This window comes from Lepidochelys kempii, chromosome 18 (genome assembly GCF_965140265.1).
Source record: "Lepidochelys kempii isolate rLepKem1 chromosome 18, rLepKem1.hap2, whole genome shotgun sequence".
Classification (NCBI taxonomy): domain Eukaryota; kingdom Metazoa; phylum Chordata; order Testudines; family Cheloniidae; genus Lepidochelys; species Lepidochelys kempii.
The window spans coordinates 22,606,601-22,678,689 of record NC_133273.1 but is presented as its reverse complement, the minus strand read 5'-3'; the positions used below and the strand labels follow the sequence as shown (position 1 = coordinate 22,678,689).

The 72,089-nt window shown below is 44.4% G+C and overlaps 1 long non-coding RNA gene across 3 annotated transcripts; it reads right to left on the bottom strand.

Annotated features, from left to right (window-relative positions):
• Positions 1–23,951: 23,951 nt before the first annotated feature.
• LOC140900076 (uncharacterized) lies at positions 23,952–40,988 on the bottom strand. Of its 3 annotated transcripts, XR_012155546.1 has the most exons (5): positions 40,804–40,988; positions 39,885–39,957; positions 37,608–37,743; positions 34,060–34,157; positions 23,952–26,331 (listed from the first exon to the last, which is right to left on the bottom strand). It is a non-coding gene; the product is annotated as an uncharacterized lncRNA (long non-coding RNA). The 3 variants fall into 3 exon arrangements; XR_012155547.1 differs by lacking the exon at positions 34,060–34,157; XR_012155548.1 differs by lacking the exon at positions 34,060–34,157 and having other exon boundaries at positions 23,952–25,539.
• Between the last annotated feature and the right edge of the window lie 31,101 nt (positions 40,989–72,089).

Sequence of the window (72,089 nt, the reverse complement as noted above, 5' to 3'; positions counted from 1 at the left end):
GGGGCATTGCTGGCACATGATGGCATAGATCACATTGGTAGATGTGCAGGTGAACGAGCCTCTGATAGTGTGGCTGATGTGATTAGGCCCTATGATGGTGTCCCCTGAATAGATATGAGGACACAGTTGGCAATGGGCTTTGTTGCGAGGATAGGTTCCTGGGTTAGTGTTTTTGTTGTGTGGTATGTAGTTGCTAGGGAGTATTTGCTTCAGGTTGGGGGGCTGTCTGTAAGCAAGGACTGGCCTGTCTCCCAAGACTTGTGAGAGTGATGGGTCATCCTTCAGGATAGGTTGTAGATCCTTGATGATGCGTTGGAGAGGTTTTAGTTGGGGGCTGAAGGTGATGGCTAGTGGCGTGCTATTATTTTCAGAACACTAACAATTTGCTTTATTAACTAGTCACCTATCTAAATATGCATGCACTGACTGGGATTCCAGGATCCCTGTTATGTTTCATCTACACAACTGACTCAAAGCATTTACCTGGTGCTCATAGCTAATAGGGGGAAAGTGACATCTCAAGGGATTCCTGTACCACTAATTAAAATTATTGCAAAAATTAGCAGCACTTCAAATGAAGCATAGTCTTTTACTGAGCTAAAGGAGATAGATGTCAGTTCACAGAAACAGATTTCCTCAAGGCGTTGGAATTCAGTATTTGGAATCTTTATTTTATGACGATTTGGATCCCTGACATACAACAAGCGCTATCATAACCCCATAGAAACAGCTGCTCTACGGTGCAGGATGCATGTCTGAAACACCTCTGCTGCACTTCAGACAGCTCACTGCTATAATGCCTGTCTCTTTGGCTGTGGAGAGTTTTCCTAGCACAGCACATCCTAACCTTAGGACCCACTTAATGAAAATTAAGTAATTGTATCTATAATAAATCTGAATTAATAACCCTTATTTGGGAAACTCAGCCTCATTAGCATCATCTCCACAGCAACCAAGTGTTGGAGGATCATGGCTGCAAATGGGAACAAACAAATAGAGCAGGAACAATACTAGAAACAAAGATACCGTGCTAGACCCCCAGGTGCTGCATGTGGGTGTAGATCCTTCAACTTCCATAGCCCAGGAGCTCAAAGACATCTACAGCCATTTGCACCAGCGGAGGTGTCCGCCCCTGGTGTAATTATGCAAATGTTCCTAAACACAATGATGTGCTGAACAAGGAAGAGGAGAGAAAATATGGAAAATACATTGTGAAATTGGTAAGCGTCTCCCAGCGGAAGTGAGGGCTGCTGTATTGCGGAAGTTATTTAACAAGAGAGTTTACAAAGTACTAGAGAAAATAGTGTAGGGGCCAGTTTTGCATGTAACAGGGCTGGAAATGGAAGGGATTATTTAATTTAAGAGGAATTGTCTGAGCCAGCTCTGCAGAAACCATCAATGTGATGCTGACTAAACGAGCTGGTCCTAGTTCAGCTCCAGCTTCGGCGATTCTGCGGAACTAGCAGAAGGAGAATTGCTGCTAAATAGAATAGTGCTCAGCTTTTCCCCCATGAGAGGTCAGTGGCTACATTCATAACTGGGATAATTTCTGAGTTACTTTCCTGCTGAAGTGATGCTTCAGGCCTGGATGATTATTTCCAGTTTGTAATGAAATGATCACTCCTGCTCCTCCATCATTTACCAGCTCATAAAGTTCCATTAGAAAGAGATGAGGACCCTAATTAATTAACTCTGGAAAAGAAGAATATTGACAAACAGTAAGGGACCATCAGCTGGGCTGCCAGGATTTTGTCCTCTTGGGATATGGTGATACAATCCCTGCACAGCTGTGAACATTTTAGTGTCTGGTTTGACCATTCATGGTACAGACAGGTGAGGGTTGGTCCAAATGAGCATCTAAAGACAAAAATGTAGAAATTAGAGAAGGAAATTACCTACTAGCTCATTTAATCCCTCCCATGTCTCTCCTGTCATTGCAGGATTTGTCCCTGCTCTATGAAATATATCTGTTCTCTAAGGCTTTGTCCAGCCTTATTTGAAGTGAGCCAGTGATGGGGATCACTTCCATTGATAGAGTCAAACAGACCTCACCACATTAGGAAATCCATCCTGATATTCAGCCTAAATATTTATGTGATCAGTTTCATGACATAACTTCTAATTGTACCCCTTACACTACCCTAAACAATTCTATACACCCCATGCTCTACTTTGAAGTTTATCTGACTTTACCCAAAGGTTTGCAGCTTGGACATTTCTGGAGAACAGGGGCCCTATTCCCAGATTTCCACAGTTCCTGGTTTAGCCTGGGTTGGCTATGCCATGGCTGTAATAGACAACCTACCCTAAATTCTCAATTACTGAGGGACAATCGTCACTCATTGATATATTTGCTTTCCACAACTAACTGTCTGTATAACTTTTCATGAGTGATGTACCCAAATACTTGGATGTTAATATCTAAACTGTATTCTTAAATTTATTCACCTGAATTTGGCTTATAGCTGATTATCCACAAATACGACGTTTGTTTTAAAAGTCATAAGATACGTATAGTGCATAATCTATGCACTTTACCCACAGGTACAGACACTGTTTTCTCAACCGATGTATTATACAATTTTTTAACATTAGCTTTAATAACTTTTTAAAATATTTTCTCCTGTGATATTTTGGCCTGTTGGCTCCTGGTCGTGGCTGGACCCAGGAGGTGCAGAAGCAGTCACAAACATGGCAACAACTAAACAAACTCACCAAAATGCTAAAAGGCCCAAATGTGAGTGCTGAGCAGAGCTTTGTGTGGGTTTCCGATTTAAACTTGCCCGGCTCACCCATGGCCACCCCACAGCAGGACAGGAGTATGTGTGTGAGCATGCAGCGGGATGCCATCCCCTCTTCCTTTCTGTCACTAGGTGACCAAATGTCCTGATTTTACAGGGACAGTCCCGATATTCAGGGGATTGAGGCTCCTATTACCCCCCAACCCCGTCCCCATTTTTCACACTTGCTGTCTGCTCACCCTACTTGTCACTGCCTCCCTGCTTCTTTTTACCTGTTTCTAAAGGTGCATGTGTCTCTGCTCCATTTCCCCACCTGTCAGCTCAAGCCTTCATTCTTTCTTCCTTCCTCCCAGTTCCACGGAGCGTTGACATGGCTTAGGCTGGTCGGTGTCTCACCTCCCCATCTTCACACTGATTCCCCTGTCTGAGGCGCTGTTTCCCTTTGAAATCACAGCCATCAGCACCAGAGCCCTTTCATCCTGTGCTGTTCTCTGAGCCTTCGGGGGGTAGTTACATTTTTCTTGAATCTAACAGTGTTTGTCCCAGCGGCTTTTCCCTCTCCCAACATCCCTGAACTGGTAAGCCTGTCTGATACACTCAGAGCAGCCCAGCGTCACTCGGGGAACCGCTGGCTTGCCTGGGTTTTAGGGAGGCGTTTTGTTTTAACCGTTGCAAAATGGTTACAGCTGACCCAGAAAAGCAGCCCGAGTGGCTTTGGGCCTGCGTCAAAGCAGCGTGGGGCTTCCTGGGCCTGGCCTGCGGAGTGCAGGGGGACAGGGCGATGGCAGGGGGCCACAGAACTGCCTGGGTGCCCTGAGGGCAGCAGGCACATGCTGCTAAGAATGGTGCAGACAGCCTGCTTCCCCTGCGCATGGCTCCTGGAGGGTTTGCCCCACTGCCCCACACCCAGTGTGGCACAGTCTGGCCAAAATGGATAGCGCAAAGGAGAGGAAGAGTTAGCGGGGATTCAGTAGTGACAGGGGGCAGGGAAAGCCCAAATTCAGCCTCCCCTGGCTCTGAGCATTCACTGTCACTGCAGTCTATTTCCATGATAAGAGGGAAGGCTGCTCCCTCGGCCTGACAGGTCTGCTCCTGGCACAGCCTAAGAAAAGCCAGTGAGCCGAAGCACCTGCGCTGGCTGTGTGATCTGTAAAAGGGACATTCTGAAGATTAGCCAGTCCTGTCAGCGTTGCTCAGAGGAGTCTCTGCAGCCCCTGGACTAGGCTCCGCAGCTGCTCCACAGCCTGAGAACTTACTGCACCAAAGAATGAAACATTCAATTTCTTTTTGAAAAAGAGTCCTTAAATCTTTGATCCACTGACGGCTCCTTCTGCTGAGTCCAGGTCGCTAGGCACGTCTCCACTTCAGTACAAACATCCCCCTAGGCGGCTGTTTTTTCTCTTTTCCATGTAGGAGGCTTGAGGGCTGGAGTGGCCTGTGCCAGCTGCCGTTCCTTGCCGGCTGAGTGCCATGCAGGTGCTGCTGCGTGCTGAGCGCTTTGTATTTTTGCTTATCAGTTTAACGCCCGTAAGTTTTCACATTTCTTTCATCTGCCCGGTAAAAGGGAAGTCCTTTATTTGTGCAGCAAGTGGCTTGCATATGCTGTGAGAGGTGGGAAATAAAACGAGGCACCTAGTCTCTTGCATTAAAGCCGGTTGCATTAAAAGTGTTATCTAATTTGTTCAAAGGACAAATCTGCTGGGAAAAGTATCGCGCTTTGGTAAGTTGGCCACATGCATGTTTCCATTTATTTGGTAGCCATTTGTTATTTCTCGCTGCCCATTTCATTCCCTTGCTGACACACAGTTAGGAAAAGGAGGCAGCAGGCAGGTTTGTTTTCCTCATCATTCTTTGGGATTTGGTCAGAGTTCTACAGGGCATCCAGGATCCTGCCTGTCCCCCTTCTCCTCCACCTCATGGCTGGAGTCTCCTCTCTCACCCCTGCAGCCAATATCCTTCAGCTCAGCTGGCCTGGCATTCAGAAACATTCTCTCTCCCAGGAAACCTGCCCCTTTGTTCCTCTTCCCTGAACATTTCAGTGCAATGGTTTTAAAGGGGGGTCCCAACACCTTGTTCCTTTTTTGCCCTCCTGGGGTTTTCTGTTACTTCTCTAGAGACCTAGGCCACGTGTACACAACAAAATTATATCGACCTAACTTACACCCACGTACAGCCACCACCGTGATTAAATCGCTTGTGTGTTGCACACTTGGCTCTTTGTGTCAGCAGTGCGTGTGTCCGTCCTCACCAGGAGCGTTTGTATCGATAGTATTGTCAGTGGGGGGGCACTGCGGGGTGCCGCCTGAAAGCCAGCAACAGTCGACCACATCGAACTAATTACATCGACTGTGACTGTATGCCACTCGGGGGGTGGGGGTGTTACTACATCGGCCTAGAGAGGCACTTATGCCAGTGGGAATCAAATTTAAGTGAAGATACCTCCGCAGCTAGGTTGACACAAGGCAGCTGATGTCAACCTAACCTGGTAGTGTAGATCAGGCCCTAGAGAGAGAAGGTTCCATTCAGGCTGTGGCCTAGTTCTGCCAGGGCTCGGCCTAGTCTCTTCTTGTTGATAGTCTCTAATAACTGTCTCATTCAAAGGTAGACACTCAGACATCACTCCCTATTTCCTTAGAGCAAGGGCTATTTCTGGAAACAACTTCATTCCTTCAGACCAGGTAGGTAGCAATACAACAGTGGGTGGGTAAACTGAGTCACACATTTTCATAAAACTACAGAAACCCCATGTTCTCTGCAAGTGTAAGTGGGACTCAAGTGATGCTTTGGCCTGTTGTGATGCTGGCCCCTGAGCGGGGTAAATCTTACCCGAGGTGAGTGATCAGGCACTGAAATGTGTTGGCATAAACCATCTGTCTAGGCATTTCAAATCTCCTCATGGCTAATTCATATGCGGAAAAAGGGGCTAAACTGCTTAAGTAAAACTGTTTACTGTGAGTACTCACTGAGCTCCACTCGGTGCTTTTCCGTAGCAGATTTTTAAGCCTAATCGTATCAAATACTCTTCTGGCACCCATTTTATGAAACACATTGCAACCCCTGCTGGTTTTAATGTATCTAATCTCCCGCTGATTATTCCTGGGGTTCCGGCCAAATAAGCACTTCGAATTAAAGCTTTCACTGCAGCGCAAAGTTGGGTTACCATGGAGATCAAAGTAGTATTTCTTTTTTCCTGTATTTTGTTTAAACCAGTTTAATAATTGCACTAATGAGACAGCACCATTTCTGTAGCTGCTGAGGTTAGGAATGCTGAAGATGGTGGGAATCTCAGGACACTGACACAGCAGCCATTCCCATTAGGTTATTCTGGCAAAGAGCTCCGTTTTGGTAATGGCTGATGCTCACCTTTGAGGAGGCTGGTTGTAACAAGGCAGAGGCGATCGCTCAGACTCAGCCGTGGTTACACCGTAGTGCTCTTTGACTAGCTTTCCCAAATAAAGCAGCCGCGGGAAGAGATCGGGCTCTGGTGGAGGGGACACGCATGTCTGGAAAGGAATTTTGCTGACATCAGGGAGGACTAGCACGACCCAAAATGGAGGCTGCAGATGGGTGCTTCGCTTTGATGAATGTACAGAACACCCTCTCTGCATATGAACACGTGAGTCTGTGCTAATAATGCACAGATTGCACAATGCCCCTGTTGAAATTTAGTACACAGGCAGGTTTTAGAATGTCATTGGAGACCAGAAAAATTGGCCATCAAACTCCTTGTATGAAATATGCATCTGATTCCATCACAGGTCACTTGCTCAAACAATTATTCAGATTCTAGGTCTACTCTGAAAGGCAACAGGAAATTCTGCTGCACCAGGCCCTAAGCATTAGTTAAGTCCTTTACCTGATGGGGGTGCACAGGGACTCATGCAGACCACCTGACCTGGGGTGAATTGCACATCACCCAGTGATCAGTCTCCCAGTGAAAACATTTCAGATCCTGAGTGGTGGTTTCACTAGAACCAGAACTCTAGGGAGAAGAGATGGGTTTGAACATTGGAGTTACAGTCAGATCCAGAGGAAGATTCTTACTTTCCTAAGTTCGAAGGGGTTTATATCTGAGACTTGGATTTGGGCTCATCTCCACTGATGAAGCAATTAAAGAACCAAACATCATGATTGATTTTTCTGGCATTATGGTTTATATTCATTTTTTCCTCTTGTTGTGTAACAGGAATTCTGGTAGCACTGGACTTCCTGTCCTGCATCAGCATTTCATTATCCTTGAAAGCCATTTATTGTCTAGTGTCCTTTTCTGCCAGGGAATTTATCCCCAGATATTTCATCATTTTAAAGATCATCTATTTCTAAGGTGAGGAACGATGCCAGGAAGACAGAGCTAAGACGTAAGTTTTTAATCACTGGAGCAATTTTCCAAGGGTTGTGGCTGATTCTCCTTCATTGGTCATTTTTAAGTCGAGATTGGATGTTTTCCTAAAAGATCTGCTCTAGGAATTATTGTGGGAAAGTTCTCTGGACCCTCTACAGGAGGTCAGACTAGATGATCACAGTGGTTCCTTCTGGAATCTAGGCTCCTGGAGCGGTTTGCAGGTGCAGCAGCCCCAGCAAGCTCCCCGCACACTGACCCCATTCCATTAACAGAGGGTCCATCTAAAAGCAATTGGATGGACTCACCTGCATTAGGAAACTGCACTAAGTTTCCCCAATTCATTTTACTTAGGCAAGTGAAACCTTTATTGCCTAAAATACCCTTTCCTTCAACCTCTTGCGGAAACTCTTATTGCTAATCCATGAGTATTTGGATTACAGGTATAATATCCAATGCAGGGCTAAAGAAATAAAGCACTAATTAAAATTCTGCTGAAGTGAGCAAATTGCTTTGAAATGAGAACATCAGGGAAGGAACTACATGTAGATTCAAAACATTTCCCTGTCCTCCCCTCCATGCCCAAGACACTAAACTTTTAAGTATTTCTTCTTTAGTGTGTCTTGAAATCCCATAAACCCCTTGACTCCTTGGTCTGAAATCTTGCAAATTGTTTTGAGAGGATTATATCATCTCGCTCTTTCTGCAATAAAGGCAGAGCCAGAGAGTAGCCTGTTAAGCCCAGACCAGGATCTACAATCAAGTGAACCAGGAGGTAGATGCAGCAACGGACTCCTGAGTTTATTTCGTGTGTTAGAGTGGACGCATAGGTGGGAAAAAAGTCTCAGAGCTCAGTCATGTGCCATGTGTCACCCAGCTTGACAGGGGCTGCTTTCGTTTCTGGAGCTGGGCTTTTCAAAGGAGCCTCTGGCAAGGGAGCACCCAAATGCCATTGAAATGCAATGTGATTTGGGCACTTGATGTTTTCAGGCTAGTTTGACTAGTGACCCTGATGCAGCATGTTCATTCTGCATTAGCTGTTGCAATGGGAAACAGGCACTGAAAACACACATTACAAGCCAGTTCAGTGAAAATGGGCTGCTCATTGGCTCCTTAACCGTTTACTCCCGGGGGGATTCTGCACCACTGCACATGCACAGAATTTATGTCTCTGCAGAAAAATGACTCTCTGAAGGGGAAGCAAAGGGAAGCCACAAGAGCGGTCATATGACGCTCCCCAGCAGTATGATTTGGATGTCCAGGGCAGCCGGCAGAGAGGTAAATCACTGTAGGGCAGGGGGCGGGACTGGGAAAGACCCGGCTGGTGGCTCCTACCCTGCGCTGCGCTCAGCTGCTAGTCTGGGCTGGGCTGGGGAGGACGGGACTTCCTCTTCCCCTGCATGGCATTCAGGCCTCCATCCATGGCTCCTCAGCTGCAGGGGGAGGGATCACTGTACAGGGAGCTGCTCCCCCATCTGCCCAACTCCCGTGCATCCAAACCCCCTCATGCCCAGACCCTCCCACCGAGCCTTGCCACCCACACTCAGAACCTCCCTGCCGAGCCCCACTTCCCCTGCACCTGGACCACCCTGATGAGCCACTCGCACCTAGATCCCCACCCCACTGAGCCCCACTCCCCCAGCATCTGGACCCCCACACTGAGTCCCTCCGACCCAAACCCCCATGCTGAGCCCTAAGCACCTTCACCTCCCTGCAGAGTCCCATTACCGTTCCACCCAGAATCCCCCAACAAGGCCCTGTGCATCCAGATCCCCCCCGCACCTGGATCCCCCACTGAGCTGCCTGCACCCAGATTGCCCCACACAGAACCCTCCCAACCCACACCTGGATCTCCCCCACACGAAGCCCCTCCACATTTGGATCCTGCCTTGCTGAGTCTGCCCGCCCACACCTGGTGCACCTGGCATGGAGGGGCAGGGCCCTGAGGTGTTTTTGGGGTAGGCCCGGTCCTTGTGCTGTGTCAGGGTTGGGTGCAGCCTCACCACTGAGTCTGTGTCCTGGGGGGGAGCTTCACAGTGATCTGGAGCCTCCACATTTATTTAACAAATAAAATTTGCAGAATTTTGCAGATTTTTAAAAAATGGTGCCAGAATTCTTATTTTTGGGGGGCAGAATTTTGAATTATTTGGTGCAGAATGCCCTCAGGAGTATTAACTTTACCAATATCTCTGTGGTCAGAGAGTGTGGTTTGAGTAGGTTAGTCTGGAAGGTAAATGTGAGGAGCACTCTTCACAAAGGGTCGGGCTAGTCACGTACGGGAGGCAGTACTTTCTTGAAGGTACTACAGTGGATAGGGAGGGAGGGAAAGAACCCAGCACAGGCTAGTTAAGCAGGGTGAGGCTGAAAATTAGAGCTGCAGGGAGCAAATCAATGATATAAAGAGTAATTTGCCCTTGTATGGAGAAGCAGCTCAAGGCCTATAGACTGCTAAAGCCCAGTTTGCAAACTCAGGGCTTCAGTGCTACTCCTGAAATGGGGCTGGCACTCTGCACGGGGTAAAAGTCAATCTGCTGGGCAGCCACATGCAGCGGGCTGCGAAAAGCAGGGAACAACTGCGGGGTGGTCTTTGCACTCCAAACCCTGCTCAGATCAAGCGGTAACTGTCCTGGGGAATGGCGGATGCGCCAGGATTCTGTTCTGTTTATTGACTTTGTCAAAAATCCCAAATCCCACTTTACATTGTGTTCAAATGTGTGTGTGTCCCTTACTTCTCCAGCGAAGCTGATTTCAACTGGTGATTAACAAGTGATCCACAAACACGTTCACTAGGGGAGTCTTTGATCAGACCTAAACTGCAGTCAGCAACAAGGCTGTCAATCTGGTGCTCACCCCAGCAATCATCATCCCGCTCAACTTGCTGTGAATGAAGAATTAAAACACCCTCAATCAGCTCTTTGCTCTCGAGGGCATCGGCTCATAACATCTTTCACTAATCAGCAAGAGGCTGGGGCCATTTGCTTTCTTCGCCAAAGTGGAAGAACTTGGACAGATCATAGAATATCAGGGTGGGAGGGAACCTCAGGAGGTCACCTCGTCTAACCCCCTGCTCAAAGTAGGACCAATCCCCAATTTTTTTTGCCCCAGATCCCTAAATGCCCCCCTCAAGGATTGAACTCACAACCCTGGGTTTAGCAGGCCAGAGCTCAAACCACTGAGCTATCCCTCCCCCTAACATCATCATCATAGCAGTTGGGAAGGGAAGTGGCCCGAATGGCTGGGAAGTCTCAGGTGACCTCAGCCTAGCAAGCAGAACAATATATACACCTAGGGAATGACTCCTCTCCCTGGGTCATCTTGTCACAGCTGTGGGATCAAGAACATGCAGGCTGGCTCCCCCTCACCAGACATCATCTAGGAGGACTCCGGGACTCGAGAACGTGCGCCCCTCTTGGTCTAAAATAGCCTGAATGTGGTGGCCTACTAGCCATGCTGTTTGATAGGGTTTTTGGAAAGAGCAGAGGGTATGCATCTCAGAGCGATGATGCGGGTAAGGGAGTTTATGTAGGTGTTGGGTTGGTTGAGTCCCTGCTGAAATGATAATTGTAATGCTGCCGAGATTTAATTGTGTTGTGAATGGTGTTAGGGTGGCTAGAGTCTTGGCTAGGCATCTTCATAGTTATTTAAATAGAAATAAATAAAAATATAAATATCTGCAATATACACAAATTGTCAGATTAACCAGTAACACCAACCTCTGCCCAACATAGCTCAGCCAGCAGAAGGAGAACTCTCCTACAAAGATTCTGCCCTTGCTGGCTTTATAGGCGTGACATGGGTGAATGAGGCGAGCACGTATTGGTTCTTGGCATATTAGTGGACTTGTATCTTCAGAATCATATTTGCAATATTGCCCAAATCCTGATTCAGTGGTTCTCATATGCAATTTCTAGCAACTCTTTCTTTTGTAATGGCAGCCCAGGTACACTGGTGTGAATTGGTCTGATTGCTGTAGCAGTGAAGAAAAGCATCTTGATTGATGCAACATTTACAATGGTCTGTCCTGAAGATTTTCCTGAGAACTACCCAGGTTCCTGATGGCTGCACTCTTTGTATTTCTTTTACTTCCATTGTTATCTTTGTCTTTGCTGATGCCCAATTCTTTTTGCAGTCTGTCTGATAAATTCTCCAGACTGTTTAGACCCGTTTTAGCGGGGTGTGTGTGTGTGTGTGTGTGTGAGAGAGAGAGAGAGAGTGTTCATTACCCTTTTAGTTATTTATGGTATTCTCAGAAATAAGAGCTAATCTCCATTGACTGTTCCAAAGATTAATTTCACAGAGAAGTTTTGTCCTGAGGTTGGAACTATCTTGAACCTTTCATTTAACATCAGACTTATTCACATGTAATAATTTTTTTAATCTTCATAATTTGAAAATAGGTTTGCTGAATGACTTTGAAGTGAATAAAGTGGTTTGGTCAGCTCTGTGTTTCTGGAGTGTCACACACATTGTCAGATTTTGACAGTGGAATTATCTCTGTGAATGTGTGTGTGGCTAAATTAGCAAATAGCTTTAAGATCTAAGAAATGATGGTTACTATAAGAACACAATAGTTATTAATGTACTAATATACTTGGGAGCCAGACTTTATGTAATTACAGTTTAGGATCAAGATAAGGTTAATGCATTTACCTTCCTGGGGTATTTATAGAAATTTTAAATTGTTCTCCACCAAATTCTAATAAATAATTGTGGGTGTTCTGTAGCAACAGAGCAGTGGGATTGCTGGGCAGAATGTGACTCAATGGAAATAACATGGGTTTGGAGAGAATTATTATTATTAATATTCATACAATGGTACTTCACAGACATAGTCCTTCTCCTGAAGTGCTTACAGTCCAAGGGCCTGACCCTGTAATCTTTTGGGACCTCTCATGTCAGGAAAGCTACCTGTGCCACTGGAATCAATGGACATTTTGCTATTGATTTCATTGGTGAGGCATAGGCCTTCTCACCTGAACACCTGCTCACTTGACATATGTATGAGTGCTTGCTGCATCATCCCCTAAATCAAGCCAGTGTACACATAATGTGGGAGGGGGGAAGCGAAATTGAAGATAAGACTTTTTTTCAGAGTGATTTGATCCCCTGCCAAATTCTTTGATTGCATCCTTCACTAAACACTTCCTGACTACATGGTGTTGAAAAGTCTTTACATCATATAACTTCTGAGCATTATTAACAGTAATAGGTCTGCAGTGATCTACAGTGTTATGAACATGAAGACTCATTTATGATTAACCCGAAGAGGTATAAAGTAATTCCTCAAGCATGAGACAGGTGGTGTTTTATTTCTCACCATTTTAATGGCTCCAGAATTGCAGGACTCTCTGTCTGTGGCCAAAAAATACTGAAAGATTCCACACTGTAGTTGGGGTCTGAGTGACTCTTTATTGAAAGAGTTGTTATAGCTTTGTCGGTCTCAGGATATTAGAGGGTCAAGTAGGTTAGAAGGTGGTCCAATAAAAGATATTACCTCACTCACCTTGTCTCTTTAGTGAAAAACAGGATTAGTAAGGGACCACCAGAGAGAATCAAGAAAACTGTCAGTAAAATGAAAGAAGGATGCTTTCTGATCTGAGAAACCACTGTCCTGACAAATCTGATCAAGATCTGTGCCAGGCACTGAATCAGTTTGCAAGGCAAAAGAAGGTAGGATTGAAAAATAAATGTGATGTGATGTTTTGTGGTTGGCTTCTCAACTCCTCCAAGTAGCACAGGGAGCAGATATTACCCACTCACAATATCCTGAGCTTGCACTTTGTCCACTGAAAGTTTGCAAAACTTCTCCGAGGGGCATTAAAACATTCAGCATTTTTTTTGTTAGCAAGCTCCTGAATCAGAAGCTAAGCCTGGTGCTGGGCCATTGTACTGTTCATTCCTTCAGTGCTTTTGTAAGTGCTTTGTCCAATTTCCTGCCCAGGTCTTTAAAAGCTCGTTGTTTACATAAGTATCTCAAAGCACATTTCAATCAACTTTCAATATTAAATACATTTTAAAATCAGATCTCCAGAGAAAGAGATGGTTGGGGATTTGGCTCTCTAGAAACACCCTTGGGGAGGGAGTGCTGCTAAGTGCTTCCAAATCCCTGGGGCTGAGATTAAATGACAGCCCGAAGAAGGGGCTTTATTGTTGCTGTGAAAATTCTTCCCGTTTTATGTATCAATAAATTATTAAAGCAAATGACTTTGACGGCTGGAAACTGCCAGTTAGTGCAAGAATATTTCAGCTGTCACGTTAAAAGAAACACAGGAGGCATGGCTCCAGCACATTAAAGCACTAATAGGAAGAAGTCATGAATTTGGATCAAACTCCTGTCCAAGGAGGAATGCTGGGGCTGAACTGCAAAGAACACTCACACCCTCCAATTCCAGCCATGCTTTTGGAGTCCCACTGTTCAGCTGTGGGGGTCAAATTTGACACCGCCCTCGTCACAGCAGAAAGTAGAGCGGGGCCAGGTTAGTTCCGCACCAGTTGGGTTTTGGTTTTGCAACTAGTAGTTCAGAGCTAAACTCTTGGTGGGGATGGGGAAATGGGTTTAGGTCTGGTCCATCTTTAGAAATAAAGGGATGGGGTGGGGTGTGGTTGTGATAAATCCAGATGCCATTTGATTAGAAATCCCTGAGTTTGGAATAGGCTTGGTCCTAGAGTGTCTAACGTCATGTTGATCTGTTTGAGGTGCCCAGATGGCTCACATTTCCATAGCGCCTGAGCACCTCACAGTACCCCTGTGACAAAGGGAGGTTCTACCCCATTTCACAAATGGGGAACTGATGCACTAAGTGATTGACCCAAGGTCAGTCTGTGGCAAAGCTGTGAATTGAATCTGGGCCTGCCAGCTCACAGGCTAGTGCCCTAACCACTGTCCCAGCCTTCCTGTCCAGGAGGTGATGTCTTCTGCTCTTTGCACAATAAAAACAATGTGAAGAAACCACACAGGCACAACTGAATCCCACATAATTTCCACTGAATGCATCCGATGAAGTAAGTTGTGGCTCACGAAAGCTTATGCTCAAATAAATCTGTTAGTCTCTAAGATGCCACAAGCCCTCCTTTTCTTTTTCCACATAACCATGTTTTCCATAACTGTTCACAAACACGCAAGGCCCAGCTGCTTGCACACTGCCACTCTGTTTCAAGCAGTTTCTTAAACAGAACATGGTGAGCACCACTGGAAGGCTCACAAACTATTTAAAGGGATACCACCTCATTCTTGTATATTACACAGAGGAAATATTCTTCCAGTCGAGACCCTTAGAGTGAAATCTCATGACTCTTAAATCTGAACATCTGACATTCTTTTGTTCTTAAGTTCTATAATGCATTTAGGACTAGGTTGTTTTTGTGTGGGCAAACTAAATGTCTTCACCTAGGGACCAAACAGCCACCAGGTGGTAACACTGCCTCCGCCAACTTCCAGCTCATGTTTGCTCCAATTCGTAATGCACTCAGGCACGCGTAGCTTTACGTAACTATATGCATGTGAGTAGGCTCCTGGTGGCGATAGGAATAGGCTTAATGTTAAGCACCTGTTTAAGTACTTTGCTGGATCAGGATGTCTGGGTTTAGTGATCTAACAGCAAAATTCTCTAACAGAATTTAATCTCATCCTCCAATAGATCACAGGCTCTCAACCTCTTTCTTTCTGAGGCCCTTCCTGCAACATGCTATAAAAACTCCACGGCCCACCTGTGCGACAACAACTGGTTTTCTGCTTATGTAAGCCAGGGCTGGCCTTAGGGGGTAGCAATCAGGGCAATTGCTGGGGGCCCCACGCCACAGAGGGCCTGGCAAAGCTTAGTTGCTCAGGCTTCGGCGTCAGCCCCAAGCGGCAGGGTGCGGGGCCCCGGGTTTCAGCCCCGTACAGTGGGGCTTCATCTTTCTGACCTGGGCCCCAGCAAGTCTAATGCCGGCCCTGCTTGGCAGACCCCCTGGAACCAGCTCGCGGCCCCCCCAGTGAGCCCCGGTTGAAGACCACTGTAATAGATGATGCTTTTTAAGCATCGTTTCACAGCATGTGGGATGCATCCCAAGTCTAATCTCCACCCCTTCAAACAACAACTTTACGCCAAACCAGCATGTGTGTTCAAAGTGTTTCTTGCACATGAAGAGGATTGTAAGAGGTAACCCTGTCTAATGCCAGAGGTTGCATCTCTGAAGCCTGAGCAGTCCAGTAAAACTTCAAACATGTCTAAAATACCAATTCACTGCAACATCAGCTCAGACTCAAAATATCAAAGGAGCCAGCCAGTCAAATTCTGGCAAAAGACGGTTTAATGGTAGAAATTAAGCTGGCATGTCTCAAGTATTTGAAATCTTCAACATTCACATCTAATTTTCAATAAGCCTTGGGAAACTGGGGAAGTCCCAGAAGACTGAAAGAAAGCTAATGTAGTGCCAGTTTCTGAAAAGGGTAAATGGGATGACCCGGATAATTACAGACCCTGTCAGCCTGACATTGAGCCCAGGCAAGATAATGGAGCAGTTGACATGAGACTCAATTAATAAAGAATTAAAGGGGAGTAAAGTAATTAATGCAAATCAACATGATTTTTATGGAAAATAGATCCCATCAAACTAACTTCATATCTTTTTTGATGAGACTACAAATTTGGTTGATAAGGGTAATAGTGTTGATACACTAAACTTAATAAAGCATAATTCTGTACAGTACAGTAATTCTGTAATGCGTCTTAGTACTCCATGACAGTTTTATAAAAAAAACTAGAAGGATATAAAATTAACATTGGCACACATTAAATGGATTAAAAACTGGCTAACTGATAGTTCTCAAAATGTGATAGTAAATGGGGAATGTTCATCAAGCAGGTACGTTTATAACGGGGTCCTGCAGGAATTGGTTCTTGGCCCTATGCTATTTAATATTTTTATCAATGACCTAGAAGAAAATAAAAATAATCACTGATAAAGTTTGCAGATGGCACAAAAGTTGGGGAAGTGGTAAATAATGAAGGGGACAGGTCATTGTTTCAGAGAGATCTGGATCACTTGGTAAACTTTGACAAATTTGAAAATTTTCCACATTTTTTTAAAATGGAAAATTCTTTGAAACCAACCACTTCCCATGAAAAGTTGTAGTTTTCTGATGAAAGAACATAAGAACGGCCATACTGAGTCAGACCAAGAGTCCATCCAGCCCAGTATCCTGTCTTCTGACAGTGGCCAATGCCAGGTGCCCCAGAGGGAATGAACAGAACAGGGAATCACCAAGTGATCCATCCCCTGTCGCCCATTCCCAGCTTCTGGCAAACAGAGGCTAGGGACACCATCCCTGTCCCCAAAAAATATTGAGTCAAAAAGTTCCTGACCAGCTCTAGGTATTATGGTCCAGATATTTAGTATTACTCTGCTGCTGCATGGAGCACAATGGATAATGGACAACTGGCTATTCCACTATTAAAGCAAAAAGTGACATATGACAAAACTGTCAAGAAAGAACATGCCACTATATTCCTGCAGAAAAGACTTGCTTAATGAGAATTTGTTTTTAAAATGCGAATTTACGTTCCCTGGAGCTCAGTCCTGTTAGTCATGAATTTTTATGCTTTTTGCTGTTGGAGTCTAGTTGGGATGAAAATTTAATCCTCGGAATTTCATTTTCCCCAAGGCAATTGGTGTTCCACTTTAATTTGGTGTTCTTGTTAATGATTAAATTGCCTCTGCACCAAACAGAATGGGCAGGAGAGTTTATTTCAGACTGGAGCTCAGTTGCATATTCGAGACTGTATCTATGTATGAAGTTCCAAGGTAATCAGAATGTCAAATCTGCCATAAGACAGTGGGACAACTGTAGGCAGTAGAAAAAAATATATGCCATGTTCATTTGTTAGATTATTTAGTCATTTTGGTTTTCTTTCATGAATTTTAAGTTTCGGATCCCTTTAACCATAAAAAACTGCCACATCTCAGCAAATATTTGCATGATTATCTTCACTGAACTAAACTAAAGGCCTCATCCATACTGAAATGTAGAATCTTTTCCTTGTAGTGTCTGTTTTTCCTGCTCCCTTTCTTATCTCAGTCCCTTCCTTCCTGTCACATGCTTTCCAGTACTCTGCCTAAGGCAGAATCCATCTTGGTTGGCATGTAATCATTAATAGTCTGTTTTAATGTATTTGCAAGGGCCAGTCTGTCACTGTTCTGTTAGGTTAACGATAGCAATTGCTCATGCCCTCTTTCCAGAGTGTTTCCTTGTCCTTGTAGAAATACAGTCATAAAGAAGGGGCCCTGTGCATGGAGAGCAGTTAAACTACTTCCTTTCCATGTGATGGCAGGATGGGTTTGCAAAGTGCAGAATCCTTTGGAAATCTCAGTTCAAGCTACTATGAGAACGAGCGCCCTAGAAATGCCAGCACATAATAATAATAATACAATCAGCCTTGCTGATAGCTGTCAGTAAGCAAGATTTAACTGTCAGCATAAGCCACTAGACAGAGAGAGAGAGAGAGAGAGAGAGAGACTGGCCTGAGATAACGACAAGGTCAAAGAGCATTAATGAGAGATTCAGCCCTCAGTGAAGTTGGCTTGTTTTTTAATTTCCACCATTTGAGTGAAAACAAGAAAATGAAACAAACAACGGTTCCCAAAGACTTCCCCTTTTCAGTGGCATGAGAAACATCATCAAGGTTTCTTTTTTCTTTTCTTTGTGTGCGTCTCCTAAGGACATTTCCCTTTCAGAACCTTTAAAAGATTCCTTCATCCCTAATCACACAGCATAAGGCATCCCACAAAACTGGCTTTATTAATGCCACGCTGAAAAATGTCAGCTATGTTTGTTAACCCACTCGAAGTATTAAACTCTGTTCACTGCATATTCAGCTTCAAAAATATTGTTTATTTGCAGGCCACTTACAGGCATTGAAGAGTGTCAACGAGCATCTTTCCTGCAATGTTAAAAGAAGAAAAATGGCAAATCACAGAAGGTCAAAACTCCCCCACCCCACCAAAATGTGTCTTTTGGTTCTTCATTTAATTATTCAGCACACACATGCCAGAGAGTGAGAAGGACGAGAGCGCAGAAATTGAATACAGGTAACCTTTAATACCAACAGAAATGTTTAATAAGGTTACATTAGGCCTTAAGGACTCCTCGACAGGATGTTAGCTTGGCCTTTTAATAATTTACATTGAAATTGCTTTGTAAGTAATTGTCCGGAGTTCGACAGTTTACCCTGCAGTATACAAAAATCCCTAGCCCCATATTAATAGTGTGGGTGAGAAAAGGCAGAGTGTGAGCCTAAAATACCTGACAAGGAAAAATCCTTGAGAAATGAGCTTCAGTTTAGTATCTTCAAAATGACAAATAGATGCTAGCACAGCAAACACAGATTTCTCTGCAGATGCCCCTGTGCCCAAGGTCTCGGAGCAGGTTGGCAGTGGAGATGAGCCTGCCACAAAACCCTGGACCTCAGCATGGATTTGGATCTAGAATGCAAATGTTGCGGTTGGCCCCACGAAGCCCTGGAAAGGTGTGTGATGTGAAAAAGGATGTAAGCATGAAGTCAGGAACTGGGAAGAAAGCAGACAAAAAGGTGATTGCCACCTAGAGTACAACCCCGGTAGGGACTGTGGAGCTCAATAAATTGAACATCGCAGAATTACAGGAGGTCTGGTGCACAAGTAGCAATACGGTACCATGTGCAGCTTTCTCCTTGACAGTCAGAACCTTGGTAAAGCAATTCCCAGCACATTGAAGGCACTGGAATGTGAGGGGGTGTCAACTTGGTCTCTCCTGATGTTACTTTTATTATGTGATTTTTTTTCCTTTTCAGAAAAATGTCTCATATAATTGGTCATTCATAAGATTGGTGATTGTAAAACTGAGGTTCTACTGTGTTTCGATTAGAAAGGTAGAGCATTTATGTGTGATTTTTAAGCCTCCGTACAGCTTCTCCAACTGATGGGGGACTAGGGCAGATGCTTTGGCCCATGCTACACTGAACATATCACACTTAGACCTTGAGATGTGGTCTTCCAAAGTAATAAAATAAAGAGGAGGGAAGCTGATATTTTCCACACAAAAAATTCATCTAGTTGAAAACTCAAATTTTTTGGGTCAAAAATGGTTTCAATTGAATATTTTTATCCAGCTCTAGCTGCAGTGTATAAATGAAAGGCATTATTTTTATTGTATTTATTTACCAATGAAAGCACTAGATGTGACTGTGAAATGGCATTTTTGAACTGCTTTGACAACCAGAGGAGAGGTACAATTTAAAGCAAAACAAAACAACCACCACCCCCTTTTGGTTTGGAGTATTTTTTGTTTAAAATAATCCCCATTCTAAACTCCTAAATTGTTAATTAAACTGCTTAGCTCTCCGTTTGCTTTTGATTAATGGTAAAGGATACCTACTCGATACAGTTTGCAAAACAAAATGAGCGTTAACTCAAATCCTTGGGGATCAGCTAGCTAGAATCCATTAGACAACTAGGCAGCATTATGATGCCATCAGAAATCTACACAGATTGATAGGGCAGAATCAATTTTGCTTCACAAACAGGGTGAGACTCCTTTGCTACTATAATTGTGCTTCATTTTCAAGACATTCGTTGCTACTTCACCTCATCATATGTGGTCTGTGGCGTTAATGGCAATCCCAGCATTCACTAGCTGCCATGTTTTGTTATAGTCTGTTGAACATATCAAGGGTGGCAGTGACATTGGAATAGTGGGGGTACTGAAAACAGTTTTTACTTATTACCTCATGCCCCCCCCATCTCTGTCCATGCCCCCACCACATTCCCAAGAGCTGGGGCTGGGAGCAGGGCTGTGTCTCCGGGAGGGGAGACCCTGACAGCGGTAAGGGGCCATGTCTGGGGCCACAGCTTGGGGCAGGCATGGGGATGTGGCTGGGGCCACAGCTGGGGTGCGGGCATATGGCCAGGAGTGGAACCCTGGAAGCAGGGATGGCAGCTGGGACCCTGGGAGCAGAGCCCTGGCCCTGGGGCCCTGAAAGCGGAGCCCTAGGAGCGGGGCACGGGGCCGTCGGCCAGGGCCCTGTGTAAACCCCCCTGAACCCCTAGTTCCCGCGCCTATGAAGTGTGGTAAAGTGGTAATGCTTGTTTGGATTAAATGCTGCTGTTCCCAAGAACTGATGACAAAATGGTGTGTGTGTGTGTTTGTGTTTGTTTACAGCTACACTTTATTACAAGTGCTAAGCTAAAGCAAACATTGGACTCTGAGGTCAATTCAAAAATATCTCAACCACAATGTGCAACTCAGTGTTTGGTACAGCATATTTAATAAAAGAAATCCCCACCTGGCCACGTGCGTATGTCAACAACACGGGTTGTTTCTTTCCTTTCTAAATGTATAAAGAAGTTAAATCACTGTATTGACTAGTAAATGACCTTTCTACCAGATAAAGGCCTTGCTCCCTCTTTAAAAACTATTAAAGAACTGCTCAAAATTTTTCTTTAAGTGTGATTCTACTTTCTGCCATGTACATAGGCCAAACTGGACAGTCTCTATGTAAAAGAATAAATGGACACAAATCAGATGTCAAGAATTATAACATTCAAAAACCAGTTGGAGAACACTTTAATCTCTCTGGTCACTCGATTACAGACCTAAAAGTGGCAATTCTTCAACAAAAAAAACTTCAAAAACAGACTCCAACGAGAGACTGCTGAATTGGAATTAATTTGCAAACTAGATACTATTAACTTAGGCTTGAATAAAGACTGGGAGTGGATGGGTTATTACACAAAGTAAAACTATTTCCCCATGTTTATTCCCGCCCACCCCCACCCCCCACTGTTCCTCAGACATTCTTGTCAACTGCTCGAAATGGCCCACCTTGATGATCACTATAAATGGTCCCCCCCCACCCGTGTCCCCCCTCCACTCCACTCTCCTGCTGGTAATAGCTCACCTTAACTGATCACTCTCGTTACAGTGTGTATGGTAACACCCATTGTATCATGTTCTCTGTGTATATAAATCTCCCCACTGTATTTTCCACGGAATGCATCCGATGAAGTGAGCTGTAGCTCATGAAAGCTTATGCTCAAATTAATTGGTTAGTCTCTAAGGTGCCACAAGTCCTCCTTTTCTTTTTGCGGATACAGACGAACATGGCTGCTACTCTGGAACCTGTAAAAATGACCTATTCTTACTCAACAGATCTGCTTCTCATGTATTCAATGGCAAAAATAACTCCTGCTAGCACTGCTGAGCCAACAGAGATATAGGAGAGTGATCTGGAGTCTATGCTGGGTCAAAATCCTCAGCAACACAGCTAAGTAATTTCCAATTCCAGAGCTAAATTATATTCCCAGTTAGCCCTGGCCATTGAAGATTTTGGCCTTGCAGAATCTGTGATACAGATGCATGAGCCGTTTGACAGCTAGATCCCAGAGTGAGTTTGCAGGGCTGGCAAACTCAGCAGCATGGCTGATCATTTTTACTCATTATGGGTGAAATTCACATGTGTGCAGCCCTCAAACAGAGCTTAGGTAGTGCACAGGCTTTTGTGCCGACTCCCTGTGCACAGGTGAATTTCACCTAAACAGAGCAAGCCTGGTATGGGATCATTGTAGAGACCAGCACTGAGCCCCACAATGACACTTTCTAGAGAAGAACCATCACACTTTAAATTCTATTTGTATAGCACAATGTATAAATGAAGTGCCGCTCTTCAAGTTCAGCAGGAAATGAAAGTACACATGAAATATAGTGATGTATGCAGTCCACCTACAAAACATAACTCTAGCAACCCAGCTGGAAAACACGGCAATCCTCTCCTTGGTGCTCATTTCTAAATCACAGTCACACATTTCATAACCTATAGCATTAGTTTCTGCTATTTAAAATTCTTCTCTTTTCCCTCCCCTAATAAAGTATGTAAAGTGGTAGCCACTTTTCCTGGAATACCTTCCTCTTGTCCCTCTGTCCATCTGTTGCTGGCTGTGATAGCATTCTTTTCTTTAGGTCAGTCTTTCAGCTGTAAAATTGTGGTCTGAAAAGATTTATACAGTGCCTCCAATAGATGGCAGGTCAGTGAGCCTGACATAAATAATAAAAATATTGCAATATTGTTTATCCAATGATCCAGAATGACTCACACTGAGAACCAACACAAGTATGATACATTTTCCCTTGGAGACGTTTAACCAGATAAATAAAAGCTTCAAAAACACAGTGGGACAAATTCTACTCTCACTTATCTCAATGTAAATCCAGACTAACTCCACTGAAGTCATGGTTTTGCAGCGGCGAGCTGAGGCTGATGGTGTTTGAACAGGGCTGAGGCCATAACGTTTCTCTGTTACTGCCTGCTCTCCAAATTTTAAAAAGATGCTATTTAGGCAACCAACTGAGCACAGAGCTGGTTCTCTGTCCTGGGCAGTACATTCAGAACAGTCAGTGACAATTAATTTTTGTCTAGATTTGTGCACAAAGTTTGTTGCTATAGAATTAAGAGGCTACTACCTCAGCAGTAACTGGACCCAGGGGGAGTTCTGAGATTATGCAAAGTTTCATTGCAAGCTCGCGCAGTTTAACAGGAGTGTCATTTTGCTGGTCTAGTACTACCTCTATCCAAACAACATAGATGATTCCCCTCAGTCCTCTCCTGCAGACCCTCTGCTATCTCCTGCTAGAGAGGCGGCATGGTCCAGGGACTAAGCTACTAGACTGGAAACCAAGAAACATGCATTCTGATGCCAGTGACCTGCTGTGTGAACTTGGGCATGTCTGTTTCCCTTGCTGTTGTTTGTCTGTCTGTTTAAATTATAATAAATACAGGACAAGGACCACCTCTAACTATATGTGCATGTGGAAAGTTTAGCACAACGGGACCCTGATCTTAGATAGTATTGCTGTCCCATATTGATATTCTGATTCCCACCCAGCTCTGCAATTTTCTTCAGCCTTACACTGCAGCAGTCCCTGTGCTGAGCAGTGGCTGACCATTTACATTTCCAGCAGCATTGTGATGTGGACAGCATCCACGCAATGCTGGGCTGAGCATGTGCTAAACTCATTTGACTTGTGACACAGTCCGGAGCTACAAAGCTAGCACGTTGAAGACCCACATCACCTTGCTCATCTCCACAGCGCTTACCGATTAAATGAACTAGGAATTGGTTTCAATAAACATATTTGAGTGCAGCTACCTTAAATGGAATTTAAAATGAAATCATAAATTGTCATTTAATTGAAGTTTAATTGGGGTAAATTCCAGTGACACTCCAGGTATTATTTGTTTAAAGAAAACTGGCTGAAATATCAATGCTCGCTTGAAAGACTTCACCATTTACATAAAATCCCTCCCAAGGCTCTGCAGAATAGTTTACCAAGAGAGAAAACTTGTTAGGGCTAATAGATCAAACCAATATTTTTCCTTTGGGGTGTCATGGGGATGTTTTTTTGTCCTAGGCCCTCTATTTCCCCGATGGGCTTTCCGAGTTCAAAATTTTGATTCTGTTAATTGAAATGAGTCATTTGATTAATTGTTGAGCTTCGTTTGCAGTAAAAGTGTTTTGTAATATTGCACACATGCCTGTGTAGTGCAGGGGCAAAGTGTGTCATGTTACTCCCCACCAGGGGGTGAACCTAAAGGGGAAAACACTACAACCACCCTCGCTAACTCCTTTAACTCAATTAGGATTCAGAGCACCAAAGTACAAACTTCAGCTATGTGCAATCCCCATTGATGACCCTACAACTCATTATAAAGTGGTGGCTCAGACAGTGAATATAGTTAGAATTATTGCTAAAGAATCAACACTTGGCATTTTTGTAACTCCTTCCATCCTGAGAGACAGCAAAACCGCTGTACAGACGGTAGATCACGTCACTCACAAATGAAATGCGGCCAGCTCTGGACTGTATCACGGCTCTGGTTTAATAGCACACGGTGAAGAGTATACAGCAGTTTAGGAAAAGAAATGTAGAAGAATTCTGTGTACAACTGAAACTTCAATGGGCAGAGGGTAACTACCTGATTTGCAATTTGACAGGAACAAAGCAGAAGCTTTTCCCTTCTTGGTGATTTCAGTGAGGCACCAGGTGCTCTGAGGTGCTACCGAGAGAGCCGAGCTTGTACCATGACCCAGTCCAAGTGTCAGCACGTCTACCTGCACTGTCATTTCTGGTTTTAAAATAAACATCACATTTATAAAACTTACTATTACATGGTGCATGCAGCCTGCCGCCCAAAACAGCAGTTTGGAATGAAGATTTTCTTCAGTGAAAATAGACAGCATTGTACATATTCCGTTAATTCCCCAAATGCTAACAGGACACATTCATTGGTCCTAGCCTCTGCAGAAAAACACATATGTAAAGTCTAGCAGATTTCCCCTACTACACAAGTGACATTACTTGCAATTCTCAGTTCTCACTTTGGGGAACTTTACTGTTTTGTTTGAGCTGCTTCTTGTTGATCTCAGGAAGAGAATAAAGAGCAAGGTCTTGCTTCTTGAGACTGCAGTCTGCACACAAGTAGTTATAACTGGCTGTTTGCAAACTCCTGACCAGCATGCATAGGCTGGGCACACAAACATTTATTAGTGGTAGGCAGTGGTGAGCTGGAGCCGGTTCGCACCGGTTCGCACGAACCAGTTGTTAAATTTTGAAGCCGGTTTAGAACCGGTTGTTAAAGGGGTGGAGAAGCTCAGGTGGGATGGACAGGTTGTGACCCGTGGGACCGTCCTGTCCATCCCACCTGAGCTCTTGGCTGGGGAGGCTCCCATGTGAATTTTTACTGACCCCTGGCGGCACTCCAAGCCTTCGGCGGCACTTTAGCGGCGGGTCCTTCACTCGCTCCGGGTCTTCGGCGGCATTTCGGCGGCAGGTCCTTTAGTACCACCGAAGACCCGGAGCGAGTGAAGGAACCGGTTCTTGAGCTTCTGGCAGCTCATCACTGGTGGTAGGCCCATGAAGCTTTACATTCCTATTAGGTACAACAGGAAAACATGGAGGGGAATCGAAAAGCAACAAGAGTCAATTTTAAAACACTAGTTTGCAATTGTGTCTGGTCATTTCATCAGACTGTTTGGTTTTGCAGCATGCGCTTAGTTACATTTCCCAGTGTGTTGGCTCCCAGCAGATTTGAACCATTTTTTTCCAATTAGGAATGTCAGTTATAGTTCATTACTCCATAAAGTAACTTGAATATAATGTACTGTATGGTTTTGTATAATTAACTTCTTATACAATCTTCTTAGCAAAGACTTGACTATGCAAACAAAGACTAATCTCAGCTCGGAAATCTTTCTATTACATTGGCACTAATGTCATTGGCAGGACCCAGGGTGAGAATCCCAGGCTGCCAGCACCACGTCTGTTTTGTGATCAATTTTCCTTCTGTGATGGGTGTTCGCTGACACTCCGCTGGCTGATGTGCCGTAGTCTCCTAGGGATCTCGATGAGCACAGTATAAGGACTCTGGCAGAGCAGTCGCTTTGTTCCTGTAAACACAAATAAAACATCCAGTATGCCTCTGCACCAGCCCCGTTTTGAGGATTTAAACAGAGCCTAGGTTTTGTGTTGTCAGGAATGTAATCACACATGAAGGGACTAGAGCACTAGTACTCCAGACAGCAACCTCAGATTTATTTAAGGCACTAATATGCTTAATAAAGTAATAATACTGCATTGCATTCATATAATGCCATCTACACGAGCGTCACAAATCGCTTTGCAGAGTGCTTCCTCAGAACCACAGGATTCTGGGCACACACCACCCTGTCTGCTCTCTCCGCTGGCTCCCCACAGAATTTTGAATCAAGGTCAAGTTCTCAGTCCTTATGTTCAAAGTGCTCCTGGGCCTGGGCCCAGGATATCTAAAAGAGCCTGAAGCTTTGGGGTGAAGACCAAAGTTGACTTCTTTTTTCTTCCAGCACAATGGCATTTGCTACAATAGAGTAAAGCTTGTCTGTGTGGGAGAAAGAACTTCCCTGGGGGCTGGTCTGAGACTGTGGAATGAACTGCCCCAGGAACTAAGGGACCAGCCCAAACCTCTCCACCTTCCACCCAAGTGCAAGGCGGGTTTCTTGGCCCTTGACCTCTCTAATATAAACACAGAGCAACATGTGTATATAAAAAAAGAAACCTGACAAGACACTCCACTGCATGCACTTCTCCCCTTGGGGAGAGGATGAGAGGACAAACAGCATATGACAGAGCTGTAGTCACTTTGTTTAATGTAGTCACTGCTGGACGGTGCTCAGAGACTATGGAGATGAGTGTGGTACAAGAACCTAGACAGAGAAGAATAGAATTAATTTCACCTGACAATACTCCTGCAGTACAGTAGGTAGGCATTACTGTCCCTCTATTACACACCAGGAAGCTGAAGCACAGACATGTGAAGAGTTGCCAAGGGTGACACAAAATTTGGGGTCCTGCTGCGTATAGAAAACAGGTCTCCCAACTCCTAGTGCCTTAGTAACAAAGCCCCCCGATTCACTCAGTAATCAGTGCAAGACGTAAGAAGAGGGAAAGCTGCCCTCCAGAATCTTTTACAGCAACACTGTTCATATGTCTGATGTATGTTATAGCACTGAGAACATTAAAAGAGAAATTAACTCTGTAGAAGATGCATCAGCTTGGTGACAGCAGAGGACAGCTCTGCTGCACAAGAACTGAAACCTATTACTGTACCAGGGGCTGAGCTTTGCATCCAAACCGTACAAAAATCTCCATTTGTCCTAGCTGTAGCATGAGCCTGAGAACAGAAGGTGGTGATGACCAAGGGCTTAATTATATGTAAACTAAACCCATTGTAATTCACAGTCAGTTATTGACTTCAGTTATGCAAATTATATATAACAAAAGTTATACTTTTCTTCCACAATAAGAGAGACGAGACACAGACCTGCACTGAAATGATTAAAGGCGTGACTGAAAACGGGGTTAGTTGTTTCAGTCCCAGGTTCTGTGAGGACAAGCCTCGACATGAGTTGGGACCTGATTTGAGATTTTTTTAGTTGATTTAAAGCCAAAACTCAAAGCAAAGCTTTGCAGGGAGGCATGCGCATATATGTGTGCGTGTGCCCATGCCCACGGACTCGCTTGTCTTGAAACCACAGAATAAAACAAAAATCACAGCACAAAGGGCTGTGATATGCAATGCTGAGATCTATGCAATGCAAATTTCAGTCCATCACCATGAGATTCAAATCTGCTAATTGTGATAATTATTCATTTGAAGCAGGAGCCTCTGAGATAGTATTTTTTCAGTCTCTCCTGGATTTTAAATATGAATCTGTGTTCTTCCTCAGATGCCTTTAGCCATTATAAATGCCATAACTGACTTTGTGTGGAAGGTTATATAAATGTTCACAAACTGACTTTCCTTCCTAAAGAAGCAGCAGCAGCAGGGTACCTGGTTCTATAGAAGTGCTTTTTCATCCCCGACTGGAACCGCTGTTTTGATGTCCAAGCAAAGACCAGGAATCATTTTCATTTTAAACAATACCTACAGCTTTTCAGGCCCATCTGCAGGTACTGAACAGTAACAGCAAAAAAACAATCTGGCTGTTCGATTTGCTTTATTATAACTCTTCTGCCCCTTAAATTGCACCTTTTGGTGATGCTCTGGGTAAAGGTACAAAGAGAAGAGGATGAGACTCATTAACTCAAAGTTAATGGTCCCCTGCAGTATTAGCAGCTTCTGCTGCTCATCATGCCATTAGGAGTTGCCTGTTTTATCCTTGTCTTATAAACGTATAATGCTACTGGGACTCGATTCATTGTGCAGTAGTCAGTGTGCGCTATAAACAGGAAAGGTATGACATTAGTTAATTCTGTAATCCTTACTCCTCTGGAGTAGAATTTACACATGTGAGGCAATCCCTTCCATGGGAACAGAAAGTCTATGCATACATAAAAATGAATGTATGTTCACGCTTGCACACACATGCACACACACACTTATTTGTATTATGGTAACATCTAGAAACTGAAAGAATGGGTCCCATTGTGCTTGGTGTTATACAATACACAGCCCGAGAGTCCCTTCCTCGGAGAGCGTGTGATCTAAACAGACACGAGAGACAAAGTGTGGAAGGAAGGGTTGTACTAACTTGAGGCCAATTGTTTATGGGGATCTAGATGGAGGAAGACTCTCCCCTTCCTCTTTGCCCACTAAAAATCATGGCATCTCTGCACAAACTAGCAGAGAGAGTGAGAGTTTGGACCCTGCTGGAATCAGCGCACCTGTGGGTATCTGCCTATTTCCATGGGAACTGGCTCTATTCATTTCTCTTTGGATGCACTGTGTGAAATGGTCCAATTCTAAATATCAGTTAAATTCCCCGACACCCTGAGGAGTCATGCTGAAGTGAGACCCTCGTTGGAGCCCGTTCCAGGGGCAGGTATGCTGCTGCTCCCTCTTATAATTTTCTTTCCTTTTGGTGTGTATCACACTTCCTGGCGTCTGAGTCAGCTTGGGGCACATCTTACCAACTGGTTCCTCATTCATGTTCTGGTGTTCTCTGCTTTCTGTTCATACTGCAAGTAGCTATTCCCAGGGGCTGAATGGTTCTCTGAAGAGTACCCTATTTCTGTAAGAAACACCTTAATTGCTGATATCTATAAAAGTCTCATTTCTGTAATTTAAAATTGGATCTCAGCTGTTTCTGAGACGCTAATTTCTTTTCAGCAAATAATTGTTCTATCGATATTAATCCTGTCTAAATCCAGATCTATCTTTATTGCCTTGACAGGCTAGGCTGGGATGCAGGCTATCAATCTGCTTAGGCTAGAAAGGGAAGATCCAAACTCAGGTATTTTCTTTCCCTCAAATATTTGAGTCTAAACCATAAAAATATTTTAAATATTGAGTAAGCCAGGATAATTCAGGAGTCACTTCACTAAAGTCAATAGATATCCCTCAACACAAACCAAGAGTGAGAGTAGAGAACCCCCAATTCCCACGGGGCACCACTGTGATGCTGGTTTTCATTGGCCTCCTGTCTGTCAGGCAGATACACAGCTCACAGGGCGTGTTCTACCAAATGGAGACCATCAAATGAGAATTGTACTGATCTTCGGGGTAGCACCTGGGGAAGTCAATATCCGTCCTGGATGCTGAGTACTGGGCCCAGAATTCTCAGCGTGCACCTCATCGGCCAGTAAAATAGCCACCATCCACGGAATCTTGGCTCAGAGTCTGATTTTGATACTTGGGCATGAAAGACACTGCCTTGTTTCTGAGAGATCATTTTTTGGTTATTGCAGAAGAATACTACAGACAAGACAACAAACAAGCAGCGAATAGCTACAGCAGGGAAAACAGCTCCATTTGCCTTTCAGACCTAACCGCAATCAATGAAGATAAAGTAAAAGAAATGAAAACACTGTACAGGTAAATATAACGTGAACATGCCCGAGGTATTGTGGAGAATAGGAAATATTGGAGGGCTTGATCCCATATGTCTCTGGGTCAAATTCTCTGCTGGTGACACGAGTGGAGCTGCACCAATTTATACTGGCAGGGGATTTGCAATAGTGCTGTAAGTATTGAGTATATATTATAGTAAAGCAATTAGAGATGTGCCCAATCCAAACATTTCAGGACTTTAGGAGGGTCACATCTGGATCAGGACATACATTTTGCAGCTGGCTGTGTTGATACTTGGAATGAGTTAAACCAACTCCCCACACATTTGGGCAGGAGTTTAGAAACTGGATCAGATTCTGAATTTTGCAGCTGGATGATGGTTTAAAGAGAGCCAACCAACCAACAAGGTACTAACCAAAGTGTGCAGTATTTAAAAGCATTCTGCACCCCCCTCCCCTCATTTTGACTTGTTTCTCCATCTAGATGATTAGGAAAAAAGGGAGTACATACAGAAAGGGGCAGAATGAATCTTGTGAAAGCACATTCCTATGCTAAAGTGGGATTTAAAGAGGGCTTAAATTCTTACAGAATATTTCCCAGCACCCCCCATGACTCCACACCTCAGTTGCTGTAAAAGCTCCAGGGAGTTTGAAAATATTTACCGGTGCTCTGCTTCGGACAGCTGTGGCTGAATTTAAGCCTTGGATTTAAGTGAGGCGCACACCTTTTGCCGACCTTGTGTACGTGGCTGAATATCGCCCTAGGAGAGTCAATAATTCACTCTAATGTCTCAGGCTCACCAGTAAGCAAAGCACAGAAATGATTACTAGGAATATATGGCAAAGCACGCGCTAGGACTCAAAGAGTCCTCTCTCTTTCTCTGAATCCACTCACCATAAAATATGACAGAGATTTCTGACAGAGATTTCTCTTATTATAAAACTTTTCTTTTCCTCTTGAGCTAGCAAGCAATTAAAACAAAATTTGGATCCTTCCTTATTTTATTTGATTTCATTCAACATTTTTTCTTTCCCTAAAATCTGAGAGCCGCTCCTTGGTTTGTAATGCTAATCCCTTTCCCCTGGGAAACAACCACATATTCTCAGCTGTCACTCACTCACTCAGTACCCGGAGCTCTCAGCCATCTCTTCTCTGCTTTACCCCACTGGAGTGACAGGACTATCTATAATTCAAGGGCTGATGGGATGAATTGCATTTTTGAGAGCTGGCAGATATCCCATGTTAAGGGACATCCTTTCTCAGTATCTGTTGCTGGGTGAGCTTTTTCTTCCACTTGCCCAGCTAATAAGATGGGTGACGTGCTAAAAAGTTTGGACAATGGGTCTGCAGCAGTTGGCCTCTCCTGACAACAGTATAGATATTGCTCAGGCTCAGCAGATACTGGTCTCTTGTTATTCACTGACAGGAGATGATCAGGCTAGTGCTGCTGTTCTCTGCCTTCCTCGGTGCAGGTTGGTCAAGCAAAGCCTTAAAATTATCAGTGAATGATAGGGATTATTCTTCCTCTGATGGGATGAAACTGAGCCAACACAGAAGGCTCACACAAGACTAGCCCCGCTCTTGTATGGGGCATGGTAGTGAATAAGCGCTTTATATGAGCTCTCTGTATGGGGCTGGATTTCAGTTGTGACGTAGAGATGTTTGAGACTTGAGTAATGGCTTTAATTCAGACATCCATGTTCAGATGGCACGTTATGGGGGACAGCTCATCGAGCATTATAAAAGGCAAGGCACAGAAGAGTTGAACTGGAGTGGCAGGTCGGTTCATGGTTAGAAAGGGGACTGGGACTGCTGGATTCTAGGTCCAAGTCATCACTGACTTACTGTGGGACTGTGACCAAGTCACTTTAACCTTGCTGAGCCTCACGCCAGCCATTGGAAAAATGTGGGTAATAATAGAGGGTTGAGGGCAGGCGGAGTTAATTGATGCTTATAAAATGGTTTGAGATGCTCAGCTGAAAGGTGGTACAAAGCACCTTATTGGTCTTTTCAAATCATGCCTGCATTTTTCAGCCCATCAATGGGTGTTTTGCCTAAAAGATTGCATTATGTATTGTTTTTCCTTGTTTAAATCATACAATAATCCAGGGGACACCAATTCAGCTCTAACAGAAGCAAGCATAGATCTTCTGAAGTCAATAGAGTGCTGAATTTGTCCTGCGGCATTTAAACAGCAGCCAAAGAGACTCAGAGAGCAGAGAAAAGTGCAGAGAAGAATAAATCTGAAAGGAAATAAGGAAGGTATGAGAAGACCTTTAAACATTTCCATTTCCTAGAATTTATGTCCTTCTGTTCAAACTGGCAATCATCTTGTAAGCAGCAGAAGTCGTTACAACATCTGCCTTGCCTTGTCTAACTGGTGCTTTTTACATGGTGATGCCCAGCTTTGTGCTGCTTTACGAGTCTCTTGAGAGTTTAACAAGCAGGTGGAAGGCGCCTGCGTCCGCTCATGCTTTGGCACACTGCACATGATGACCTGCTGTAGCAATGGCCCACCTTGATTATCACTACAAAAGTGATAATCCCCCCCTCCTTCCCCCCGGCTCTCCTGCTGGTAATAGCTCATCTTAAGTGATCACTCTCCTTACAATGTGTATGATATAGCTCATTTGTCTCCTGGATGGATTGCCCTGTGGAAAGCAGGTATTCTAGAAGCCACTCCTAGTCCTGGGTAGAAGGTTCTCATCGTGGCCAATGAGATCTTCCTTCTCCGTCCTGACCTTTGACAAGTTGTTCTTCTTTTTGCATTCTGGGATCCTAAAACCACTGCATTGCTTTCGGAGCTTGGCTGTTGTCATTAGGTTAGCTGCAGGTTCCCTGCGTTTTGAGAATGGGGAACAGGGAACTGCTGTGTGGAACAGAAAAATAGTAATTTATAAAGTTCTGTTTATACTCAGCAAGGATAAATATAAGAAGTGGCTGGAATGAAAAATGGAAGCAATATTTAAGGACTGAAATGTTTTAATCTGGGGCTTGGCATCTGCAAGGTTGAGGATTTTCATGGTTACAAGTGATAGACTGAAGGCATCCCGTGAATGTTGGTTTTGGTCTGGTTTCCCCAGCATGGCCAGAGCTCTATGGCTATGAACCATCCCAAGCTGGGTGGTCCGTATGTTAGGGATATATGAGAAGTCCTTACAGCCCAAGTATTACAGACTTGGCTGAATGCTTCTTATTATCATCAATGATTCTCCTCCTTTAACACTTGCCACTTTTTTTTAGTTAGCGTCTCTTTTTCTGGAAAACTGACGGGTGGTTTTAAAGACAATGATTTCTGCTCAGTTGTGGCCAGTTCCTTCCACGATTGACTGGGGAAAAAATCAGTTCTGTTTATATAAATGAATGCAGGGCTCAATTTTCGAATGTAGACATGTAAATTAGGAGATTCATGTCCCCCCCTGTGTGCTCAAGTCAGTATTTAGGCAGCTAAAAGGGCCATAAGGATGCTGAGGTGCAGGGCAGAGTCCTCAGCGGCAGAATCTATGCCTAACCTATACATAAAATGGAGATAATAATGCTTCCTTCGTCTTCCTTTTCCATTTCAACTGGAAGCTGTTTAGTGCAGGGACAGTCTTTTTGTATGTGTATGTACAGCACCCGGCACAATGTCACAGTCTCAGTTACAGTGTCTGCTTGCTACGGTAACATAGCCAAAAACCATCCCACCGGCATTGCAAAGAATTATGCCAAGCCTTACTCTTTTGCATTCACATAAACCACCAACTCCCTGTTAGTCATTAGAGAGAGAACTGAGTCAAAGCTCAATTGTTGATATTAGTACAGCTGTCTTTGCTACATTTGTTTTGGATAGAAGCCAAGACAAGTGCTGGAAGTGTGCAAGGTGAAACAGATAAGGGGATTTCCCAGCATTTCATCCATTCCTTACAATTGAAGATGCAGGTGGGAGTTTTTGATACTAGAAAGGTTTCTCTCCCTCTCTCTTCGCCGCCAGTTTATTCCTACCGATGGCAGATAACCTCCCGCAAGAATTTGCTGTTTTGAGACGTGAGGAAGGCACTCCCCCTGCAGTGCCACCACTCTCCCTCCCGGGCCCCAAAGATTCAACACAAGGATGCAGCTTCCAGTGCCAGCCAGGCCTCTACAGAATCCCATGTGGTGGAGGCATCCAAAAAGGTGCACCTCAGCAGTGTATCTGCCACCTGCCTTTCCCTGGCCACCCCGAGGGGGCAGCTTCAGCCAGCTCCACACTCTCTGGCAGAGGAAGGATTCTGGGCAGTTTTATACCTGCTTAGAGGATGCTCTGCTGCAAGAGGTACAGAGCCCAGCCTCTGATGGGCATGGTGTGAACCCAGCCCATCCCATCTCATGGGATTCTGACACTGGGGTCTGGGCCTGTACCACTGCATTCCTTCACGCTGGACTCCATTAATCAGCCTAAGGTATCTAATAAGTTATTGGGCCCAGATGTTTTCCATTGTATGTTACAAATGTTAATTATCTTCTAATTACTTATTAGCAGGGGCTGGGCTGGCACAGATCATGGTTGAAATGCAGCCAAGTACGTTCAGCGCCTTGGATAGCAGTACACGAACTAACAGCTTCTATTGGCAGGGAGTTTATTGGAAATTCTTATTATTCCCCCATGCCTCCAAATATTTACCCAAGAATTATGTGTGGCATAAAATGCCTTCACTGGTGTAGCAACAATAGGTAATGCACGTAGATCCTCACTGAATAGCTTCATTTCAGGAATGTGACCTTTCACAGAAAGCAGAAGATTAACACATAATGGCTGCAGGGATAATGAATAAGGGGACATTTTAAAATTAAAGCTCAGGCATAGTAAAAAAAGTGGTGGTGAAATGGTATCATCTCACACTCTCTCTTCTCCTGGTTTTTCTTTATGCCATACAATAGCTTATTTCCCTAGCTATAACAGACTAGTCATTCTCCTTATAGTACAGATTCAATAGAACCATGGGAGAGAAAGCTGGAGTCATATTTATCTCTTGTCTCATCAACAAAATCATACATGAAGTCCCAGTTGCAGACTCTTTGTTGCTGGCTATGGTGAGAGTTGAAGGAACAGATAGTTGTTTGATTTTCAGATCTCTGATAGGGTACGCAGGGGTGGAAGCTACAAAAGGCACAATCTCGTGGCTTGCAAGCCAGTTTGCCGTGGACTTCTGGGGGTAAAGTGGAGGTTCAGAATTGGTCTGATCCAAGCTCGCCAAGGCCCAGGAGTCTTTCTGTTGACTTTGGATCAGCCCCCATGTCATTTTCAGAAAGGCACTTTCTGGACTGTACCCACACCGGTTTGTAGTAGTTGTTTCTTTGTTCAAGGACAGTTAGTTGTAACGCCTCTCCAGCACACGCTGTCAGGCAGCCCTTACAAAGGAGCACGCTCAAAGAGGAATCTGTCATTTGAACAACTCCTCATTCTGACCGACAACGTTGTAGGGTTTCCTCGTGTTAGAGTGATTTTTTTGCGAGGACACTCATTGTCCCATTGACAAATGGTTTCAGGTTTCTTGCCTCAGCAACAAGGCCAGGGGAAAGCATGGCTTCCGGTGTATTCATCCTCTGCTATCAGGCTTACATGTCTCTTGTAAAATACCAGACAAGCTCAGTGGGCCTGGGCTGAAGGATGGGGTCTGGACAGTGAGTGAGGGAGTTGCATTCTTTTTTGAAGGGTCCGAGCACTAGACCTGGTGAAACATTTTTCCTGATAGTGCGGGTTAGCGGCTGTTGCTAGAATAGAGGCAGGAGTGCTGTACGGCCTGCAGAAGGACAATCTCTAGCCTAGAGTCACATTCGCACAGTTCTCACTCACTCATCAAGGCAAGACAAACCTGGAGGTTCCCATTGCTGACTCTTGGCATATGTCCGTACTGCCCGATACTGCAGCCAAGTCCAAATGCTGGGTTCCCATCTCTGCTAATTGGTTACATTCACTCTGATTGACCAATCTGGCAGTCATAACAACTGCTAGTTTATGGAGCCTTGAAAAAAGATGGCATTCTTTTTGCCTGGTGAGTGATGGAGAGGGAGCTGCTCTCCCTCTTGAGAGGAGCCCCTCTTATTTCTCATAATGATGCTTTCATAAGGCCGATGCAGTTTGACTTCTCGCGGTGGCTGACAGATACTTTATTGGGGCATCTGTCATTATTTGCAAAGATTAAAAACAGATAACCTCAAATGTTATTAAAACTCAGGGGCTTAGAGTTTAAGCAGTTGGAGTCCAGTCTCTGTCTGGCAAATGGTAACATATTTCTTCTTGGCACTGAGATTTTATTGATTTCCATATAATACACAGGGCTTTGTGCATTTAATTCCATCAAGTGAAGAAGATGGATTGGCACATGGTCACCTTCAGGCTAGTGATGCAGCGTGTTTTATCCTAATAAGCATCAGTCTGCATCATGCCTCGCCTAAGGATTCACTAAAAGTTCATGTTGTCAAACAGGCTATTGGACATGAGGTCCCCCTGAAAGCAATGCAGAGAAAAATATAAATATTTGTTTCAGGACGGCTATAATTTTCCCTGCTGTGGTTAGATATAAAAAGTGAAAGTCATCTTCATTCTCATTTGCACTACATGATTAATGAGAGCACCCTTCAGGCAAGCGTGCACTGCAGATTCTCAGGCTGAATGGATTCTTCACAGAGAAGTATGAACAGACAGTGCAGCCGACAGGCCAGGCAATACAAAGTATGCTAGGAGCTGGTGTAAAGGGAATGTTCTACAGTGACTGACAGCTGCCTCTTTAAGGGTTTCAGGAAGAGGAAATGATGTAACAGAGTCATTGTATGGTATTGTCATTGTACTCAGCTCAGTCAGCCCCTGCCCAAGATAGCATATAGTCGAAAGGCACAAACACAGGAAATAACGCAGGCCATACAGAGCGTACGTTAGTAATGATGCTTAGCACTGATTCTTCAAACCACTTTACAGACATCCTCACCCGGGAAGTCATAAAGGAAATGTTGGCTGTCATAATAGGCAGGACACACACACTCAGTAACTCTGACCACTGGGTAGAGGAATTCCGCAATCGTGAAGTCATCTGTCACCCCACAAGCACATGGAAAAGTTCTGGTTCAGATAATTCATGTACCTGTCTCTGTGAACTCCAAGTGTCTTGTTTCAGCGAAGAAGGAAATCAAAGCATTCAGAGAGTTTGACTGTATAAATTTCCTGCACCCTGCACCTCCAAAACACACATCCACACAATTGAATAGTTCCTTTGCCAATCTGAATGAAGGGGATGGCAACTTAAAAGGACGTCTTTTGTGTGAAGCCCAGGAACTAATACTTTCTGTGCTAATGGGACATGCCATCCATTTCTTTGTAAAATGAATGAGGTTCTGCTAACGAAGAAGAAGAGGAGAGCAGTTAAGTTGCATTTGTCATGATTGCTTGAACAGCTGACAGCTCATGGTGACATATTTATTTTAATATCTGCACAATTTAGTCTCATTTTACCAATCTAAATTATAGAATCCAGAACAGTCCAAAGCCTTTAATTTCATTATTGATGGTCTCACTGTCTCCCTTCCTTTGGGGTGCTGACCTCCCTAATGTTGCATGCAAATGACCACAATCTCCTATTTCCAATGTCCTCTTGGAACTGCATTGGGGCTATCAACTCTGATCCTCTACTGTAACCTAATTAATTTCTCAGACACGCTCCTAGAGATACATATATGTTACATATAAGTCACTCATTTAAAATACGTGATGCACCCTCAGCCTCCATCTCCCAGGTAACTGCATTCCATCAAGGCTGCATCTACTTTCTTTCTAAACTGTTGTCTTGCCTGAGCCTCCACTTTGGTTGTCCGTTCACTCTAACTGTGGACTGGAAGCCCTGCAGGGCAGGGACTTGCCTTATATCGTTTTGCCTGGAAAGCTCTGTGCTGACCCATGGTACTGTATACATATCAGCTACAGTGCAGGGCAGGAAGAGGAGCCAGCAAGCGGGGAAAAAGATTGCATGCCAGCAACTAATATAATGAGTAGAAGAATAAAAGTGTTACCCGAGTGCTTCAGCAGTGACTTCTGGGTGTTTGTAGTAAATTAGTACCTAACATGGAAAGGCCAAGACCGTAACCATGTTCAGAACCCCACCAATGAAACAGGACATAGGTCCAAACTCTACCTGATTCTGGTTTTGCAGAAACAAAACCCACCCTGGTTTTTCTCACCTGCAGAAAAATGCCATCCACATCTTCCCTGAGTCCTGAGGCCAGCCACAAGTCTGCAAATCGCTGACATATTCCTGTGGATTTTCTAGAAAGCAGTGCATTCTGGGAAGTTATGGAACAGTTGTATCTTCAGTGTCTGCCAAGGTATTTAACCATAGTATCAATCAGATTCTGATCTTGCTTACTCTAGTGCAAAGCAAAAGTAATTCCATGAAGGGCAACAGAGTTCCAAACTCTGTACGCTCTGTGTGAGAGGAGAATCAGACCCCTATATCTCTAAGTAATCAGGTGAATATGACAGAGTACAGAATATCGTTTTGCTGATATCCTGGGCACTGATTCACAAAACAATGGTGCACATCAATGACACTAAAATAAAGCATGTGCCTGATATTTGCAGGTTTGGGGCCACAAAGAATTTATATTCATGTTAACCTGCTATATGCGATTGGTTTGGTTTGTTTCGTGCTGATTTGCTTGGTAACTTTGCAAAGACCCTGTTTTCCATGAAATATTTTATTCTCCTCTCATGAAGAATGGCTGTTTTATCTCAATCTAAAGGATAAAAAAAAGTCAATGCAATCTATGTTATTTGATGTTCTAAAATGTTTATAGCATAGCTTCTGTGTGCTCATATTTTTTCTAGCTACAGATAACTTGTGGGCTTCAGTCTTTTGTAGTTCCCTTAATCTTCTAAAGTGTTACATAATTTAGATAGAACGAGGTTTTGTACATTTCTGCCTTTTAAAAAATTGCTTTTAAGTCTTGGCTTCAACTCAAGCAGCTGCTGAATCTTCTACGACAGTTGGAAGGTTTTCCAGCATTAAGAGATGCCAGTGGAATATACATGAAAAGGTTTGGCAACCCAAGATATTCAGATTAAGAATATTATTTCTTCATCCCATGTTCTCATTCCCTCTGTTCCTTCAATAATTCTCTTTACTTTGAATGTTGTTCTGCTTATTTTGTGCTTTTGTTTGTATGAAAGTTTAGGAAATACAAACTGAGAATTCCTTATAGAACCAAAAGCTAGAGGATATTCCCCTCTGATCTTTTCTAGCTCACTCCCAGAGACCTGTTAATTTGCCTCAGTACTGACCTGCAAGCATGTCCTTTGACTCTAGACCTGGGCCACACACTGATCTGTGAACATATATCATTCTTGACTTGCAAGGCCTCCTGTCCTGCCAGCCCTGAACTTCTCCCAGGCTGACTACCAGTCCCTCCAAATTGTGCGTGAAGCTCTGCCATGCACTTGACTGAGCCCTTATGAAGTTGTTTTCAGCTCTGACTTTTGCCATGCATGAAACCAGGAATTCTTCCAGAGAGGAAAATGGCATTTGTAAATCCACTTTTCTAGCAGTTTCCAGATTTCCTGCTTTCCCGAAGTACTGTGTGCAGTGAAGTAAAACTCAAAAATTCCACTAAATTCAGATTCTGCCCGGTCATTTCTTGCTCTATTTTCATTTCCTAGAAGCACAGAGTCAGAGGCTTGTCCTCCCCGGATCAATTAACTTCTTTGCCTGGACAGGGTGGTTAACAACTGTGGGGAGATTTGTGTTATCGCTTATGATCATTTAGGGGAAAAATAAGAATTCTGTTTATTCAAAATCACTGCTGTTATGACTGTCTCGGTATTACCACCCCGTTTCAAATAGAAGATGCAAAAACTGTTTTTCTCGTGTGCTTAAATGAAATAAACTGCCCTGAAATAACATCACCTTGAGAACAATTAACTGTCCCCTCCACCCCCACAAACCCCATAACGAGGCCCAGTGAGGGATTATCTTCCTTTCAGTCTTGCATATCAAAATAAAAGAGGAAAGAAAGGGCTTAGGAAAAGAGTTCAGAGACTTAATTGGAGGGGGAGGGGGAAGCATTATTGCCTAGCTGCTGATTTTAATGTAGTATTGCACAGATGGGAGTAGAAGAATCAAGCTGCCATGAAACTTCATTTGAAGCTCACTGAACATTTTGCATATTAAAAAAAAAATCCCGCTGGTAGCTAATCGAATAGTTGTTAAAAACAATATTCCTCTTTCCTGTGGTGTAGAATGTCATCCTCTTCCTTCCCCCCAGCCCTCTACAGTCTTCTCTCATTTTCTAACCCTCTGGAGGTCCTTGTTTTTTAATTGTTGTGATTAAATCTGTCGTGCATTGTCTGTACAGTCACAGGAGAACACAGCCTGTGTTCCCTTCTCCTAAGAGGGGCTGCGCTCGTCACTGCAGCTCTGTAAAGGTAGAACAGCTTGGGCTGTATACTTGGCAGGGAATCACCTGGGTTCAACGGTCCTTCCAGCAACCTCGCCTCCTGCTCTGCCTTCTTTGTCCGGATTCTCTTCTGCTCCTCCTTAGGAAGGCAGGAGAAGAGTTTTTATTGACAGCCTCACTAATACTTTAACAATGCTGAAATTAAAAAGTCTTTGGGGGACAGGATGGTTCATAGGGTTGCCAATGTGACATAGAGGCTTTCCTCTCTGCTTCCAATTTTCCTACCATCCTAATTGCCTCCCGTTAGCTCTTTGGCCCCCTAGGCTGTCTCATCAAACAGGCGATAGTTCAAGTGGGGATGGAGACTGACCTACCATCTCACCCTCCTGGATGTTCCCCTGAAGCTTGGGTGGAGAGGCGCTTGCCCTGCTTATGCCTCTGTGCTCCCTGTCTTGAGCACAAACCAAAGGCTCCATTTTCCAGTATTGTCAGGCTGGCATGTGGGACACTTTGGGGGCTCAGCCAGAGCAGGAAGGGGTTCGGTCACCGCCTGCCCTATCACGCTGGGTGCTCCTGTACTGTGCAGCTTTGGCTCAGAGCCCTGCCACCAGCAGCCTGCTTTCCGCACAATGGCCTCCTGGCTTGTTAGAGCCTGGATCTCCTCCAGCCCGCATCCTCTGCAGTGCTCAGCTCCACACTGGAGCCCTCACAGCACCTCAGCAAGTCCCCTGCTCCCAGAGAGAGACAGTCCACAGCACCAGCCCACTCACGCAGCTGAGGATTGTACCCTTCAGGCTGAAACACTGTGCTGAGCTGGTTGGTTATAAAACAAGATCAAGTTTATTACCAAAGAGCAGACGTTCCAGCGATACCAAGTAGCAGGAATTGAGGCAGAAGTGGTTACAGACAAACAAGTAAAAATCCTCTGCTAAGACTAACACCTAACAACAGACCGGAGTCTTTTGTTCCAAGTAAGTTTTCTCACCTCAGTCTTTCTCCCAGCATGGCCAGTCAGTTCCTAGCCAGGATCCAACACAGAGCTCCGAGGGCTTGGTTTCCTTGTCTCTTCAGGTGAAGGATAACTAAAATGTCTCTTTGCCCCCTTAGATTACCCAGAGTCGATTGTTTCAAGAGGCAGGATGAATGCCTGCTGTTCCTCCCTTCCTGTGTGGACTGCCCATCCCCCAGCTGATTTGTATGTAAATGAGCTTCCATTGTTTTGATTCCATAATGCTTAATTTACATTGGAGGCAGGTAGAAAGTAGCCTTCCCGCCTGGCTGGGAGAAAACCTGTTTCTCCTTTTGTTTGGTCACAGACTTTAAAGCATAATATCAGTGAGTATCCATAATTCCTCAGGTTTCAGAGTAGCAGCCGTGTTAGTCTGTATCCGCAAAAAGAAAAGGAGGACTTGTGGCACCTTAGAGACTAACAAATTTGTTTGAGCAAAAGCTTTCGTGAGCTCACTTCATCGGATGCATTCAGTGGGAAAAAAATGCATCTGATGAAGTGAGCTGTAGCTCACGAAAGCTTATGCTCAAATAAATTTTTTAGTCTCTCAGGTGCCACAAGTCCTCCTTTTCTTTTTGCATAATTCCTCAGATAGGGTTAGTACAGACATTTCACAATGATAGTGAGCACCAGTGTTACTGGCTTTCATAAAAGACCTTACTCAATACGCTTGTAGAGGACAATAATATTGTGTACAATTGATTCACCTGCTTATTCTTTGGGGTTCAGACCCCCTGGATTGTCATAGTGTACAGAGAACTCAGTTCATGCTGCTAATTTTGGAAATGAGATTTAAAAGCTCATTGACACCTGTGCAAGCTTATTGAATTTAGGAAGCTAAGCATGGCGATGCCTCGTCAGTAATTAGACAGGAACCGTCTGAGAAGAATTTCTCTGCACTGTTAGCACAGGCTAGCTGCCTACAGAAGTACCCAGGATCCTGGGAGGACTTGTATAGCTTAAAGGCCATGTTGCTGTGGCTTCATTCTTCTTGGTATGCGAGCTGAGTAGATTAAACTAGGGCATGGATATGTCTCCATGTGCTAATCACACTCCCCAGCTGCAGGGGACACATGCCCTGGGAGTCCCAGCTGCCTTTATTTTATTTTTTTAAAGCAGGTTTCTAATGTTCACGGTTGCAGAGACAAGCTTGAAAACATGACCCAAGTGTAGCCTAAAGGCTCAGAAACCAAGAGACACAAAGAACCCCCCCCCTTTTTATTATTTAAGATCTCAAGCTTTTAAACCGGTCTCTAGTTTTGAGCACTTGGGCATGGCAACACTGTGTTAAACCGGTGCTGTTTATCACTGCCTAGCGCACACTGAACACACTTTGTAAACTTCGCTTTCCGTTATACCATGATCACCATATCGATTTGCATTGGTGTCGCACAGCACAGAGGGTGGCCCCACTTTGTTGTTATGGCAAACGACAACTCTTTAACAGTGCACAGCAACATGAGGCAAAAGGTTTAGTTTAGGAAATTATGCATCTACAGCAAGCACGGAGAGGGGGAATTTTAAGCAGAATATAATTTCTGAAATAGGAATTTGCCTTTTTATAGCACAGGGTGAATGAGAGATGTTCAGGCCAAACAACCTCTAATGATCTCAAGTGCAGTGCTGCAAAATCTCACCATTTTATTGCAAGTTTCATGGTATTTTGTGCCTTTCTTAAAGCCTCAGCTCCTGGAGTCATGTTATTAATAACAATATTTCATCTTTAATTAAAGAAAGTTCTAACCCTCATAATTGAACAGAAGAAGTTTGAAACCATGAATCATAGGACAGCAGAAAAAAATCCAACTGTTGTTCTATTTTTGGCTTAAAAATCTAGACACTTTTTTTTTAATCTCCTGTTTTTTTGTGGCCTGAGTCATGAATTTTGAAAGCGTAGGGTTGGCAATACTGCAGGTGGTTAGCACCTCAGATTTAATGTTTCATCCAAAAGATGTGCCCTTAGCACCATAACATCCCTTAGCACCATGCTGGGGCACTGCCTCTGCAGGACTGATGCCCAGAGAACCGCCAAACACACACTCCTCCTTTGCTTGAAGGTCTCCTCACACCCAAATCTTGCTTTCTGGAGCCATGCTGAGAAATTAGCAGTTCATACAAAGGCTAGTACATGACTGGTACCTGCGCTACATATCCCAAAAAGTAAGCATGGAAAACTGAGAATCCTTCCCTTGAGTCTGCAGAATTAGGTCTTACTGGTTACTTACTTCAGATGCAAGGGAAAAAAACCCCCAAACTGAATGATGAGCTCCCATTTCTCTGCAATTCTGACCCCTAAATGTGCCAGTAAGAATTTATTTGCAAAATAAGCACCATCCAGGGAGCACAGCAGGCAGGTCTTTAAATTTACTATCCTTGTTTTTCCACAGGTTCCCCAAGAGTAACATTTGAAAGACTTAAATTATGGAAATGGCTTGTTTGGTGAAGTTACAGCCCTGAATGGAGACCATCTGCGATGTAGCACAGTTTCTGCCATCCAACAGATTGCTAAGCAGTCCATGGTGATAAATCATTTCCCATGCAGACTTGCGCTTATAATCATCGTCCAAATCCATTCCTGATGTTCAACTGAGCCATGGGAGCATGTCGACGAGGGCGGCGTGTGAGGCTGCTTGGGACACTCCTGCTCCACTGCTGACTCCTGGCTACTTCAGCTGAAACAGTACAGAAGTCTGGAAACAGAAGCGGAAGAGCATGCACCTGTATACAGTGTCTTTAGCAACTTGTATAGTAATGCCGGGGTGAAAGAAATTCCACCATCTTTAGAATTTTCATGAAAAATTCTCTGGAGCGAACATAGCAGGTTCCAAATCCCTTTGGGCAGAGTTTTCACCAGTAGAACTTGCTCTCCTAAACTTTAGGTACCAAAGATATTCCTCTCTATGTAGCCATCTTCTCACCTTCCCTTCCCTTCTCCATTGCACAATATAATCCAAACTATTGCCTGTATAAGGCAATAAAATATCAGTGCAACAATCTGAAGAGTAGGGGTTAGTTTGTGTGTGAGACTATTCAAAGATGTTAAGAGCCAAATGTTTGCCTAGAAGATGAACTGAACACTAATTTTTAAAATATTGATTAGCTCATTCCCCCCTCAGATTTCCATGTGCCGCTGCACTTCCCAAAGTGACCCAAGAGAAGGAGAAATACCGAAAGACAGGCTTTTCTTTTGGTATTCTACCTAGCTGTCAATAAGAAGAACTGGAAATCTTGTAAGAAATCCCACTGGAGTGAGATTTCCAGACTGGAGAGGATGGAATAAGTTAGTAAATAACTTTTATAGAGGCTTCCAGAGTTAATCAAAATATTCCTCCCAATGACAGGCGTCTGTTCTCTCACATGGGAGACCTGTACAGTCACTGTAGATGTGAATTAGTAGAGCTGGTTGGAAAATGGTTCTTTTCCCCCCTGGAAAACTGTTGTGAGAACAACTGAAAAACGTAAAAACATTTTTGTTGACATTTTCTGTGATTTTTTTAAAAAAAATGTCCTTGAAGGAACAAACATTTTTGGTTGAAAACTGATGTTCCAGGTTGTTTGTTTTTTAAAGAAAACATCAACAATTTTCAGGAAAAGTGGATAGTTTTTGCAAAAAAATTCATTTTGATGAAAACCCTGTTTTCATTGAAAACCAGGTCTGTCGCTGACCGATATTCAGGTGATCCAGTTCAAATGAACACTAGTAGAGCTGAGATGGCTTCCTTCCCCCTTTCCAAATCAGAGCTCTTTATGTAGGATGGGGACAAGTTTGGTGTCTTAAAACATTTGGATGGAAACTGGAAGGGCCCTCACCCTGATGCTGCAGTGGCCGTACAGAGGTGCCCAGACCATGGCAGTGGCTCTCTCAGTGGTGGAAGGGTTGGTCACATCTGCAGAAACCGGCATTATTTGTAGTGGGACCTTTCCAGTCCTTGTTTCCTGAGATGCTGCAATGAAAAGGACACCTTTGAAAGTACCATTAGTGAAGTGCTGACTACACGTTGTACCTGGCTCGCTCATAAATCCACTCAAGCAAGGAGATTCAGCGTTACAGCTGAAACACTGTCCTTAATTGTGCCCAGGTGTTGCAGCAGTCTCCAGGGTCTGGGGTATCCATCTTGCATATTCTAGTAGTGGATGGATCCGCTGGCATTTCTTCTTTAACCATGTCATGCCTTTGGGAGGTAAAGTTCCTTTCTGGACATATTTCAGGTTTGGGTTGGTCAATACACACTACGGAGGTGCAGTTTGTCTCTCCCTGGCTCTCTAGGCATTTCTATTGCGCACGCCACTGTGTTATATGAAGGCTTTATTGTATTAACTGGGTCCGTATAATCTAACCAACATGCTGTTAGGGTCCTTCCCCAGATGGGAGAGGAGGATGGATGGTTACTTTATTCTGGATACAGATTCCCAACTGCTGTTATGATACAAAAGCAAAAGAGCAATCAGAGGTGAAAGAAAACGAGCCAGACTCACTATGTACCCAGATTCTGGCTCCCTCTGCATGAAGAGCACACAAGGGGGCCCTTGTCCCTGCTTGCACATCTGCACAGTGAGCAGAAAAAACCCTGCTCTTTTCACATCTCGCTGGGGATGCGGGGGGGGGGGGGTGAGAGTTCCACCAGAAATGGCAGACCCCTCCAATCCCAAATGCGGTTGGGCTGGAGAGGGCAGAGTCCATCCCTCGTGCACGGGAACCAGGAGCATGGGGCGATGCATGGTGCGCCTATGTAAAGGCTTTAGCAATTGCCAATCGCGCGTGAGTGATGCCAGCGGCATTTAGCAGGTAGGACACCTGTGGGGATTGTGGTAGGTGCAATGCCACCTATTATCTCTTCCAGCCTACAGTGGCTTTGAAGGACCCAACGTGGCCCTGTCACTTAAGGCAGAGGCTGCTCCATTGACACCAATGGTCAAGGTATGTCCACAGGGGGATCTGGCCCAGAGGTTTGTAGAAAAGGGAAGGTAATTGCCTCTGGCTTTATGAACAGGGAGAGCTGTTAACCCAACAGAAGCGGCAGGGAAATCCTGTCTTGCTGACAGACATCTGAGCAAAGAGGTTGAGGAGAACCTGGGTGTGCTGCTCTGTGGATAGTAACCTGCTCAGCAGGTGAGGGAAGTCTCAGGCTGCTTTTATCTCCTGCACCCTGCTCCTGTCCAGATACATGCATACACAGCTAGCCTTGTGAAAAACCCTCCTGGAAGACTTCCAAGTAGATTCATCAACTGGTAGTTTATCGCTTATGAAGTAATTACTGAATTTTGCAGTGTCACTTCAGCCAAGGGAATATAACTCTTGCCCCTGGAGTAAATCAGCTGCCCTTCAGCTAACTTTAATATTTATTTGCAGGAATTGGTGACAACTAATCTTCTCGGAAATACAAGTAAAGGCTCCTTCTTTTATCATGTAAAATCTGTAGCCTGATTTTTCCCAGTGCAAAGAAGGCTTCAGCATTCACAGCAGCACTGAGTCACACTCAGTGGCAGAGGAACTGCGAAGAGCTGTGTGTAGCAGACAGGGACCAGTTTCCCCCACAGCTCCTTCCGAATGGCTTTTCACTGGGGTTAGGGCCCAAGATGCAAAGGTTGGATTCAGATTATTATTATTATTACTGCAGTGCCTCACCATGAATCAGGACCCGCTCTTTGCTAGGTGCTGTACAAACACAGAACAAAAAGACAGTTCTCTGTCCCAGGGAGCTAGCCTTCCCCAAAGTGCACAGTGTTGGGCTATTGACATTTAGTTTGGGCTCATCCCAGTAGCTAATATCCTACCCTCTCCTTTCATTGGTAGTCCTGGATATGGACTTTTACAGGATTGGCTTCCCTCTCTTTGTAGGTCTGCATGTCAATCTTTACCTATTCCCCCTCTAACCATCCAGCAAAACCGTTCAAATCCAGGCTGTATATTCAATGAGCTCAAAGTTCAGAGAATTCTCTTACATTAGAAAGTAGGGCTATACATTATCTTGGTATTTTTTACTGATACGTTCTTCTTTTTCCTTTTATGCTCCAGAGAAGGTAAATATGTTATCTGTTGGCAGCTCGGGGCACATCACCATTTGAATAGTTTTAGAAGATATCATTCACATGTCTTTTGCTTTAAAATCCCGCAGATTTTAGGAGTGTTGTGTGAACAACTGTCCCTTCACAAAGGGGGTAATTAAAATAAAATATATTCAGTGGAAAGAACAGGCTTGATTCGAGGGCTGCTGTAAAATAGTGGTGAGATGAGGGTAAAGCCATTAAAATCTGATGGAAAATACTCTGAAAGCAAACTGCATTGTTTTGTTAGTCCCATTAGGGAGGGAGTTAGATTTCGAGTGCCAAGCCAGAGCTCTGAACCTTCTAACAGGGATGCTCCTCCAGTGCCATACATAAGTGGCTGATTTGCAAAGCCAGGTCACCGGGTCATGCATTAGCACTCCTCTTTATTATTATTTTACAAAGAGAAATCAGGCCTGGGAAAAAATTTATACTCTGGCATTAAACAGTAATCTGGATTTCTGAAGCTAAGTAGCACAGAAATAAGTAAATCTATATTGTAATGGCCCAGTGACAAGCTGCTTACGAATGCAGCCTCTGAGAAAGAAGAGCCTGACAAGAACAATAATCTGTCATTATGTCAGTCCTGGGAACCAATGTGTTGCTCAAAAGGCAACACAACCATAAGACGCCGAAGCTGTACATTTCCCAAAAGATCGGAGAACTGTCCCGAGCTCCAGACCATGCTGTCAAACACCATAGAAAATAACAAATGTGTTTCTATTAACTTCCCAGTCAGTCATTCAAAATTGCCTTCAACCACTCTGCTGGAGGGGAGCTCAGGTGAAGGGATGACTAGTCTATGAAGCTGTCGTTATTGCTAGTCAAACCCCTTAACGCTGTTTGAGGAGGCGGTAATTCACTTGCTAAGGTAGGTTGGTACCACAGTGATGGCTGCTCTGCGTCATTAGTAGTTCGCTGCCTGGCCTGATTCTGGGCAGATGATATGAATCATTTATGTGCTGCCAGAGAAGCACACGACTTGATTAATCCTCTGCCGTGCCACAAATATGTGCAAGACATGATTTCTGCAAAACCAGGACCTGCTTGGGCCCAAATACTCTGGGGCTATGTTAAATTCTTAATGTGGTCATTAAAATGGCAGCGTATTTGCTCCTGCCTGCCCTGAAGGCAGGAGACGAACTGGGAATGTATTCTGGTGGCTTTTGCCGTGATGGATGGCATGAATGATACAATGGGAGAGGGTGATGTGGGGAAAATAGTGCATATAGTGAGCCATCGTAAACCCCACACCTACCGCTTTGGGTTGAAGACGCCGGGAAGAAAGGTAAGCATCAGGATACGGACCCTGGACTTCAGGAAAGCAGACTTCGACTCCCTCAGGGAACGGATGGCCAGGATCCCCTGGGGGACTAACATGAAGGGGAAAGGAGTCCAGGAGAGCTGGCTGTATTTCAAGGAATCCCTGTTGAGGTTACAGGGACAAACCATCCCGATGAGTCGAAAGAATAGTAAATATGGCAGGCGACCAGCTTGGCTTAATGGTGAAATCCTAGCGGATCTTAAACATAAAAAAGAAGCTTACAAGAAGTGGAAGGTTGGACATATGACCAGGGAAGAGTATAAAAATATTGCTCGGGCATGTAGGAATGATATCAGGAGGGCCAAATCGCACCTGGAGCTGCAGCTAGCAAGAGATGTCAAGAGAAACAAGAAGGGTTTCTTCAGGTATGTTGGCAACAAGAAGAAAGCCAAGGAAAGTGTGGGCCCCTTACTGAATGAGGGAGGCAACCTAGTGACAGAGGATGTGGAAAAAGCTAATGTACTCAATGATTTTTTTGCCTCTGTCTTCACTAACAAAGTCAGCTCCCAGACTGCTGCGCTGGGCATCACAAAATGGGGAAGAGATGGCCAGCCCTCTGTGGAGATAGAGGTGGTTAGGGACTATTTAGAAAAGCTGGACGTGCACAAGTCCATGGGGCCGGACGAGTTGCATCCGAGAGTGCTGAAGGAATTGGCGGCTGTGATTGCAGAGCCATTGGCCATTATCTTTGAAAACTCATGGCGAACGGGGGAAGTCCCGGATGACTGGAAAAAGGCTAATGTAGTGCCAATCTTTAAAAAAGGGAAGAAGGAGGATCCTGGGAACTACAGGCCAGTCAGCCTCACCTCAGTCCCTGGAAAAATCATGGAGCAGGTCCTCAAAGAATCAATCCTGAAGCACTTGCATGAGAGGAAAGTGATCAGGAACAGTCAGCATGGATTCACCAAGGGAAGGTCATGCCTGACTAATCTAATCGCCTTTTATGATGAGATTACTAGTTCTGTGGATGAAGGGAAAGCAGTGGATGTATTATTTCTTGACTTTAGCAAAGCTTTTGACACGGTCTCCCACAGTATTCTTGTCAGCAAGTTAAGGAAGTATGGGCTGGATGAATGCACTATAAGGTGGGTAGAAAGCTGGCTAGATTGTCGGGCTCAACGGGTAGTGATCAATGGCTCCATGTCTAGTTGGCAGCCGGTGTCAAGTGGAGTGCCCCAGGGGTCGGTCCTGGGGCCGGTTTTGTTCAATATCTTCATAAATGATCTGGAGGATGGTGTGGATTGCACTCTCAGCAAATTTGCGGATGATACTAAACTGGGAGGAGTGGTAGATACGCTGGAGGGGAGGGATAGGATACAGAAGGACCTAGACAAATTGGAGGATTGGGCCAAAAGAAATCTGACGAGGTTCAATAAGGATAAGTGCAGGGTCCTGCACTTAGGACGGAAGAATCCAATGCACCGCTACAGACTAGGGGCCGAATGGCTAGGCAGCAGTTCTGCGGAAAAGGACCTAGGGGTGACAGTGGATGAGAAGCTGGATATGAGTCAGCAGTGTGCCCTTGTTGCCAAGAAGGCCAATGGCATTTTGGGATGTATAAGTAGGGGCATAGCGAGCAGATCGAGGGACGTGATCGTTCCCCTCTATTCGACATTGGTGAGGCCTCATCTGGAGTACTGTGTCCAGTTTTGGGCCCCACACTACAAGAAGGATGTGGATAAATTGGAGAGAGTCCAGCGAAGGGCAACAAAAATGATTAGGGGTCTAGAACACATGAGTTATGAGGAGAGGCTGAGGGAGCTGGGATTGTTTAGTCTGCAGAAGAGAAGAATGAGGGGGGATTTGATAGCTGCTTTCAACTACCTGAAAGGGGGTTCCAAAGAGGATGGCTCTAGACTGTTCTCAATGGTAGCAGATGACAGAACGAGGAGTAATGGTCTCAAGTTGCAGTGGGGGAGGTTTAGATTGGATATTAGGAAAAACTTTTTCACTATGAGGGTGGTGAAACACTGGAATGCGTTACCTAGGGAGGTGGTAGAATCTCCTTCCTTAGAGGTTTTTAAGGTCAGGCTTGACAAAGCCCTGGCTGGGATGATTTAACTGGGAATTGGTCCTGCTTCGAGCAGGGGGTTGGACTAGATGACCTTCTGGGGTCCCTTCCAACCCTGATATTCTATGATTCTATGATTCTAAGGTAGCATGTGGCCCCAAGAGCTGAATAATACCTGACTATCACAGCCCTTTACTATCTCAATAAATGGCCTTTGCAGCTTCAGCCAGCTTTGTTTCAACCTTTATGACTAAATGTCAGAATTTAAGGACTTGGTGGGGAGATGCAGGGCTATTCCACAGATTCATCTTGGAAATCAGACCATGGTTCTTTCTTTAACCCCAATTCAGGGCTATTGAAGGGGAAGTGGCTTTCTGAAGGGGAGGCAGCTAGAAGGAGGGATAGGAAGCCTGGCTGGGATGGGTCCTTTTGTGTCTGTAAGCACAGCCCTGAATTTGGGATGGTGAGATTTCACTAAAAACTAGAGGCAAACTGAGGAGAAGGCAAGTGCTTGTCTGTGGAAAAGTGTGTGTGTGTGGGGGGGAAGGTGTCAGGGGTGGGGGAGGGAGTGATGGGGGAGGGTGGAAATCATGCTTCGGCGTTGTTGTGTAGTGAACAATTCTACCTTAATTGTAGTTCAGTAGTGGCATCCACACGAGAGCGTCTCCTTCAGGCTGGATCCTTGTCAAACTCTTTTCTAGTCTTGGGAATCAAGTGTCCAGTGCTCCCTATAGGGAAGCATTGCTGTGGCATGTCTGCTAACTGCCTGACCTGGATTTTGAGAGTCTGGGCTATGCATACCATGTGCCCAAGGATGGTTTGATAATAGCAATGCAAAGAACCCACAAAACTGGCACCCTCCCCTGATATTTATCCTGTCTCCTTTTAGGATGTTTTACTCATCGTGTTCTGAAGGCACGGAGGAGAGGGGCGGGGAAGACACTGCTTTCTGCTTGGTGTCTCAGGGAAAAGTTGGAAATGTTTTTTTTAAAAAATATGTCTATTGCCCTGTTACCATAGTAACTAGTTCCAGAACGATGAACCCAAAAGGACAAGCTTTCAAACAATCCCACAGATGAGGACTTGCTTTTTGAACTCCAGTGTTTGTGGGTACGTTCGCCTATTTTAAACCATTTCAGGATTTGTACCAGGATTTCTGCGTTTTCCTGCTACTTCCGTGGCAAACCCCCCTCCTCCCACCCACACATATACTCCCTCCAAACAAACGAAAAATAAGCAGAGAGAGCAGAAAGCAAAATGTCACAGCAAGTTTGATCCCATCATGATGAAATTCTAATTGCATCACTTGAGAAGTGTTGGGTTTGCATATTTATGTCCCCTCATTTCCTCTTTGGGGGCTAATAAGCAATAATTAATTAATAAGATCTTCCTGTAGGGTCTGAAGAAGCTCTGCCTGAGTAATAGAAACATTTCCTTTCTCCCCAGAAAGAAAAAAAAAAAAGGGTTTCTCTATTTAGAAGACCAAACAAAAACAGTTTCTACTAGAACCAGAGACAATTGTAGCCATGGGAGAAAGGACCAGTGCAGGATTCCTGGTCCCTGAGAATGAGGGACAGTTGAGCGACCTCATGGAAAACTGACATCTCAACAAGAATGGATTTTAAAAACTAGCCCATGTGATCCAGATGTGATTTAGTCACATCTCCTCGTAGGGGGAGAAGTGAATGGCATGCAGCTGGCTGTATGGTGTTCAGCTTTTCCCCAGCGCTCTGAGAACAGGTCCCCACAATGCTCAGTGCAGAAGCAATGTAATTAGGTGAGATGAGTGACACCAGATCTGCAAGACTGCAGAACAGCCGTGTGGGGAAATTCAATCTTACTCATTTGCATGGTGCAGAAAGTTGGTGGAATCAGAATTAAGTTATCAGAGCCTAGAGTGAATATCTTGTTGTCACAGGCAGCTTTATGCTGCAATGTGTGCCATGTAAAGTTACTTGGCAGTGCTCAGCACTGGCTGAGGATCAAAGAATTAAGACAGCTTTTACTCTCTAGCGAGGCTGCAATCCCATCAGTTTTATGTGCACAAGAAAAGGTTATTGCTGTCGTCTACTTTTCCTGCCATGACATACAACTTTCATTTGTGTTAGTAAACACATTATTTACCTGGTATCTAGAGTGTGTGTGTGTGTGTGCGACACACACAGTTTGGGTCTCCGTCTCCTCTTACCTAGGTCAGTATGAATCAGGAATAGCTCCACCGGAGGCACTGGTGGGCGAGAAATTGGGCCCTTTGTATATTACACTTTCAGGGCTTGACTCTGCTAAAGTTAATCAGGATTAACTCCATTGATGTCAATGGGATTTTGCTGGCTTAAAACCGGCACCAGGTCAGAATCAGGGCCTGAGACTCTTCTAGGAATGTAACAAACTGCCCATGACTGAGGTTACTGGAGAATAACCGTGGGGCTGATGCTCTGCATTTCTCAGAAGGCACAGGCCACCTTGGGACCTCCTGGATTGCAGGCTGCTCTGGGGCACACGGTAGCATCAGCGTAAGCTAGAGCAGCCCTGGGGGCTGTTCTAATTTACAGTAGCCTTATCCAGGATACCTATAGGTTGCTTTTCAACCCAGAACAGCCAAATGGCAGGGTAATCTGGCCATTACCTGTCACACTCCCAACATACCCTCTCCCATTCCCAGCCCACCCCAATGCTGGGGGCTCCAAGGGGAATGGAATAGGACTGCATAAACTGGCCACACACCAGGTGATTTCCTCTGGGGATCACTGTGGCCACCAAGTGGCATAAAGCGGTTGCGTTGTGGGTCAGAATCTGGGAATCATGGTACAAAACTTTTATGAACAATTTCCAAACCATCTTGGAGTGTAGCATTGTGAGCCATGCCTGGTCCTGGGCCAAAAATATAAATGCAACAAGAACGCAGTTTTACTATCCAGATCTTCAATAAGGGAGCAAATCCTACCAATGAAAGGTTGTAAGTTTAGCCATTTTAACAACAAAGCAATAAACCCCTGATCTGCTTCCTTAATTACATTTCTTTTACAGTCACAACAGGTCGGTTTTGTGTAGGTCATTTATCAGCAATTGCAGTGACTGGCAAAGTTGTTGGCATCTCTATTGAGTAGAAGATCATATCCGGGCTCACACTGCAGCTATGATATGGTGTGGCTGTGTACAACAGGTGCCCATCAATTTAACACTCACCCTCTGCAACATGCACCCCCCCAAACAGGCCCCTGAGAGGTTTGATTTGCCTTTTCCAGATCAGCTTGTAACATTTTAGTTTAGAGTCACTGACGGCCAGGTTTTATCACCTGGTGGTACCACAGTATTTAGGTTCACCTTTTAGTTGCTAGATTGCTGTGGGAGTGAAAGCCTCTCTCTCTCTCCCTGTTGAGAGAATTAAAGGTTAATGTTTGGAAGGGAAGGAGCAGAAACAGCCATTGGAGCAGTATTATTCCCCTGGCTGGGGGGCAGATACAGAAATAGTGGCGTGACGTTAGTGAGAGCCATGGTGGTCTAGAGACTAGGGCCACTGGAGTGGGAAATGTTGGTTCTGTTCCCTGCCTGCCCTGCTAGCCCCAACACCTGCCCTTCTGTGGGACCTTGTGGAAGTCATTCACCTCTGGGAGCCCCTATCCTCTCCCACCCATTGCCCATTCGCATCGTAAGCTCTCTGAGGCAGGGACTGCCTCTTAATATTGACTGTCAAATGCCTGGCACAATGGCGCCCTGATCTCGAGGCCCTACCCTAAATAAATGACACTTACTGCATTTGCTTCGTTCTGCCACAGCTGCTATTGATGCAGGTGACACCTGGAGATTAGCCCGGCCCACAAGAGCCTACTGGGGCTCGTTAGGCAACCTTTGCACCTGCTGCCTTGCCCTGACCGGTGCTGTGTGCCTGTGTGCAATGCTGCGGAACTCCAGGATCGGGTCCATTGCTTTATTTTTTTTTGAATAAAAGTGGAAGCAAACTTTCTGGGTGCAATTCTGATCATCCGTACCCCAGTGTGTATCAGGGATAATTACGCTGACGGCACGGGCGTTGCACCAGTGCAGAGCTAGCCTGACAGAGCCCAAGTCAGACCCTTTGCCTCCTTTTTAGCGAGGCTTCATAGCTTTATTTGAGGTAGGATTATATTCCAGGAGCCTGACTGCTGCTGGCAGGCTGCCAAGTCTTCCTCCCTAATTTTGTGGCTGTTATATCAATTTGACTGCTTTCCACAGCTTAAAGAGAACCAAATAGCAGCTCCCCTGGCTGACGCACTAGCTGAATCTCATTATGCAGTGCTGTATGAATAGGTAGCAAATGGCTCAGGGGGTAGCATGCGAATTAGCTGACGTTAGAAATATTTAACCTAGGCAGACACAGAACTGACACTCCCGCAGTCCAAGGCAGGGAACGTTTCTCAGGGAGCTGACATCCGACTCCTTTCATTTGCATATAAATAAAAAAAAGAGCAAGAGTGAGAGAGAGAGAGCCCCAAAATTGTAGACTTCAGAAATAGCATCATGTGTCACCCAGGCATTAATGCTGGGTCTGATGTACATGGATTTTTTCAAGTCTTTTAACCTGCAAAACCACCTATCTAAGCTTACCTACCTTTTCTTGTCCCTTGGGCAAGCTTGTGCTGGAAACCTGTCCAGCTGCAAATGTGAATATCCTTATTGCCTGAGCTGTGGGGGGCTGGCAGACAAAAAAACAATCGGATATTAGAAATGCTCTTAAAGGATTGAGGCCGGGCCCTGGCGCTGGGAAATCCTGGCTTTGTTGAGAGTGGATATTTCTGACAGCACTTTATTGTGTGCTGCACCGATAAGAGGCCAGTGATGCCAGCGCTGGATTCAGGCAGCAGCCCAGGGCAGCAGGCAGCCTCTTGTTGAATAAGACACTGCAGGGAGAACGACTAATGGAGAGGAAGGGAAAAGGTTCCCTGTCAGGGACCCACATGCTTCAAGTGGGATGCTCCTGACTGTTTCTGCTGTGGTGTCCAAATAGCTGCCCAACAGAAAGAAACAATAACACCATCAGAACAATTCTGTTGTAGATACATTTCCCAGCTACCCAACCTTGCCAAAATCCCAGCGGGCTCGGAGCTTTTCTTCTAATCATAGAATCGCTCCTGTCATGTTTACATACCACAGAAGTCTGACTGCAGGAGCAATTTCACTTGTGTTACACAGTGCAGAATCAGGCCCACCTTTGAAATACTGCAATTATTAAGCCCTTTCTCTGCCCTTTTACTTCAATCTACTCAAAATGCCACTGATCATCTGATGCGCCTACTGAAATCAGTGGGTACCAGGGGAGCTCAGGGTTTCTGAAAATCAGGTCATTTGTTTAGGTGCCAACACCTGGATTTTATGGTTGATAACTAACATCAGGCACCTAAGGGTGAAAATGTTGGTCTGTAACTTTAAACAAATATGTGGCTATTTTAAGCAGCACTGAAGATGGACTCGATTGTCTCCAAGCTTTGTTTCCCCTTTGCTCTGTCTGTCTGGAGTGTTCCAGATATGTTCCAATATGTCAAGAGCTGTAATTATGCATATTGCTGTCTGTGGCAAATAAAGATTAAGTTGTTAAAAAGATAAAGAGTCCTAGTGTAAGACTGCCGCCTGATGGTGAAAAGTCATGTAAGAATGAGACCCCTCTCTTGTGTTGCAAATAGTGAGCCAATGCTACCCCTGTGTGAAACCAGAGAGCAATCGTGGCTGTTATTTATAGCCACTGAAGCCTTAACAGTGATTGTGTCTCTCCTTCCACCCCCCACCCTCCGGACAGCTCCAAGAAGGAAGAACACAAAGCGAGAGAGAGAACCAAATTCCACCTCTGCTCCTGACCCACCCCCAGTGCAAGTGATGTGGCCCCGGGGGTTCCAATGAGAACGTTTCCTGACTGACCTCCAGTGGGGATGGGTAAAAGCAGCGGCTATAGGCCGTCTCCGGAGTATGCATGACAATACTTTGCTTTTCCAGAGCACCTGCCATCGAGAGATCTCAAATTGCTGTACAAACATTAAATGAATGGTTAGTACTTGGTTAGCTCACCGCTAGCACCGAGCCGTAATATGTCAGAGATGAGGGAAGCCTTCGCTGACTTTCTTTTAAGTCTCATTGATCTCAAGACTTATCTCTTAGGACTGGAAAGTGGCCAACATGCAGCCATTATTTTCCCAATGGCCTAAGGGGCGCACCGATAAATTACAGACGATTAGTTTAACTTGAATGGCAGGGAAACGTATTAGAGAGCAGCTTTGAGCAGGTGAGTGTAAAGAATCATGAGAAAGGCAAGAGAAAGAGGTCTGTCTGAGATTAATGAAAGGCACTGAAAATATCCAGTGACAACGCAGAGCATCCAGAGCCCCCCGAGCCCCACTGGAGTAAGGGCAGTGCCACCTCCTCAGTGTTTGTTTGCGGGGCTGGAAGAAATCTGAATTTGAGAGGGAGGGCGGTGGGAGTCCAGACAGAGGGCTCCAGGTTTGTAGGTGTCTGAGCATCAGTTGGGTCATTACCTTGAAGCAAACGGACAGAGACAGTCTAGTGGTGGTTGTAAGGGGAGGTGTCCCCATTAATCCAGCCCATCATATTATTAAAGGAACAGAGCTAGCGCCTGGCAGAGCTTAAAAATGGCCCAAGTTTTGGAAATGATCTGTGTTTCCCACCTATCTCTGTGCAGCCCTCATCTCTCTGATTATTAATCATCCCCACATCTTGCCCAACATACAGTGGTCAAATGGTTAGAAGGGGCAGCGAGCAGCCTATGCTTTGCCTCTGACACTGATGTGATTGTGACTTTGGTCAAATCAGCTCCCCTGTCTCTGTCTGCCTCCATTACCATATTTGTAAAATGACGATAATCCTTTCCCACCTCACAGCAAGGCTGCCAGACTTAAACAATTCTTGAACAGAATAATAATCATGATTATTATGATTTCTACTAGAGCTGTGCTTAGAGGCCCTAAGAGAGATCAGGGCCCCGTTGGGCCAGGTGCTGTATGTATGCAGCTCCTCCCCAAGAAGCTTACAATCTAAATAGATAAGACAAAGGAATGAGAAAGAAAGCATTATTATCGCTGTTTTACAGGTGGGGACCTGAGGCCCAGACAGGTTACATGACTGGACCAAGGTCAGAGGGAATCTGTGGCAGAGGAGGGAATTGAAGCCAGATTTTTCAAAGCACAATTTGAGACACAAGACCATATTTCCTCTCTAACAAATATTAATATTATTAGTAATACTTGGTACTTAACAGACATCAGATAGAATTTTTCAAAAGCATTTAAGGGACTTAGGAGTTAGGCACTTAGGATCAAAAAGAAAAGGAGTACTTGTGGCACCTTAGAGACTAACCAATTTATTAGAGCATAAGCTTTCGTGAGCTACAGCTCACTTCCTCAGATGCATATCGTGGAAACTGCAGCAGGCTTTATATATACACAGAGAATATGAAACAATACCTCCTCCCACCCCACTGTCCTGCTGGCAATAGCTTATCTAAAGTGATCATCAGGTGGGCCATTTCCAGCACAAATACAGGTTTTCTCACCCTCCACCCCCCACACAAATTCACTCTCCTGCTGGTGATAGCCCATCCAAAGTGACAACTCTTTACACAATGTGCATGACAATCAAGTTGAGCTATTTCCTGCACAAATCCAGGTTTTCTCACATCCCCCCCACCCCCATACACACACAAACTCACTCTCCTGCTGGTAATAGCTCATCCAAACTGACCACTCTTCAAGTTTAAATCCAAGTTAAACCAGAACATCTGGGGGGGGGGGGGTAGGAAAAAACAAGAGGAAACAGGCTACCTTGCATAATGACTTAGCCAGCAGGAGAGTGAGTTTGTGTGTGTATGGGGGTGGGGGGGATGTGAGAAAACCTGGATTTGTGCAGGAAATAGCCCAACTTGATTGTCATGCACATTGTGTAAAGAGTTGTCACTTTGGATGGGCTATCACCAGCAGGAGAGTGAATTTGTGTGGGGGGTGGAGGGTGAGAAAACCTGGATTTGTGCTGGAAATGGCCCACCTGATGATCACTTTAGATAAGCTATTACCAGCAGGACAGTGGGGTGGGAGGAGGTATTGTTTCATATTCTCTGTGTATATATAAAGCCTGCTGCAGTTTCAACGATATGCATCTGAGGAAGTGGGCTGTAGCTCACGAAAGCTTATGCTCTAATAAATTGGTTAGTCTCTAAGGTGCCACAAGTACTCCTTTTCTTTTTGCGAATACAGACTAACACGGCTGTTACTCTGAAACCCTGCACTTAGGATCGTAAGTGTCATTGAAATTCAACTTGACTTAGGAGCCTAAATCCCTTTGGTGCTTTTGAAAATCTTACCCATGAACTAGTTCATCTGCACAACACCCAAACGTGGGAAGCTGAAGAATCCCCCAGGGAAGATGCCCTGAAAACACAAAGCATCATTGTTCAAATGACACCTCAGTCTAATGTGTGAGACATCGTAGTGTGTCTGGTGACAGAAGGCGACGAATGCTTTTAAGTGGATAAATCAAAGGGTTTTGCATCAGGTTTGGCAGGTAACAGCACAAGCATCAGGTGAACACGACTGCCTTTCTGCCAAGACTAAAGAGCAAGTGATATAATTAAGTGATACAGGATGTGATGCCTTTAAAACATTTTTATACAAGCATCCATTATTGAAATTGATCATAAAGTATTAAACTATTAAAGAACACAGGGAGCTGCCGCCATGGCAGGGCTCCAATACCCTTGCAGCATATCTGAATGCTTTCGTTACAGATATCCCTGTAAAGCGTGTGTACAAATGTGTTATCTCAGCAGTGGTTACAGCTTTACACCAAAATGCGTTGGTAAATTACAGCAGGGAACAGGATCCAGGCAGTGGTGCGTTTTGCTCTGTTTTCTTTGTCCTTGGAAGCGGTGCACAAAATTATCTGTTTTTAATAGATGCTCCAGAAGAGTTCACAATACACCTCTTTGTAGTTACGCTGGCATCCTCACACAGTAATGTGGGAATCGTCAGACTGGGCCAGAGCCGTGGCCCATTTAGACCAGCATCCTGTCTCTGACAGTGGCCTGCACCCAATGCCTCAGCGGAAGGTGTAAGAACCCCACACTAGGCAGACGTTAAGTACAACAGAGATATTATGGAGGCTTTTGGGGTTGTAGGGGATGGAGCCCTTGGGGAGTGGATGAATCAGAGGGATAGGTGTGGGGTACAAAGATTTGCACCCTCAATGTCAACATAACTTTGCTCAATAGTGACTGAAAACATGAAACCTTTCTCTGCCACATCCAGTAGGAAGTACTGGCCTTCACGGCCTATCCCTCCCCCTCATCTTTCACAGAGTATCAAGGCCTCAATGTGACTTGCATTCCACAAGCCATCCCTGCCCCTATTGCTCCTTTGTCAAATTTTCTAGCAAGCATCTTTGTGCTTTCTCTCATGCCGCCCCTTGTGCATGGCAGGGACTCACTGCAAGGGCTGCAGAACCATGACATTGTTCTCCTTCAAGTCTATCCTTAGAGGCCATCTCTTCTGGGTTGCCTGCCAGACACTTGGCATTGATTAGGGAGCTGGTGTGCTGTGACTTGTTTTTAATAGTAGCCACACTGGTCTCCCTTTTAGCCTTAAGCTTTGCCCTGTCTATTGGGTGCATTCGCCTACTGTCATTGGATAGCTGGACTGTAGAGTCTCTGGGGCAAGGACTGTTTTCTGTGGGTTTGTGCACAGTGCCTCTCCCAATGGAGCCCTCGGCTCTTTACACTACTGCCCTACAAGCCACCGCTATCTGATGGTTTTTTGAGGTTGGTGTGAAACAATCGGCAGCCTCAGCCAGTGCCTAGGGTGAAGTGTGCCCCTGTGCAACACTCCAGTACAAAGCCATGCAACCGATTGGAGGTTGTAAGCAGGACGGAAGGAAGCACATAACTCTTGTGTTGTCCCCTTCGTAGGGTGCAATTCACCCCCTATGACTGTCACACAACCCCTCCACCCCCATAGTCACAATGGGCCCCCCAGAGCAATGGATGCTTAAAAGGGCTGCTGAGGGCAAGCTGCCCCATCACTCCCAGGTGTGGCTCTTTCAAACCAGGGAAGAAGCAAACTGGGACTCCATCGTGGGCAGCTTGCAAAGCTGCTGCCTGTGAGCGACCTGTTCTGGGAGCAAGCACGACTCTCCAGTGCAGTCCCTTCCCGCCCGGAAACATGCATTAGAAGAGAAGAAAATATAAATAAATTGATTCCAGGGGAAAAAACAACAACCAGCCAACCCAAGATTTTATTGTTACAAATGGGAGCCAGGGAGATTTGGTCTGGAACTGCCCTGCTCAGAGTGAAATGATATCTCTCTATCTGTCCCTCAGTGGCAGACTTGCATTCAGCTACTTCTCATCCTGAGCCAGCGCAGACCATCGCCTTTCAGCCTATTGCATCGATTTTTAGTCACGTGACAAAGCCAGGTTTGTGCTTATTGTTATAGAATGCACCCTGAGCTCCTAGTAATCCAGCACAGCACAATTACAGCTTCAGCCCAAGCAAGCCATATATATCCAGCGTACTACTGACACTTAAAGGATTGTAAGGTACAGCTGCTCGTTTGCTCCAAGGATGAGACAGCCTGACAGAGGCTCCTGGGCTGTTTCTATCCCTGGAATCTCCTACTGTACATATGGAAACATACAGATGTTGCTCATCAATGCTTAGAAATTAAAATGGTTTTTATATGATAATGAACTATGTAATCTTGCAGTTTTTTTTCAAATAATAAAACAGCACAGTAGGCAGCCCCTTTACCAGCCCCGAGAAATAAAATGTAAAACCATGCAATCTATTTTAAAAATGAAAAGAAAGAAGATTATAAGCAAGTTTACTGCTGATGAAAACCACTAGAGAAATCAGTTAGACAAATGAAAAAACAAACCATAAAGCCATAAACATCAGAAGAATGAAAGACTCGATTTCTCCTAATAATTGTAGTTCTGGAAAAGCAAATAAATGCAGAAATCTGCCACTATTGCACACATATCTATATATTGCTTTGAGATCCTAGGACCTCAAAGCCTTGTTCATGGTTTAAAAATAGAGCTAGTAAAAAGATGGATGAAACATTTCCTTATCAAAATTAGTTTCACTGACACCCAAACGTTTCTTGGAAATGTACTTGGCATTAGCTATTCTGGGGTGGTGCTCTCTCATGTTTTTTCACTAAAATTATGGAAAGGTCTTAGTTTCATTGAGCGTGGAACAAAACAGATTTTGAAACCTTAACCATTAAAAATTTTCACCTTATTTCCAGTCAGAATTTTATTAGCTTCACCTTCCAGCCATTGGATCATGTTAGACCTTTCTCTGCTAGACTGAAGAACAAATGATCAAATATTTGTTAACCAGGTAGATAGTCATAGACTGCAATCAAGTCACGCATTAACTGTCTCTTTGTTAAGCTAAATGGATTGAGATCCTTGAGTCTACCACTATAAGGCAGGTTTTCTAATCATTTAGTCCTTCCTGTGGCTTTCCTCTGAACCCTCTTCAGTTTATCAACATCACTGTGGATGTTAGAACTGGACACAGTGTTCCCGTAACAGTCGCATCAATGCCAAATACAGAGGTAAAATAACTTCTGTATTTCTGCTAGAGATTCCCCTGTTTATGCACCCAAGGATTCCATTGTCCCTTTTGGTGAAGTGTCATACTGGGATCTCAAGTTCAGTTGATTATCTACCAGGACCCCTCAATCTTTTTCAGAGTCACTGCTTCCCAGGATAGAGTCCCCAATCCTGTAAGAATGGCCTGCATTCTCTGTTCCTAGATGTGCGCATTTACCTTTAGCCATGTTTTATGATGTCTTGCATCCAGCTCACCAAGCAATTCAGACCACGCTGTATCAGTGACTTCTCCTCTTCATTGTTTATCACTTCCCCAATTTTTGTTTCATCTGCAAACTTTATCAGTGATTATTTTATGTTTTCTTTCAGGTCATTGATACAAATGTTAAACAAAAAAGAGCCAAGAACTGATCTATGCAGGACCCCACTAGAAAGTATCCTGTTCAACGACGATTCCCCATTTACAGTTATGTTTTGAGATTTATCAGTTAGCCAGCTTTTAATCCATATAATGTGTGCCATGTTCATTTTATATCACTCTGATTTTTTTAATGTTCCCCCTGGGTGGCATGATGTGAAAGGTTGGGCATCAGGAATTAAACTGAAATCCACTCATTTTACATAAACCACCAAACCTCATCAGAGACTGTACTTTCCAGCGCCAAGCCGGAAATGATCCCCCCATCTCCAGTGTAGACGTACCATGAGAGGTGATAGGCCACATATGCTGTCCCAGGAAACACAAGGTTCTCCCCCTTGCCACACACTCACCCCCAAACTTCCAGGAACAAGAGCTGTGTTTATTTTATTTTATTTTCAAGACCATTTTGCCTCTGCCAGTGGTTATCAGCCATGTCATAAAATGCTGATCTTAATCCTTATTTAAAACCAATGTGTGTTTTATTTTAGAGTTTAATTTAATCAGCTTCTGTTTAGGAAATTAGATAAGCCAGTGATTTAGCTCCCCTGGAGGGACCTTGAGAACGAGGGAGGACAGATCAGCCTCTTCTGCTGCAAAGTGGGTCTTAAACTAAAGTTTTGGTCCTGCAAAGGGCTGTGTATGGATGGACCCTGCACCTGCACGGGGCCCTGCTGGCTTTAAGGGGTGTCACCTGCACAGAGGCACTTGCAGGGTCAGAGCCTATGGGATTTTATCCCTCCAGCCTACCTTGGCTCACTGCCATCCCTAGACCAGCTTCCCCATAGTCTGTCTTGATAAATATCGATCTCTCTCTCTGTGCTCCTTCAGTTCAGTTCTGGCCTCAGGATGCTGCCCTGGGGTTCTGAGGGCACATGCTGCATCTCTGAGATGCGTTCACAGACCACAAGGCAAGCAACTACGGGTTCTGCACTCTCCAAGGTAGCATTTCTGTTTGATCTCACACTGGTCTTCTGCCTCCATAGTTAGGTCAGGCCAAACTAGTTCTTAGGTTTAAAAGAGACCAAGGTTTTTTACATTGTTAGCTTAACCTATTAATTAGCTTTGCTTAACATTAGGCTACTAATCTCTGATTGAGAAACCTCCGGGCTGCTGGCTCACACTGAATCCAAACTCACCTGAGCTCACTTTGTCAGTGCCCCTCTCTCGCTCCAGGGACTCAGTGAAAAAGGCAGAGCTTGTTACCCAAACAGGAAGCACAGCTCAATGACTTCAGTGAGCTGCTCCAGGATGGTCTGGCCCGAAGACTTCACCCCTCTCACCCACGGTGACACAGTGACTCCGGAATTCCCAGGCTCCAAAGAGGCTGGTCGGCTGGTTGAGTTGTTTTCTTGGGGTCAAAGATATTCATAGCTCAAGAGCTGAGGGTTATTCACTGCTTTTACTTCCCCAGTCTTTGCTCAATAGCTTTCAAACAGATATTTAGCACGAGTTTTGTGTGGAGCCCAAAATTAAACTTCCCAAATTAGGTCCAAAAGGTTCAGATTAAAGAAAATGATTTCCTGGCTGGGACTCTCATGCAGTCCCAACTCCACTGCGCTCCTCTCTATGAGTGCCTCTCAGTTTGTCTGGGACCTTTCTCTGGGCTCGTTTGACACAAATGTCAGTGTTTGTGGTTTAACAGATCTGTAAATTCCCATCAAACTCTCACGTCCTAATCCAGTGTTATAGATGGTCAAATGTGGATATATCTTCATCAATATTCCACAGAGAGACATCCTTCCTGAAGGTATTTTATTGCGCGTTATGTTTTCATACCAATGGCTACCAGCCATGCCACAAAACTTATACTGTCAGTTTATTCAATGCTCCATTGAGAGTTTGATCCATGTGTAAAGGCTGGTGTTTGTTTTATTGTAGAGCTTCATTTAGACAAATGCTAATCAGCTTCGGAATTTAAACTGAGGCTAGTCCAGGGATGCAGCTTTCTGGAACCTTTTTCACTCAACATACAAAAAGGATGACTGACCATGTGCAAACCTCTGTGCACCTGTGGAGTAGCTAAGAAACACCAATATTTAAACTCATCCATTTAGTTCTAGGGTCCAGTCAAAAGTTTGCAATTCATGTGGCATTTTGGAAGTGGGTCCCAACCTGCTTGCAATAGAGAGTGGAGGGCGAATGTGTCTACAAACGAGGTATCTCTTAAAAATATCTGTGAGTCCAACCTCAGTGCTCCTTGGATGGCTGAAACCCTGGCCAGTGGCTAAAAGGCTAGAGCATTTGCCCTGACCAAGATTTTCAAGAACAGATGCATCAAGTTAGGTTCTTCCATTTATATCAAGGCATCTAAGTACGAGGACTGATTTTCACAAGTGCTCAGAACTCAGAAGCTTCCTCAGAAGCCAACAGGCGCTGCGGAGTGCTCAGCATTTTGAAAAATCAGACTTCTTATTTAGATGCCTAAATATAAAGCTTAAGAACCTGACTTTAGGCTCCCATTTTTGAAAATATTGGCGAGTGAATCTGTGGGGGGGAAAATGTTCTTCAGAAAAGCTGTAAGCAGGCAAAATCTGCTCAGGGTGGGGATTCATCATCTCAAGTACACTTAGGGGGGAGGGATAGCATAGTGGTTTGAGCATTGGCCTGCTAAACCCAGGGTTGTGAGTTCAATCCTTGAGGAGGCCATTTAGGGATCTGGGGCCAAAATTGGGGATTGGTCCTGCTTTGAGCAGGGGGTTGGACTAGATGACCTCCTGAGGTCCCTTCCAACCCTGAGATTCTATGAATGTCTGGGTTGCTTTTCTCACTAGTTTTTAACCCATCTCCACACTTTGAAGCTGGATCTCTGATTATAATAAAATATCAAACGGAGGTCTCAGACAGACTTTACAAACTGTCACTTTCAGATTCAGTGTTATAAGGGTTTATTAATATTATTTGTTGAAAAGGTTTTTTATTTTTACTTTGAGTTTTCAAGTCTTATGACTGATTACAGCAGAAAGTCATGCAGCAGTATTAATTTAGTTAGCACATCTCCTATCAGCTGGTTTTCAGACAGGCCCCGCCATGTGCAAGGCATGTTTAAAAACCTGTGGTATTTGTGGTTAAAAGAGTTAATTTTGAAAACAACTGCCGTAAACTCTGAAACCTCCAGTGAAGATCGGCAGACAGTTTTAGGTCGCTATTTGCCCAATTCAGTTAAACACAATTTCTCACCCCGATTTTTATTAGGATTGAGAGAACAGGGATTTGCTGTTCCCATAAACATTTTTTTTTATTTGTGTCTAAATGAATCTCTGATTAGAAGGTGGAAAGTGGAGGGGTGGATTCTGGACTGCTTCCTATGTTTCATGCAACTTATTAATTACCATAGCTCTTGGGATGTTGAAGCTGATTTGTAAATAAACACTAGGGTGAGTCTTGTAAATCCCACATTGGGTGGAAGCCTGGTCATCCTAAAAACTTCTTCAAGTCAGACAGCTGAGTTCATGAGAAAGGGAGCTCAGTTCATGCCTATGACAAAAGCAATGAAGCCTTTCCAAAGGCTACGCAGGGGTTCTCAAACTTCACTGCACCGCAACCCCCTTCGGACAACAAAAATGACATGATCTCAGGAGGGGGGACCGAAGCCTGAGCCTGCCAAAGCCCCACTGCCCCAGGCAGGGGGGCCAAAGCCAAAACCTGAGCCTCGTCACCCAGGGCTGAAGCCCTTGGGCTCCGGCCCCAGGCAGTGGGACATGAGCTTTTGGCCGTGGGGCTTGGGCTTCGGCCCTGGACCCCAGCAAATCTAACAACAGCCCTGGCGACCCCATAACAATAGGGTCACGACCCACTTTGGGGTCCCAACCTACAGCCTGAGAACCGCTGGGCTACTGTATACTGAGACTCCTAAAACTTAAATGCCTGGCGCTCTGTTCATGCTCTTCTACACACAAATCCCAGTGACTTGATTAGAAAGGTATGCTGCTGAATTCCCAGGGTTCACTAACCCTTTCCTGCTATGCATTCCCCCCTTTCTCCACATAAAAAAAAGCATGAAAGAATCAAAATACATTTAATTGAAATCATTTCCAGTGAGTGCTGAGAAGTGTAGGAAACTTTGTCCTTGAACCCCACCTGGCCAGACAGATCAAACGTGGAACTGGACAGAATCTCAAGAGGGGCATCTGGCAAGAGTTTCCCCCTGCATGGCAGGGTAGTTTAGCCATTTTAAGTTTGCCTCTTCTTTAAAAATCAATCAATCAGTCAATCAGCCTCTGGTAAAAAGGGGATTTGCAAACCATGCTGAGCTGCAGGACGAGACGTGGTCCGGTGACCCAATTCACCTCTTTGCAATGGTAGTTTCTCTTGAGCCATGGATGCACTGCCGTGGGTCTGATTTCTAAACCCGCAGCTGGAGATAATGTGGGCCAGTCAATCCAGACTGTCGAGAGAGAGAAAAGAGAGACAGGGACTATCTATCCTGTCCCTATTGAAGAGCATATTGCGTGAAGAAGAAAGAAGAATTGGCTCACATCCTAACAGCACAATTAAGTTCTTTATGTCTTTGGTTAGCACCAGTATAAGCCCAGATGGAGAGAGAATCACCACTGTAGTCCAAAAAATAAGAAAGTAATACAAAAGCCAGACGTGCATTTACTAAAAAGCACAGTATAATGAAAGTGACATCAGCTCACACAATACTCTTTCGGATTCAGAATAGTTTGGGGATCATAATAGCTTTAGCTGAATTCCTGCTTGGCAGGTTGGCTGTTTTCATGCATATCTATTAGATGTCAACAGAACTGTTCTCTGAATGCTAAGATGTCCTTCTCATTCTTCCATCTGGGGCTGCACCATTTGTCTTAGGGCTGATTTTATTTTCTGGAGCCCTGCTGTAACTGCATAGTCATTCATTGTGACAGGGCTGGCATTGAGGAGATGGCTTTGAACCCAAAGTAACTTTCTAGGAAAACAATCATTATAGATGTGGTTCCTGGTGAAAGGAGTGTGACTCAACTGGAGCAGTGGCGTTTGGAGCAAGGGAGGGGGGGGGGTTGGACCTTGGTACACCAAAAAGCCAGAGCACAGACCCAGTAAGTTCTGTCTCAGAAGAAAAAGGTTAAAAAGATGGAAGGATCCAACAAACTGACATACCCATATTGACTGGTTAGTGCTGGATGATCTCTCATGCTTTAAACGCCAGTCTGGTAAATTAGAAATGAGGGCGCACATGTGGGTCTATCCATTATTAATTGCCCATTTTTCAGATATGGAAATGTTTAGGAAGCAATTCCTTATGCCACTGAGACTTTAAATATTGATGCTGTAATGACAAAAACAACCCTAAAACAAATAGTCAGTGTCTTTTGGGCACAGATACAACATGTGTTTGGCCGGAACTGAGTATGAGAGGATGATCCAGCCCAAGGACAACAGATAGCTTCTAAATATTTCAGTTGCTCTCACACAGTGCTGTTTGCAACTATGGACTGGTGGCACATTAGAAGTCTCCAGTTTCATAAGCAGGTGTTTATCAACAGGGAGTCAGTACTAGACATTGTGTTCAGAGACTTTAAAGATGTAGAACATGATATATGCCCTGATTCAGCAGAGCATTTAAGCATGAGAATAATTCTTTTGATGCTTAAAGTCAAAGAAATGCTTAAGTTTAATTAACACCCTTTAAAAATAATAATAAATGTCTATAGCGTAATGCCCCTGGGACACCTAAGAGAAACAGAACTCAGGCAAAACAGAACACTTACTTTGTTTACTATCATTTTTCAGTTGATCAAAAATGCATCTGTTGTGAGATTGTACAAGAAAGTCACTATTAATCCAACATCTCAGATAAAAATACCCCATGCCCCAGGCCTCCCTGCATTTTTAAACCAAAACCTGGGATGGATATATAAAAATGACCTGAATTCAACTTGGACTTTGTTTGATTTGAAAAAGGATGGTCTTGTGGTTAAGGTACTAGATGGGGACCCAGTTCCTGATACCTATGTGACCCTGGGCAAATCACTTCATCTCCCTGATCCTCTGGTCCCCATCTGTGAAATGGGATTAATAAGCTTCCTTTCACCAGCCTTGTGCCTATTTGGTCTATTTAGATTGCAAACTCTCTGGGGCAGGGACTGAATCTAACCATGTGTGTGTGCAGCGTCCAGCATAGGAGGATCCTAATCTCAGTGGGGTGTTATCGTTAAACAGGTAATAAAGAATAACACCAATTCTGGAACTCACTTCCCTAAATATTATTAAAGACACTCCTCAAAGATAACTCTGTCCCTAGCTGAAAAATATCCAGGGACTCTCAGCCAGAGCATCCCAGATGTTTTCCATTGCCAGATCCATCACAAAGAGAGAGGCGGAAATCTAATGTGCACTGGACTCAAACCAAAAGGGCTTCTAAAGGACCAAACTGATGCCTTGGATTGCACCCAGCCAACGCAGTACACAGAACGCTGGGATAAAACACTGTATACTGCATGTGTGAGATACTAGACAGACGCCTACATACAGGAGCCAAATAGGCTCCCCAGACTGAATGATAGAAAATTCATTGTGGCTGGAAGGATGAGATGCCACCCATGTGTCTTGGCACAGGTCACGGGAGAGATGCAGGACCTGCTCCATGGGGCAATGAGGGTTCCCAACTCTGCCAGGTTGAGACAGAGGGAAATACATTCCAGCTGATTTTAAATCAGACGTTCATGTTGAAACATACTTCGTCCAATGCTCCTTTTTAAAGAAACCTGTGGAGGAAAAGCGATGAGTGAAACCATCTCTCCAAATGCAGGAGCCCCTCTGAATCACTGAGAGTCAGGATCATTGCTTCCCTGACGTGTTTACACCTCCCACATCAGGGTCTGCACCAGGAAGACGGACTTCTGCATTTATGCCCCTAGTTGTTCTGGGGGAACCTCTTGGGTTGAAGTTCTTGGGAGAGTATTTCTGGGTCTTCGGTCCCAGGTAATCGCTTAGGCAAGTCATGATTTACAAAAAAGAAAAAAAAATCTATTCTGCTCAGAGCAAAAGTCACACAGAGCTTTGAACCTTGACCTTGGGTGAGGTAAGAAACCAGGCACTTCAGAAACAGAGTTGACGTTCTTAAAGGGACAGGTGAATGCTGAGTTATGTTCTCATTACTATTTAACTGGCATTAAACTGCCCTTCTTCTAAAGAATGTAAAATGGCAAGTGAGCAATTAAAATTCTACACCTAGAGCTTATCCACAAGTTTAAACAGTTTTGCTCAAGTCTGAAGAGAACAACTTGGTTGTAGCAATTGTTCCCAGTCAAAAGACCATTGACAAGGAACTCTGAGGTCCCCTCAGGGTTCTCTCACTACGCAGGATAATAAGGCTCCAGGAGGTACTTGTAGTTGAATTATTAGGTGTTCCGGGAAAGTTTTGGCGAGCAGGAAGGGGAATACAAAGTGCAGCATACCAGCTGAACATGCCAGAACCTCTTCTTTGAGCCCAAGGTGCATTACCCAATGGACCATTATTATTATTATGGGCTACAGGGGATGGGGTGATGAGGGAAAAGGATGTTGAATAAGATAGTACAGAATACTTTTATTATGAAAGGAATACAGTGTAGCAACTTCTACAATTGATTCAGTGGGTAAGTACGACATTTTCACGCCATCCTACTAGCCAAAAGCATTCATATGGTCAACAGGCGTGAAATAGACACTACTGCGAGATGTGCTGATAAAGACTGGTTGAAACCTCACTGGTTCCCTCTCTTTTGTGGGCCCAGTTTGTGCCAGAGCCCAGGCAAAAATATTTCCCCTAATTCTCAGAGATTCTACTACCTATTGAGCCTGCTTCTGCCCTCACTTATCCCTGTGTAAATCAGAGTAAAGTCCCTCTTTAGCCAATGGAACTATGCAAATTTGCACCTTACATTTGTACTGATCAAGGCTAAATACTTCTTGCCTTCCTCACACACATCTTCTTAGTCCTCACTTCTACACAGGTACAAGGCACTGCTGGAGGAGAGGGAAATTAATATTACAGAATATAGTCTGCAAATTTATGATACAACTACACAGACCTCAGGGGTTCCTCAAGGGAATTATACAGGTGAGTCATCGTTATCTCTGTTATTTTTAGAATGGGGTCATAAGTCATCTGCGCAAGGTTTAGAGAACCTCTCACTGTCCTCTTGTAAATATTTTTGTTGAAAAGCACCCTGAATGCTGCTTGCTTTATCACAGTGTATCACGCTTTATGTTCTTGATAAATACTGTATTGTATTTAAATAAGTAAATGTTATCTGGTGCTGGAATGCATTGGATGGTACTTTAGTGTAATTATGGTAATAACAATAATCATGAAAAGCTCATTTGGCTTTAATATGTGTGTGTATATGCCTTTCCATATGAATCCACTCTGATTGAGAAGCAATTAATAAAACCCTACCATCATAATGTCCTGGAAATACTTATTACTGGGGACAGATATTCTCCATATAGGCAGTGTGACTTCCAAAGAGTGAGAGGGAAGCTTGTATTTTCTTTCAGACACCATATTTCAGACACCATTCTTTCACACAGCAGGAAATGGAAGGTAGGCACTGAATCTGATGTAACCAAGTTACATCACTAACATCACATGGCATGCCTTGGGCTTGCCTTATTGGATGCAGAGGAAAACTGGCTTACCCCTAGTGCAAACTATGGTACAGCTGATAACTTGGATGTTAGGCTAAAATACCACTTCCTTTATCACAGATAGCTTTGTCTTCTCAGCGTGTCATGTACATTTGCCTTTACAACTTCCTCAAGCACTTCATTAGAGAATTATTTTTTTAACAACTGAGTCTGGAAAGCAGGGACGTCAAAGTTGGGATTCTGTTTAGCTGTGTAATATTCATTTCATGCTCTACAAGCAGTTACCATATTTAAATTGCAAATATTAGTTATGCTGTCAGACTTCAATGGTGAACGTGACTTACTTATCCCAGCATGATGTGATTTAAAATGAATAACTGGATTTCAGGCAGCCAAGTTATGTTTTATAAGAAATGGCGATTGTGTATATTAATAAAATTGCTCTCGATTTTCATTTTAAGTGGTTTATCATGGAAACAATTTTAATTCCTTTATAGACAGAGACATAGGAGGTGCCGTTAACACTTTGTCTCACAAGGCAAACTTGAGAGGTATGTTGCTAATATGAGAGCACTGTAATAAGATCTCATCTTTGTAGATTGCTACAGGTCACAGCCACATTATAGAGTCAGAACCACAACATGTCTCTCTGTCGGTTGTGATCCAATAGGATTATGGTATTTGCAGATACGTCCCTCTCTATTCTCCAGTTTGTCTCACAACCTACTGGCTCTATTTACAGCAACATTCAGAATTCCCTATCCCTGTTCCCAGACAAAGGCTTTGTTAGGGTTGAGAGTACGCATCAGCAACTCAAGGGTTAAACTCCAACCTTACATGAAAGTCATAGTTATCAAACACCAACAATTAGAAGCCCAGGAAATTCAGAGTAAAGGTTGAACTTAGTAGAGACATAAATACACCGTTGGGGACCAAATATCTCATCCTTAATGTGAGAGTTGGTTGGCAAAAGAGGGAAGCAATTTTTTCAAAAGATTTGTGAATAGTTTTCCCTAATTTCTTTTTTCAAAAGTGAAAACTTATCACTCTGCTCTTATAGCAATGCCCTGAGAGAGCCCCAAAAGACTCTGGGGGTGAGATCCTGGGCCTGCTGAATTCAGGGGGGATTTCATCATTGGCTTAGATGATGCCAGGATTTCTCCCTACATGCAGATAGGGACCCATGTCTGTATATGTGCACCCTGCTACCTCCATCCCTTGTGAGAGGCTGTGACAAAGATGCTGCCACTGGCCCCCACATGCAGAAAATAGTGCTCATGGTGAAGATGCCTGGCCA